Source organism: Lutra lutra, chromosome 6 (genome assembly GCF_902655055.1).
Source record: "Lutra lutra chromosome 6, mLutLut1.2, whole genome shotgun sequence".
NCBI classification, from domain to species: Eukaryota; Metazoa; Chordata; class Mammalia; order Carnivora; family Mustelidae; genus Lutra; species Lutra lutra.
Genome location: NC_062283.1, coordinates 64,518,646 through 64,590,734, shown reverse-complemented (window position 1 = coordinate 64,590,734; position 72,089 = coordinate 64,518,646). Strand labels below are relative to the sequence as shown.

General features: G+C 45.5%; 1 long non-coding RNA gene and 1 pseudogene across 1 annotated transcript; both read right to left on the bottom strand.

The window, feature by feature from the left end:
• Positions 1–3,974: 3,974 nt before the first annotated feature.
• LOC125103087 (60S ribosomal protein L31-like) lies at positions 3,975–4,344 on the bottom strand (annotated as a pseudogene).
• A 13,859-nt stretch (positions 4,345–18,203) lies between these two features.
• Positions 18,204–63,161, bottom strand: LOC125103270 (uncharacterized). The gene is made up of 3 exons (XR_007128333.1): positions 63,098–63,161; positions 26,877–26,962; positions 18,204–18,358 (listed from the first exon to the last, which is right to left on the bottom strand). It is a non-coding gene; the product is annotated as an uncharacterized LOC125103270 (long non-coding RNA).
• Between the last annotated feature and the right edge of the window lie 8,928 nt (positions 63,162–72,089).

The following is a 72,089-nucleotide window of genomic DNA, read 5'->3' as shown; positions in this document are numbered from 1 at the left end:
GGGATGGGGAAACCCATCCACGTTTTAAGTAGCAGTGCCAGACTCAGGGGGAGCTGGCATTTGCTGAAATAGGAATGCATTTTCATGGGAGGGACCAGACAGTGAGCCTTCTCACTGCTGACCCATACAAGAACTGATCTACAACCTTAGCCTGGCTGGGGGACATTGCTGAAGAATCACAGCATTGATAAGGAAGTCCTTTCCCTCCCATTCAAAGGGCATCAAGGACATTTCCCCCTTTCCCTTTTCCCTTTTCCCCATTTCTTCAAAGGACTTGGAGGGAACCAGAATTTTCAGTAGAACTGGGTGACAGAAGATTCCTGGCCACTTTAAAGACCATAATGATACACATTCATCTCACTTCCTGACCCTCTTGACAGGCCAGCTAAGTTACTTAATATTCTAATATCCTGAATCCTTTGCTTAGAGAATCTCATTTGTTTATATAAAGGGAACATTAAAGCCATACAGTAGGCTTCATGAGAAATTATTGGAGTTGAGTTAGATTTGAAGAAGGACACCCACGACAAATACTCCCTCCTCCAACAAATTAAAAACCAACACAGCCCCATGAAAATGAGCTTTCCCGATTCTTCTCACCCAAAACAGAATGACAACAGTATGGCCCTTCATCCATCCGCCCCCCATGTCCTTATTCCTCACCCATGATAAATTAAGCTTTCCTCAGCCTAGTCAGAAGCAAGTGTCCTCTGTCACCCATCCCACAAGAAGGTACAATCTTAAAGATTAAGAGTGTGTCCTCTGGCTTCAGACTGCTAGGATGGGCTTCCCAGCATCATCTCTGACCCATGGGTGACCAGTTATTTTACCTGCTACAGCGTCTATCTCCTCATCTGTAAAATGGGAATAAAAATAATGACACTCTCACAAGGTGCTATGGTGATGAAAAGACAAAATACCTAGTAAGACTTTAGCAGTTGTTAGCTATTATGAATTCCAAAATGCCCTGGCCCAAACCTTATCCTTTCTGTTTCCAAACATGATCATTTTTCCTGCTTTTATGCTTCTGATCCTGCCATTTTTTCCCCCCACCACCGGAATGCTCTTCTCTTTTCATCTACTTTACAGAGCAGCTGAATGCTGTTTTTACCAGGAAACCCAACTTGGTTTCCCCAGATGGAAGTTTGTCCCCTCCTCAGAAACCCCTCAGCACTGCCTTAGTACAGAAGAGCCTGGCTCAGGACCCAGCCAACCTGCTTAGGAATTCTGGCTCTCCCTCTGCCTAGCCATTTGGTGCTGGCAAGTGTTCACATCTGTGTCATTAAATAACAAAATTCAACTGAGTATATTTGAAGATCAAATTGGCTCTTTATTAAATGATTCGTGAATCAGGCAGGCAGCACCCCGTCCAGCATCCTGTCCCATCCGTCCAAGTAGAAAAGACCCCCACAGAGCTATAAGAGAGAGAAGATTTTAAAGGCAGAGAAGAGGGCAGAAAAAGGAAATTATCAGCAAAGAATGTACATTTGACCTTGAACAATACAAGTTTATGGGCACTAACCATCCCCCTCCATGTAGTTGCAAATCTACATATAACTTTTGACTCCCCCCAAAAACATACCTAATATCCTGCTATTGACGAAACATAAACAGCCAATTAATACATATTTTGTATATAATATGAATTATATGCTGTATTCTTATAATAAAATAAGCTAGAGAAAAGAGAATGTTATTCATAAGTTCATAAGGAAGAAAAAATACATTTATGGTATTGTACTGAATTTATTAAAAAAAAATCCTGCATCTAAGTGGACCCACTTAAGGGTCACTTGTGTTGTTCCAGGTAAGGTCAGCCCCCTAAGGGTAATGGAAAGGGCCTATGGGGGTAGATTGCTTTCCTAGTGCTGATTAGACAATTCCATGTTAACTGGCTAAAGCTTACATTCCTATGGGGTTGAAACTTCAATGAGGTTATAAGCATTAAGTCTTGTTTTGCTGACATCAGGTTTAGCAAAAGTGACTCCATTTGGGGCCTGCTCCCTCCTTTTTCACAGTGTAATGGGAATAACATTAGCAATGACAAGAAGGATTAAATGAGTCACAAAAAGTATTTAGCACAGTACCTGGCACATTAAAAAAATATTCTCTGGGTGTTTGCTATCTTTGTTACCACTGTGTCAGTATCCTGCCTCTCGTTTGCAGGTGTCTTGAGCACAGCAGGGTGTTTATGTCTGTCCTACATGAAGTCTTGCAGATGTTACTAAGGTGACCACACATCCCGGTTCTCCCGATATCCCAGCATAGATATTAATAGTGACTTCTTTCTCCCTAAAAAATGCCATCGTTTGGCTAATACATGAGCCACTGTATTACCCACTTGGCAAATGTGTATTGAATAAGTGAAGGAAGGTATGAATGAGGCTTGTTGATCCAGATCCCATGACTCAGTTACTTCCCTCCCTCCAGACTCATGGCTGACAGTCAGAAAGCTCCTTCGCATTCTCCCTGCTGTGACCTCCAAGCCCTCTGTGCACTTGACCTGACCCTGTCACTTTGGAATGTTCCACTCCATCGGTGTATCCTACTTACTTCTCCCTTCCTCTGAGACCCTTCTCCCTCTTGTCATGTGCACACCTGAAAGCCCATACAAACTCCTTCACACTGAGATAATAATACATAGCCGTTTAATGGGATGGGTGAAAAGAGCTTTTAGTTTAACACAAAATGTTTTAATCCCAAAAGATGAAAATTCTGACATCAGAAATAAGCTCTTACGGGATGGCCACTTGCCAGAGGAAGCCACCATAAACCTCCATGGAATCCTTTTATAGATTTGTATTTATTTTCTGAGACAGGATGTAGGTCTCTGCCCCCATCATTCCTGTGCCCCTCCCAAGTCTCACCCGTGGTGGGATTGGGGCCTTTTGGTCTAATGGCATATGATGTATGAGCAAGAGTCTCAGGAACTCCACTCTGAAGAGTGTGATGATGACCTGGAGAACATAGACTTGCTGGAATATAGCTGAGGATAAGTAACAAATGAAATCTGGACACAAGGGACAGTGCTTCAAGAAGAAGACCCCAGGGGACTTGGGGTTTCCAGGTGAATTTCCAACATCTAGTGGCAGAATTATATATACACATCCATTTCTTCTGCAAACTTGGTACTGAGTGTCTAGTATAGATGAAGCACTGAGTGAGGCCTTAGGGTAGGATAGGGTAATGGACATTAGTATGGCAAAAATAAAAAAAAGAGTGGCCCCCTTTCCCCAAGGCCCTTATGAATTAGCTGAAAAAGGGGAGCAGAAACAAGTGAAATGAGGGTCTGCTGGCATCACCTATGAAACCAATATGGAGCTACACAGCAAAAGGATTCCAAGTCACCAGGGTAAAAGACCGGGAGAGACTTTGGGTATTGCCCCAGCATTCTCAGCTGGTAGGAAGCGATGGGCTCCTAGTTTGGGAGGCAGGAGAGCAGGCCTGGTGGAGGGGACCCGGGTCGACCTCATTCTAAAAACAGGAACAGGCATGGAGCATGGTCTAGTGTTCATTCCACCCCAGCTTTCCCAAGAAAGTAAGAGAGACACTATGAAGATTAAATCCACTGTCAGTTTTAAAGGAGGCAAGCCCTGTTCCAAATTAACAGAGCAATTAACCTGTAGAGCCAGAGGAACACACACAACCTGGCAACTTTCAAAGGATGTAATTTATCCAATTAAACATTTTATGCCACTGTTAACTACATAGGGTTAGTGTATTAGTAACCCAAAAGGTCTCTAATTCCTAGGCCTTTCGGATTTTTTATCTTTCTGCCCAGGTACATCTGTCTGCCTATACAATTATCTCATCCAAAGCACACTATATGATATAATTATATGGAAGTTTATTTAACTCTATTTCTGTTCTGTGGACCATACATTACTCAAAGTTTATATAAGCTGCTTAGAAATGGTGTTCCAGCTTTTTTTTTTTTTTTTTGCAGTTTTATTCCTTTATTTGATAATCAGCAATTAGTTCTCATCCACATTAGCAGTCTGTAGATTTCTGAAAGTGGTGACAGGTACATAGGTAACCAACGTATAGAGCTTGTTTAGTGACTCTTCATACCCCTTCTGTTTTCTGGACCACTACTCATGGATATAGTATGGAGCATTCCTTATTCCTTTGGCCCAGATAGCTTTGTTGAGCTTGGTTTCAACATGCACATCTACAGTTCCCATCTCCTTCATGGCAATATCTCTTTGATAGCCCGAGGGGCACGCTTCTCCAGAAACCCACTCCATGGATGCACTTGTGAATGTCGATGGTGTATTCTCTGGTCAGTACCTCATTGAAGACAGAATGAACCTTCTTCTTGCCACCCTTTTTTGCAGAAGCCATTCTGCCAGACCCAGGGTGGGAAGTGGTTTCCTAGCTTTTCATAAAGCTTCCTTCCTTTCTTCTATTCATATACTTTTTAAGAACTTGTTAACACCCTGTTGTCCATGCATTTTTACTTGACCAACCCAATATACAATGAGTGCCCCCAAGATCCTACCCCCACATAACTCACTTGACACTTGCCTCATATTTTGTCTTGCACCTGATAGAGCACAAATTTGTTGAGGGGAAGGATCAAGTCTTCTATTTCGATCACTTGTAGATCTGGAAGAATGCTCAGTACCTAATGGAGCTTTAATACATGATAAGTAGGTGCTGACCCACCAGAGCTTGGGTGATAGCCATGCACTTTAGCAAGAGCACAAGTTTTACAAAATAAGCCCACCTCTTCAGGCAGCCCAACCTAATCAAATCTGTGGGCAAGGAATAGTGTTTAGGTTTATATCACTTAGAAACTTTCAGGTGGCAGGAAACCTAATTCAAATGGCTTTTTAAAAAGACAAAATGAATTCATGCAGATAATCACAAAGCCCAGGGACAGTCTGGCTCTGGGTGTATTTGGGTTCAGAACTCAAATTGTATCATTAAACAAGATTTTCCCAATCTCTCAACTTTATCTTCTCACATTTTGGCTTTGCTTCTAGGCTCTTCCTCCTAACATGATGGGAATGGTGACAGCTTGAAACCTAATGATGTCTCAGCCAATGGAAAAGAGTACCACCATCTACCCTAACTGTCTGATGGAATCTCATCAGCTCTGATTTGCTTACATGCCAATCCCCAGACCAATCACAAGACCCATAGGAATGAAGTGTGTTTATGGCTTAAACCTCGATCATATGCTATACTCCTACAGCCCAGGAAACTATGCTTTTAACAAGCTATCCATGTTTTTCTAGTATACATTACAGTTTGGGCATTGTTAGTCTAGGGTTTGGCCACATGAGTAGGTACCCAAGAGAGTGGAGAAGATCTTTGGAGGCTGGGAGTACAGATAGCTTACTGTCTCAGATATCTATATAGACATGGAGTTGCTTAAGATGGTGATGGGGCTTAGGATCAGGGGGCAACAGAAGACTGTTAGCTGGAGGTCCTTCCTATCAAAGAGTAAATTTCATTTAGCAAGACTCAAAGATGTTTTGAGACTTTGGTCCCCCACTTGGATCCATCTGACTCAAAGTTATGGAATTGTGAAATTTCAGCTTTGGAAAGGCCTATAATGGTCATGTAATCTAAACCCAATCACCATTTGATCCCCAAGTTCCCTAGACATCATTCCTTGCCAACTGGTCACCAAGCTATTCCATAAATACTTCCCCCCCAATGGAGTAGTCCTCCCTTCTCGAAACAGCCAATCATCTTCTCACATCTGTATGCTTAAAATGTTTTAATCTATTTGGCAAAAGTCTATCTCTTCATAAATTTCTTCCATCAGTCCTGGTTGTCTCTCTTGGAAAGATATAGGACAATTCAATTCTTTGTTCCAAAAGACAGCCCCTTGTGCATGGTGTGTGAAGACAGTTATACACCCTCTGGTGACTCCAGCCTACATGACAAATGGCCTGGAATCTGTGTCCTATCTCAGGTGACATGGAATCTTACCTCCTTACTCTCTTGGCTGGCCTCCCTCCTGAAGGTACTCTACTTGGTCTGTGCCTCCCTCTTAAAGCATAACGCTCAAAACCCAACAGCACTCTGACACTGATCTGAGGAGAGAACAGACTATATTGTCTCATTCTAGACACTACCCTTTCATTGCTATGCCTTAGCATTGCTGTAACTATTATAGCAACCACCTCTCAGTGTTTACTCACAGTGGGTTTTCTTCCAATCCCCCAACTCAGGCTTACACTGCTAAGCTACATCTGTCCATCGTATATCCTGCAGAGTTTTTTGTGAACCCAAGTTTATGACCTTAGGGATAATGAGCAAATTTCAGGCAGGAAGAATAATCTGAACAATTCTATTACAGCTGCCTACTCATTAATAATTGTAATCTTTTAAATAACACATAAGGATCTAAAAAATAAAATTCAACAAACATCAAGCACTGCTACATATCAGTACTGAGAACATGAAGATGAAAAGGAGGAAAAGATTGCTTGCTTTTGGTGGGGCTCACAATCTGGCCAAGGAAATAGAGCTCAACAACCAACCCTAAAACAGTGGGTGCAGTTAACATGGTAATGGTATGTACAAACTGTCCTCCCACTGTGAAGGGACTGTGGGGCCTTACCCAAGAGCTGACATCAGAGCTGGATTTGGAAAAGCATATCTAATTTCTGCAGTCAGCAAAGGAGAGGACAGATATTCCAGGCAGCAAAAGCAGCATGCAAAGGCCTAGAAGCATAAACGTGATGCATGCTCCTGGAGCTGGGACTCAGCCTGGGTGGTTGGAATCTACAGGAAGAGAAGCTGGGGAGGAAGGCTGGAAAGTCAGGCTTCAGCTCAGTCATGAGGGCCTGATGACTGCATCTTATCCTGTGGTCTCTGGGAAGAGGGTAAAGATCCTTGAAGAAGAATCGACAAGTGGAGACACTGGAAGCAAGGAAACCAGAGAAGAGATCCCTAGAGTTAAGCAAGGAGTGGTATCTAGAATATATACAAATTTCTTGCAGATCAATAAAGATAAAACAATAGGAAAATAAGCCAAGGTATGAACAGGTGATTCATAGAACGGAAAACATGAATAGCCCTTAAATAAACATAAAAATGTCAACTTCATAAACAATCAAGGAAATTAAAATTAAGATCACAATTCGGCGCCATTTCACCACCATCAGATTGGAAAATTTGAAAGTCTGTCTATACCGAACATTCATGAAACACTCGCACACTGCTAGTGAAAGTATCAGTTACAGGGCTGCTTTGGAAAGCAATGTGTCCTCGTCTAATAGAGCTGCAATATACACACCTTTGCATCCAGCACTCCACTTCCAGTGCTGGTCCCAGGGAAATCCCCTCATGTGTTCAAAGAGACATATACAAAGATGGTCACTACGACACTGCTTGTGATAGTAGAGAGAGAGGGATAGAGACAGAGAGAAGGAGAGAGAGAGAGAGAGAGAAACTACCAACATGATGGCTATTGTGGGCTGAACCAAATTCCCCCAAAGCTGATATGTTGAAATCCTAACCCTCCAGGACCTCAGATGGTAACTGTATTTGCAGATAGGGTCTTTTTTTTTTTTTTTTACTAACACATAATATATTATTTGTTTCAGGGCTACAGGTCTATGAATCATAAGTCTTACACAATTCACAGCTCTCACCATAGCACATACCCTCCCCAATGTCCATCCCCAATCCACTCCATCCCTCCCACCCATCTCCACTCCAGCAGCCCTCAGTTTGTTTCCTGAGATTAGGAGTCTCTTATGGTTTGTCTCCCTCTCTGGTTTCATCTTGCTTGATTTTTCCCTCCCTTCCCCTATGATCCTTTGTCTAGTTTCTCAAATTCTTCATATCAGTGAGATCATATGATAATTGCCTTTCTCTGATTGACTCATTTCACTTAGCATAATACCCTCTAGTTCCATCCACATCATTGCAATTGGCAAGATTTCGTGGTTTTTTGATGGCTGCATAGTATTCCCTTGTGTATATCTAAATGTCTATATGTACATATATATACCACAGCAGGTAGGGTCTTTAAAAAGGTGATTAAGTTACAATGAGGCAATCCAGTATGACTGATGGCTTTCTAGAAAGAGGAAATGAGACACAGGGAGAAGCAGCGGCCATTTACAAGCCCAGGAGAGGGTCCTCAGAAGAAACCAACCCTGCCAACATATTCATCTTGCCCCCTCTAGCCTCCAGAACTGCAAGGAAATGAATTTTTTTTAAAGATTTAATTTATTTATTTGACAGAGAGAGAGAGATCACAAGTAGGCAGAGAGGCAGACAGAGAGAGGAGAAAGCAGGCTCCCTGCTGAGCAGAGAGCCCGATGCGAGGCTCAATCCCAGGACCCTGAGATTGACCTGAGCCGAAGGCAGAGGCTTAACCCACTGAGCCACCCAGACGCCCCAAGGAAATGAATTTTTGTTGTTTGGGCCACCCAGTCTATAGCACTTTGTCACAGCAGCCCCAGCAAGCTAATACACTGGACTCCAATGAAGGCTTGAAATTAAAATTAATTCAATTAAAAGAAGAAACTAGATCTACAGGTATCAACATGGCTACAGCCTGAAAACATAACATTGAATCAAAACCTAAGTTACTCGGGGCACCTGGATGGCTCCATCTGTTAAGTGTCCAATTCTTGGTTTCGGCTCAGGTCATGATCTCAAGATCATGAGATGAAGCCCTGCGTTGGGCCCCCCACTGGGTGTGGAGCCTGCTTAAAATTCTCTCTTTCGCCTCTCCCGTTCTCCCTACCCCTCCCCTCCCTCTTTAAAATAAATAAAGTTCAAAAAAAATACTAAGTTACAGAAAGTACATTCAGCTGGAGACCAATTCTGTACCTCCATGGCTGGAAATGATACAGAACCATTTCAGGCTATCAGTGACAGAGGAGGGGAGGGTGGGAGCAGGACAGCGGGGAAGTGGGAAGGGGCTTCAGCTATAAGATTATATACACACCCACATATAGAATGCTCATGGTATCTATGCATGGAGTGCATGTAATGTACACAGGTATGGAATGAGAAGATGTGAGCTTTTTTTTTCTTTTTATTGTGGTGGTAGGCACACGGCATGCTTTTCTCTGCATCTTATTGTAACTTAAAACCTTTTAACAATTTCTTTAAAACACTGTTTTACAAGGCAATGGTACAAGCCTGGGAGAGAAGTGGTAAAGTCTTGAAACAGGGCAGCAGCTCAGGAGAAACTCACCGATATCACATGGTGAGGGACTATTTTTTCTCTTCTGTTATATATTCCTTTTCTTCCAGGCGATGGTGTAGCTCTCTTATTCAAAAATGACTGTACTAGCCGCTTTCTTCCCAGTACAAGCCCTGGGAGTAGCAGTGTCATGAGACTCCGTTCATGTACTCCTTTTAAGTCCAGAGATACCTCCTCTAGGTGTACTGCTAGCAAAAGCCTTTGCCCGGGTGGCCCCGCCTTTAAGAAGGATGTCCAGAGCAGGCCCTCAGCGTGGAGTTTTCAGAAATCTAGACATGGACACGTTCATTCTGCCCAAAATGGCCCAGGAGCAGGCCCAGGGATGTACCTACACGGCACAGGGGTGTTTCCAGTTCCACTGTGGCCTCTAATGATCCCTTTCCCTGGGCGAGTTGCCAATCCCTGAGGCTCAGTTTCCCCTTCAGGGAAGCCAGGGGTTCGAACTCGATGACATCTGTCTGTCTCCTCTCGTGCTCTGGGGGCTGGGAGCACAAGCCCCGCTGGGGCCCAGCAGCCACCAAGTTAGGCCAGGCCCTCCGTCCGCTGAGCTGCCTGGGAAGGTGTGCGCACTTGTGTCCTGAAGAGGCAGGTGTGATGCTCACTTCTGAGTCTTAGCGTATCAATCAACACCTCCAAGGGAGCATTCTGAGATTCACAGCCAGGAAATCGACCCAGCCTTTATTTATCTAAGCTTGTTTATGGCTCCGAAGGCTGTGCGATTTACTTGCAGGCTAAGAGCTCCAGCTCAATGTAGGTCTATATTTGGTTCCAACTTGAAAATCATAACTGCTAAAATCCCACATCGAGCAGACATTTGGCACGTTAGGCCCTGTTTCTGGGGCTAAAGTGGGATATGTCAGAGATAATCAACCAAGCAATCAATCAATACTTGTTGACTCCTTGTCCTGTGCCGTCAGCTGACTTGAACTAGGCGGTTTGTCTGGTACCCCTTCCTGCCTGTCCCCAAAGCCTCAGCACCTTTGGGGCCCCCTGCCTTGTTCCAGGACCTGGTACCCTCCATCCCACTTCTTTGCCTGATCCAAACTCTGTCTCGGAGAGAATCTCCCTCAGTCATTGAGCCCTTGAACTGGCCCTGTTCAAAGGACTGCTTTGTGCATTCCTGTGGGACTTTTGGGCATCAGGGAATAAGCAGGTGGCAAATATACATTCTCTAATCTGCCATCTTTACTCCCTTCTCCCACCCCATGGCTCTCTGTCCATCCTGGAGAGGGAATGAATTCTGACATCACCACTTGCTAGCTTATGATCAGTCTTGGGGCAGCTTGCTCAACTCTCTAAGGCCTAGTACCCTCATCTCTAAAATGGGTCAACAGTGCCTACCTTCCTGGGGAACTTTTCAAGATTGATATGTTAACATACCTGAAGCCCCTAGCACATAGAGGCAGCTCAGTAACGGGTGATTTTTGCAAACCAGTGGACTTAGAGGATGGCGGGAGGCTTCCCGGGGCCTCCAGCTCCCACCACAGTCTGCACTGGGTCATGCACTGGGAATTTCAAAGGAAGATGCCCCGGTTCATGATCTCAAGGGCTTTGGTTCTAGCGGGGAGCTAATGTCACGTTAGAGAACATAAACAGTGACCAACACACAGCAGCACTGGGAGTAAGCTGACCACCCCCTACCTGAGGGTCACAGAACTAGAGAGTAGGCTCCCACTCTGTGATGGTTAGCTACGGGATGGACTCCCAAATGGGCTCTGAGACAGAGAGATTCCCATTCTGCTCTTCACCTAACTGCTGGGGTCCCCTGGCCTCTGTTCCCTCATCTATAAAATGAGAAAGGGGTGAGGGAGGTTAAATTTCAAGGTCCATTTCTGGCCTTACGCTCTAAATGGTTTTCATTATCTCTCTCAAAAGCCTTCCTGCTTTTCCTCTTTCCATGAACTTTTCTTAATGCAACAAACAAAACAAAGACTCCTGCCTATATAGAGTGTACGGGGAGGGGGAACCGACAACAAAGACAAGCAAAACATACAGGACACCAGGGTTTAGGAGAGCTACAGAGGAAAATAGAGGGGAGGCCTGAGAGGAGGCATGCGACTTTAGCTGGGGAAGGCTTCTCTGAGCGGCAACACCTGAGCAAAGACCAAGACGAGGAGCAGGAAACAGAGGGGGCAGAGGTCCAAGAGCCCGGGGGTACCTTCGAAGTGTGGGCAGGTCATCTGTAGTAACGGGTGGCCGGGCAGGGTACCTGAGCATGGGTGCAGGTGGGAGAGCACGTGGACGTCCCTTCCCATGATTTCTGTGTCCCCAGTGAAATAAGACGCGAGGTCATCAGCTGAGTGGGAGCATAGGGTTGGGGGAGACGTAAAAGCTCTAATTAGTTACGCAGCAGAGTGTGAACAAGCACAGACATGGGAAATGGAGAAACTGGCCAGCATGCCCTCAAAGGGGTACGACGAAACATTCTTTAAACCCATTCATACATTCATTTGGCAAAATGTGAGTGAGTGCTCTGGGCCAGCGCCATGCTAGGCAGTGCTGGACCAAGAGGCCTGGGAGAAGGGTCACCACACATCCCTATGGCCCAGGGTTATCCCTGGGATGTGGGTGTGGGAAATTTCACAGGAAGGGAAGGAGCCAGTCCAGGGCCTGATCGTGAGCAGGTTACCGCCGTGAGCACCTGGGATGCGAGCCCACTGGGGGACCCTGGGAGATTGTGGAGAACAGCCCTCAGAGTTGTCCCAGAGGAGGAAGCTGGGGATCTCCACACCAGCTCCAGTTCGTCACTGGCCACAGCGGCCCCTGGGTCGTGGGTTAGCTCGGGTCTTTCCAGCTGCTCCAGTAAATAGAGGAAGGCCTCCAGCTTGCAGTAAGAAAATGTCAGAATGTACAAGAACAGTGAGTGTCAAGAAAATATGAGCAGGCCCCAGCAACATCTGTACCACTCTTGGAAGTGTCTTGGTTTGGATGAAAGATCGTATGTCACCCTAAGTACAAGACACGGGCCTTCCTTTCAAAGAATGAATTGATTGGGGAGCTTAAGAAGAGGCTCAAACCTGAAAGAAAAAAGAAATGGTAAGAGAAGAAACAGGAGGCACAGGGTAACTTCCAAGTGAGTCTAGTCTTGAAGGGATCAGCGGAGGAAGCCGTCTCTCGAGCTGGGATGGAAGGTTCACAGAAGACGGGCGCCCAGCTGGGTGGCAATTGAATAAGTAGAAAAGCAACGAAGGGCAAGAGTGAAGACCTGCTTTACGGGGATAGGTTTATTCTGCCTTTGTGGCCACAACCAACACAAAGACAGGTGGCTGCTGCTCATGTGGGGACCCCAAGGCGTGGCAGAGAAAGACTGATGCTCGTCCAGAGCACCCTCTGGCCACCTGCATCCTACAGGTGCAAGACTGTCTTGATTTGCAGCCAAGGCTGCTGTTTGGGAAGCAGTCATGGTTCAGAGGCTCTGCTTTGGGGAAGCATAAAACAAAGAAGGAGATTCTCATGGGCTGTTATAAAGCACTCTCAAAAATATATCTCTGATTTCCAGCCTTCCTGCACAGGGCACCTGCTGAAAATATAGCCATGATTCATGACAACAAATGACCCCCACATCTTCCTTCCTACAACGCCATCTAAGTTTAGCAAGTTTGGCCTCTGGTTCATCCACCCCTGGAGAGGGGACCGAGCACTTGGATGGCGCCCTCTAATGAGGAGAAATTAATTAGCACAAAAGCACACAGTCACAGCCGTACCACCTGGGTTTGAGTGTTCTAATGAGGACGATGATTGGATGATGCTGAATCAGGCCAGCATGGCCCCAGGGCCTGATTGCTGTTCACTCTCTGCCTGGAGGCCAGGCCCTCACATGCTGCTAGCTTTAACCCCCTCCATTCTCAAGCCATTCTCGAGCCCCCCTCCTTCTGCCAGCTCCACACTGAGTTACCACTCTGGTCCAGGTGCCAAGATCAGCCTGAGTCCCAGACCTCTCCCCAGAATTCACAGAGGAACCAGGAATCTATGTCTCTGCTCCAAACTCATCTTCCTGACCCTTGGCTGACAAAATGATTGTCCTCAAACGCAGTTATGTTCATTTGGGCACCCCAAATGAACCCGCCCAGGGCTCAGGAACCTTCAACCTCTTTAGGACTCACCGAATAGAACCCACATTTGAATGAAGGCCCTCCATCAGCCACCCCCTGCCCTCTGCCTCCCCTTGTCTCAGCTCCTCACTTGCTGGCAAGGCTGATCCGTGGCAGCCAAATCCCCCAACCCGCTCTCGTCACAGACCTCACTGCTCCCTATTCACGGATCACCACTTTCCCATCTTCTCCACCTCACACCCATCCTCTCCCTGGCAAATCCATCGCTGTGGCTTGAACAAAAGAGGTGGCAATTCCAACCTTTCCTAAAGACAACATTCTTGCCATGCGATGAGAGGTCAGTGTGATCTTCACTTCAGGCCCAACATTCCTGATGATGCAATGAACAAACAGAGAAGCCCCTCCTGGTCAGCCCCTCCCTTTTCAGATACCCCTCTCTACCCCCCCGCCAAGGTGGTGGAGAGCAGGTGTAACAGTTAGGGTTTGAGCTCTGGGCCCAACAGCTCCCCTGCATGGTAACTTGCAATTTTGCTAAAGTGCATTTTAACATTTTAGGTGGGGTTGGTATTTAGGAATCATCTGTGGGCCCACAGAGAGGAGCCAAAGTGCCATGATTTGATAGTTTTAACTCAAATGCACTTACATCATGTTCCTACTATGTGCCAGGCACAGGGCAGCAGGCTTGGGTCCCTTTCCATGCAACGGACAGCCCCTCACTGAACATTGCTGTTCTAGACAAAGGAACCAGCCCTGGGTCATCATTCTTTTATGTGAAATGACTAACAGGAGGTCTTGGAGTCACCATACCCAGTTTATCCACCCAAGACCTCCGAACAAATCACTGCACATCCGTAGGTTACCCCAGGACTCCAGTTCCACATCATCAGACCTAACCCTACCCCACCCACCAGAGCAGGGCAAGTGTTTTCCTAGGTTTTGCTGACCTATGTCCTTTATTCTCCTGGAAGGACGTTCATGGGATCCTGAGGCTCTGGGGTATCTGCCACCCTCAGGCATGATGGAGATTCTCTAGGTACCAAACGGGTCCCAGCTGAAGGTGAGTCCATTGATGTAGCCCCGGGAGAGAGCCTGCCTGAGACTCTGGGGAAACCAGGTATCAGCCCTCCCCTGGGGTCCTGCTGGAGGAGCCACAGACCAGGGCCATTACTTCCAACTCGCCCCACAACCCCCGCTTAGTAAGAGAACTTAAAGCATCATTACATAACATGGAAAAATAAAACCAATGTTGATTAATACAAGTGGTTTCCCAAAGCTGTACTGATGTGTGCTCAATTTCAAATCCATTTCCCTTGTTTAATAGACTGAGAAGGTTTGAAGGATGACTCTCAGTCAGGGTGCTTTGTCACGGGCCCCAGAATGATGTGCAGGAGCGAGCCATGAGGACATCTGGGGGATGACTGTGCCAGATAGAGTGTGTGCAAAGACCCCAAGGAGTGAGTGGGCCCAAAGTGTTTTGGGATCTGCAAGAAGACCAGTGTGGCTGGAGCAGGAAGAACAAGGGGAACATAGGTAGAGATGAGATCAGAGGACGTGAGGGCCAGACCTCAGAGCTGGGCTGCTTCAAGGCCAGTGTCAGCACTGCCTGGGAACTGCTTAAAACCTAGAATCTCAGACCTCCTACACACCCCAACCTACTAAGTCAGAACCCACCCCAACCAAGATCCATAAGTGTCCTTGTGCACAATTATGTTTGAGAAGAAGGTTATGGAAGAGGGGGTCTCAACTCCAACTGTATGTGATGATCACCTGGGGGGGGGAGGAGTACTTTTTAAAATGTTGCTGCACCCACCCCCCGACTAGCCAAGATTTTCCAGAGATGGGTCCATGGAAATATATTTACTTTATTTTTTTTAAGAGTTTTATTTATTTACTTATTTGACAGACAGATCACAAGTTGGCAGAGAGGCAGGCAGAGAGAGAGGGAGGAAGCAGGATCCCTGCTGAGCAGATAGCCAATATGGGACTAGATCCCAGGACCCCGAGATCATGACCTGAACTGAAGGCAGAGGCTTTAACCCACTAAGCCACCCAGGCGCCCGGAAATATATTTACTTTGAAAACTTCTCTGATTATTCCAGTGTGCAGTCAGGGTCAGACCCCTGGATCACACACACCCACGTTTTGCAGAATCACTAAGACACCTCACTAGAGATGAGCAAGCCCCAACAAGAGCACCTCTGTGATATCCTCTGTGATACAGTGGATGATCTGTCTCCCTGCCCAGAATGCCAGCTTCTCGAACGAGGGGCTGTCTCCTTCACTGTGCTTTCCCCAGTGCCCGTGGAGGGTTGGCATGCAGGATCTGCCTGGTGTGCAGCTGCTGGAGAACAGAACCAGTGAAGATGAGAGTGAGTGACCGTAAAAACCACACCTGTCACTTGGGATTCCTAGCTGGAGCTCTGGCAAGTCCTGTCTCATCAGAGAGGTCCTCCTCAGGTGCTTCTCCTCCCTCAGAAGATGGCTTCACCAGACACTAACAATTTTGACCCCATTTTCTCCCCTTAGTGATGGAGATAACAGGATCCTAGAAAATTGGAGCCTAAGGTGTATCAGAGGTAACCCTGCAAGGCACACAGCTCTTAAGAAATTTCAGGAAGGGGGGGCACCTTGGGTGGCTCAGTGGGTTAAGCCTCTGCCTTCGGCTCAGGTCATGATCCCAGGGTCCTGGGATAGAGCCCCGAATCGGGCTCTCTGCTCAGCAGGGAGCTTGCTTCCCCCTCTTTCTCTGCCTCTAGGCCTACTTGTGATCTCCGCCTGTCAAATAAATAAATAAAATAAAATAAAATAAATTTCAGGAAGGGAAATTGACTTGCCCTGGAGCATGGGACAAACTGAGTAGCAGGGCTAGGCTGGCTGGGTGGTCTTCTGTCTCCCAGTGCAAAGCCCGGCTCACTGTCCTCAGCCTCTTCCTCCACCTTTGCTTCCCTCTCCACAGTATGTCCAAATGCCCCCCTCACCTCCCACCAATGCTCTGCCTGCCCTCCACAACACCCCCCTTCCCTGTTCATTTCCCATAACCAGGGCCAGCTCAAAGTTGGGTGGGACTGAAACTTGAGCCATCTTAGGAAGCCCTTTCAAGGAAAAGACCATGAGTGCTCGCTTCTGCAGCACATATACTAAGGAAAACACCACAATATGAACACAAAATTAGATCCAAAAGCAAATATTTCAAATAAATAAGGGAAGAAATGAGAACAAATTACAAATTCTGAGAAGCTGACAAATGCCACAGAAATCACACAATCCAGAAAAATAAATTTATATTAACTAACTGCTTAGCACAGCTTTCTAATACATGCTTATAAGGACTTAGAATGTTTTCCACATTTAATGAGTGGAAGAATTCCCATTGGCTGGCATTCACCTCCATATTTCAAACCTGAATTTTCTCCACTGCCCACATACGTCGGGTGCTGGGTGCCTTGGACCTTGTTCACATACTGATACAACTTGGTCTATATCTTTATGTCACATCCCTAGGTAAATGGACAGAAGATAGAGGGGCACTCCCGGGTGCCCTGCCTATATATGGATTACATGTGGAAGTAACTGCAAATCATACATATATCTCACTCAACCCCATGTATGTATTCTCAGTTCTAATTCCCTTTATCTGGGTCTGGGAATACCATGTGGCCATTCAAAGGCCACCAGATGGGCTGGAAGGGCGCTGGATGGAAAGCTGCAGTGAGGAATGTCAGCAATCATAACTGACTGCAGTTTGAATATTGTTTGCAAATTCCACAAAAACCTATGAGCACATGAGGGCGCCCCAGTGGGTCCCACCACAGCTCTGGAAGGGCCCCAAAGGGCAAGCCTTCCCATGCTTTCCTGGGGATCCTGCCCCACCCTTTGCCTTCTCTGTGCTGTCCTACCTCAGAAAGGAGAATGACCAAAGAGAACACAAAAGCCAAAGATTTTAAACACGTGGGCATTAGTTTGCTAGGGCAGCTGTCACAACGTACCACAGAGCAGGGAGCCTCACAACGGAAATGTGCTGTCTCATAGTTCTGGGGGCCTGAAGTCCAGGACCAAACTGGCAGCACGGTGGGGCCTTCTGAGGGGTGACAGGGAGAATCTGTTCCAGACCTCTCTCCCTGTGGCTCGTAGATGTCCATCTTCTCAGTGTCTCTTCTTACCATTTTCTCTCTCTGCATGTCTGTGTGTCCCCATTTCCCTCTTTCCATAAGGGCACCAGTCATACTGGGTGAGGGCCCTCCCCAGTGGCCACATTGTAACCCAGTGACCTCCCTGTAAAGACCCTGTCTCTAAATAAGGCCACATCCAGAAAGACTGAGGGGTTAGGACTCCTGCATATCATTGGGCGGGGCCACAGTTCAACCCCTAACAGTGGAGCAACGTTAACTGGTGTGTGCATCTCTGCAGAAAATTGAGGGAGAAGGATGGAAACCCAGAGAGACTTGCAGGGTGGGTGGGAGGCGTTATCTTGTTTACACTGTGCCTTTAGAAAAATTACCTCATTAGCGGTCTGTCTGCATCCAGGCCCAGCTGCAACCACTAAATCAATCATTTGGGGATCAGTTTGGCTTTCTTGGCCACCATAAATGGCACATTTTTTGAATTTGTTTTGATTTTCTGTGGGTGTCTCAAATGTCCAGAATGATGGAGCAGATGGAGATGCTGAAGTCTGAGGACAGACAGGAAAGATGGCAGCTCAGCTGGCCAAAGGGTGAAGCCCGAGAAGTAGGTCCAAGGTCTAGAGAGAGTGGAACAGGGAACGAGGACCCATCCCCAGGGCCTAGAGTAGACCAGGAGAGTCTCCATCTCTGCATCTGAAAGAGGCAGGCAGGGGGCGAGCAAGCCCCAGGGTTGCAGTGGATCCAAGGAACTTCTCAGCCTAAGAATTGACAGCAGATGAAAATAGAAAATCAGGAGCAGGTGACCCAAATCACCAGATACACATATGAGGGCACCCCACTTTCTGCCTCAACAGCCTTCTCCAGTTCCCTTCTGGGGGTCCCAGAGGTGCCTCACAGGTGCTTCAGCAGCCGGACACTGAGGAATCTCTGCCCTTCCAGGGAGGCTCCTGTGGCCTTTCATGGACCCATTCTCAGGCTCAGAATTCGAACTCCTGCCCCTTGAGGACTCAGGAACAGTCATCGTGGAGAAAAAGCAGAGGTTAGCCGTCACAGCCCTGCACCGTCCCACCCTTGCTATTTCTTTCTCCCTGCAACCAAAAGTGCCTGAAGCTATTGGCTCCAACAAACTGAGCCCAGAGGGAGCCCCAGGCCCCCAGTTCAGCTGTGCCCTGAGCTCCAGCCCAGGATCAGCTGGAGGCCCAGCCCTGACGAAGAGGAAGAGGACTGGTAAGTGCTACCTGCAGGTAAGGCCTCCTAGCAGTGGAATCAGGGGCATGTTGAGGAAAGATGGAGAGTGGGCTTGCCATGCCAAATGGTCGTTATTACAGCAAAGCTCAGGAAAAGGAGCCATGTCTGCTGAATAGACACATAGCCTGTGTTTGCTTAGTCTGGCTGTGTTATTAGCTGTATAGCGTGACCCATGAGTGAATCGTAAAACCAGTTTAATGAGTTACAACCAGCAACTGAAAAAATAAAATAAGATAAGTTAGAGTGCAGTTTTCGTCAAGTGTGGAGTTTGACGAAAGCTCTGTTTCCTTTACACACACGTGCCTGTGCATACAGACAGAATGTAAGATTGTTTCTTACCATGACCTGTGGTAGGAAAGCTGAAATGCACTAATCCAGACCATAGCACTTAGCATCCTTGAACCTGAATACCAATGCGCAACAGATCTGGGAAGCTTTTTCAAAGCTGGGAAGCTTTTTCAACTGTAAATTTCCGGGCATCACATTCCAGAAATTTTGGAGGCCCTACCTCCTAGCGGGGCTTGGGAATATGCATTTGAAAAGCTCCCCCTGTGGTCCTGTTACATTTGGTTGGTGGCATATGATGTAGGAATCACTGGATCAGAGGGAAAAAATATGTATTTGGTAAAACTGTGTTCTAGGAAGCTTGAATGACATATGAAGATGCTTCTTTCGTCTTAAAGTCAGAGACTTGAGAAACAGGGACATAAGGATGGGTATTGGCAGGAGGGTGAGTGATATCCTTTCTCCATTTGTAAGGATGAATTCAGTTTCTGGCAGAAGTGGGTACCAAGAGACCATGCTTGGCTGTAAATTATGTTTAACAGGATTCGGAACCAGGCATACAAAAGGGCTAAATACCGCCCCTGAGTAAAATTTTATCTACTGAGTAGAACTGTCTACTCGGAGACCCAAATGGCTCAGGGAAGCCTCTTCTGAGACACAGCCCTGGACTGGGTGACATCTTAAGGTTGCCTTTCATGTCTGACATGCCATGATTCTAAGAGCAACAGGATGGAGGGAAAGGTTGGAAGACCCATGATCTCAAACACATCAGCCATTGATGAGGGCAGCAAGAGAAGGAGCCATGTCTATGAACAGACACCATCAAGTTGGATCATGACTCATCAGCGGGTCATGAAATCGATGAAGTGTTTTGAAAAATAAAATAGAATTAAATACAATAGAAACTATCATGGTGCCTTGCCTTTAGTCAGGATGCTTGGTTATCTATTGCTGCGTAAAAAAAAACCAACACAAAACTTAGTGGCCCTAGAATGACAACATTTATTTGCTCACAATTCTGAAATTTGGGCAGGGGTCAGTGAAGGCAGATCATCTCTGCTCCACGGGCAAGAGTCAGGGCGGCTCACTTGAACTTGGAGCACCCACTTGCACGATGCCTTCATCCACATGGGTGGGAGCTCTGCTTCGGAGGTTAGCTGGGGCCTGCATGCTCCAGCAGGTGGCCTCTCCATCTGTATGGCTCATTTGCTTCTGCAGTATGACTTCTGGGTTCCCAGGAGCTACACACCAAGAGCAAACCTTCCCAGAGGGCAGATGTCTCCATGTACAAGAGCTTATCTCATCTCTGCTCCCATTACCCCTGCTGATGTCTTATGGCTGAAGTCCAGAGTCATCCTGAGAGGGGACAACACAGGACAGGAATGCTGGTGGTTCATAGCAGACCACAAACACTGGTTCCTTAAAAAAAAAAAAAATTCCAATCATGTATGTGTATAAATAGCGAGTAGCAATGTGAAATATATTCCTAGTAGTTAACCACAGTTGAAAGGTTTAAAGGTTTAAGAAACAGTGCTAGAGAGCCCTGGGATACAGAGAGAAGACAATCCTAATTTCCTTGGTTTCTATTTCCCCAATACTTTTGTGTATATTTACCCCATCTGTCCATTTTTCCGATACTGTTCCCCCTTTTATTCTTCTTTTTCATTTCCTCTTTTGTTTCTCTCTCTCTCTCCTTATCTCTTTCCTTCCCAGTTTTCCTATCTCTGTCACTCAGCCATTTTTTTACACTTTATCTTTCACATCCAAACACCTCTTTCAAACACAAGCATACGTAACCCGAACATAGGCTAGTGTCCCATGTGACGCGTTCTCTGTACAGCCTCACATATAAATGAGCACAGCCCAGTTGCCAAAAGTAATTTTACATTTGTGTCAATTTTTTCTGCATCTCTTAAGGAATAGTAATGAGAATCCAGTTTAACTTCCACAGACAAACTGCAAAATTCCTTCTCCTCCCTCAGTGCCCACCTGGCAACTTCTCTAGTGTCTCCCACTTGCCAAACCCACAAAACTGCGAACACTCAGCCCAGATGGCATTACCCAACCAACACCCTGCTCTCCACTTAGTCTCTGTCCACCTCAGCAGGGTGCAAGGATGGCAGTGGACAACCCCACCCTTTCCCCAAATATGCCTTGCCATAATGGGGACCCACTTCCTGTCCTGCAAAAATGATTTCTTCACCAGCCCAACCCCTCGACTGGTGGGCAGCCTCCATTTGGACCCCTGGGCAGCAGCTGTGAGAGTGGCAGAAAGAAAGCAGTGCACATCAGAGGGCAGGACTGCAGGCTTGGAATGGGCTTGGCACAGACCTGTTGCCCTGGTGTGTGCCCTTGACACAGACCTGAGCCCTGAAAAGAGGGGCAAGCCCGTTCCACTCCAAGAGAGAAGCACTCATGCACCTGCAAAGCAGGTAAGGTCTGCAGACCCTCAGCTGTGGGAAGCGAGGTCAGAATGCCTAGAAGGGCTATGGACCAAGGATCTGGGAATGGGCTGGGTAGTTGAAGTTGGCTTTTTCGTCCTTGCTCCCTTTGTTACTTTGGCTCATATTCCTGAGTCCTTATTCATTAGCTGTTGGATACTTTCACACTTACATGCACATGTACACGTGCACATATGTACACACATACACATGCATGCGTGCGCGCACACACACACACACATACACACACACCAGCAGTGTGGGACATAAAGAAAGCTATGGAGCTAAACAATGAATTCTGGAACACTGAAAAGAAATTTAAAAAAAAAATTAAAATTCAAAAAAGAACAACCTAAAAGAGGACTTCCAACGACCTACATTTTGTCCTCAAACTTTCAAATTGATTCCATTCTTTCCAACTTGTCTCCTGGCTCAGGCAAAAGACCCTGAGTGCAAAGCACCCCCTGATGGGACATGAAACTAGCCCCTCAAGCAGTAAGGACCGCCCCGAGCCAGCGAGACCCCTCCCATGATGGATGTGCCCTTCACTGCCCACCTGCAGGTACCCACCCCACCCGTGTCCCACATTTTCCTTCTGTAAACCGGGATGTATTTTCAGCACTTTGGAGACAATTTTTGAGATACTAGTTTGCAGTATTCCCAGTGCGGGAACAAATAAATAAATTCCTTTCTTGTTCACCACAAGAAGGAAGGAAGGAAGGAAGGAAGGAAGGAAGGAAAGAAAGAAAGCAAGCTATTACAGTCTCTTGAAATTTCTTTTTTTTTTTTTAATTTTTTCTAAACATATAATGTATTTTTAGCCCCAGGGGTACAGGTCTGTGAAATTTCTTTTTTAAAAAAAGGTTTTATTTATTCATTTGAGAGAGAGATAGCAAGAGAGAGCATGAGCATGAACGGGGTGAAGGGCAGAGGGAGAAGCAGCCTCCCTGCGGAGCAGAGAGCCCGATGCAGGACTTGATCCCAGGACCCCAGGATCATGACCTGAGCCAAAGGCAGATGCTTAACCAACTGAGCACCTAGACACCCCCAGGCACTTAAAATTTCAACCTCAAGGTTTCAGCCAGTTAGATAAAAAGACCAGCCAGACACAGACCTCAGGTGCCCCAGTGGTGGATGCTGGGATTCCTGCCTCTACTGTCCACCTCTACAGAGGAGCAAGGTAAACATACCTGTCCACTTTCTCTGCTTTCCTAATGATCCCTCTGCCAAGAAAGCAGAAAGCTGAGTTCTGACGTGGCTGACAAATGCTGAGCCATCCCCAGTCTTAGAGCCAGCTCCCTCATGAAACCAAAGAGCAAGAGCAGGAACAGGGCCTTGGAAATCACCGAGGGTGGCAGGTCCCCTGGTACTAAGGTCCAGAAAAGAGGCTTACTCAAGATCACAGCCTACTGTACCCATATTTATCTTCCGACATACACCTATTGAAAACCTACCACTTCCCAAGGCTTGTTTTAATGGCAGGGATACAATGGTGAACAGGAATGGTCTCTATTCCCAAGGAGTTTACCTCCTAGTTAGCTATAACAAGGTAACCACATAAAGTACCTGTGTGTCAGGTGGCAGTAAGTACCAGAGAGAAACATAAAGTAGAGGACAGGGCTAGAGAGCGCGTTGGAGGTGAAGACAGTTTTCAGCAGGGAAACCTTTGCGTGAAAGCCTGAAGGAGGTAAGGGAGCCTCTCTGGGGAGGAGGGTCAGGGGCGGGGCGGGGGGCAGGATGTTCCAGGCAAAGGGAAGAGTGAGTGCGAAGTCCAAAAGGCAGGGGCATGGCTGGATGTTGGAGAAAAGGCAAAGAGAGCAGTGTGGCTGGCAGTGTGGCTGGAGTTGAGTGAGCCAGGAGTTGAGTGGTGGCATCTAAAGTCAGAGAGGCCTGGGAAGGTCTGGGGACCCAGTTCTCATGACCCCTGAAGCCACTGTAAGGACGTGACCTTTACTCCACTAGAGATCCGAGGGAAGGCTCTGAGCAGAGGTGGGAACTGGTTTCAGTTTTCAAGGGCTGCTGTGTCATGAATACACAGAAGGGTGGTGGGGGTGGGATCAGGGCATCAGTGTGGGAGACTCTGCTCCTGCAAAAGTCTAGGCAAGAAATAATGATGCTTGGACCAGAGAGGCAGCGGGGAGGTGGGGAGAAGTGATCAGACAGAGTTTGGAGGATTAAGGCAGCAGTATTTACTGAAGGACTGGATATGAGGTATGACAGGAAGAGAAGAGTCAAAATGACCCTTGGGGTCTTGTCTTCAGCTACCACAAGGAAGGAGTTGCCCATGACAGAGGAGATTGAAGTTCAAGCGTGTTGCATGCGACGCCCTAGATACATGGATGACGGTGGCTAGAGGAGGCGGTGCAGAGAGGAGCTCACTGATGCAGAGCCAGGCCTTGCACCCAAGGACTCACAGAAGCACCAGACCAACCCCGTGCATGCAGGAATGTCAAAAAGTCTGCCACTTCACAAAGGCTGGGCTGACAATGGAGAAGCTCCACGCATCCTCGCATCCTCGGGGCAGTACCATCCAGAGGGGCCACCGCAACAGAAAAGCTAGCAGAGCAGAGTGCTGACATTCAGCTCCGGTGTGAGCCAGATACAAGTGTCCAGATACAAGTGAAGCTAATTTCCCCCACAGGTGCCTCCACCCTTGAAGACCCCTGGGAGCCCGCTGGGAAACATGCTATACAGTGAGCGATACAAGGGTTTGCTTGAGACTTGCTCAGGCGGCAGAATGAGCACATTTGACTAATATTCTCTAGACCCACAAATCCCAAAGGTCTGAGCTACAAAGAGGACCAAAGAGCTCAGAGGATGGCAGCTGCCTGCTGGTATTTGCAGAGCACCACCCAATTAATTAGCAGGTGCACATGAGTGGCTGGGTTGAGAAGGAGGAAATTTAAGAGATGTCTTCGTGGGGTTCCCCAGGAGCAGACCCTGAGACAAAGATGTGGTAGCTTATTTAGGGAGTGAGCCCAGGAAGCAGCAGCAGGAGAGTGAGAAAGTAAGACAGGGAATGAATGTGTTAATGAGCTTGGTTCCTCTGGCCTCCCTCTAGGAGACTGACAGCACAGAATATGTCATGGGGTGTCCCACTCAAGGGGCTAGGAACTGGGGTATTTATCCACTAACTCTCACCCGTCATTTGCAGAGAGCTCTTCTCAGAGACTTCAACTTCCTGACACTTCTAGAATGTCCCTTATCTCAGCCTCCCACTCTGCTGCAGCCAGAGAGAGCAGCAGGTGTTTGCAGTAGGAAGCTGTCAGCATGTGCTGAAAATTAGAGCACTAAGGGGGATTGGCAGGATATGATGTTGACCACAGAGGTTTCAGAGAAACAGCCTCGGCTCCATAAGTGGGCACTCTGTTCTGAGCTTGGATGCCAAGAACCATCTTCCTCCCAGAAAACAGACTGAGATGAATGACCTTTATCATTCCTATAATCAGAGATAGAAAATCCAGGGCAGTGTTTCACTGGTCCCAACAGAGGGAAGGCACCCTCGGCATTCTCGGATTGGACACCAGGGCTGCACCATGCTCAACCAGAGTCAGAACTTTGCAGTGTGCTGGGGAGAAGCCATCCTCCTTTGGAAATTGACTGAGATCTGGTTCCTCGGGCTCTTGGTGAATATGTGAGTCAGAGCATGAGCAGGCGCTGGTTCAGGAAGGAATGTTCTAGAGCAAGAGGTGGATATCCCAGCACAGAGCTTCAGGTCAGACCATGGGGTCAGCATCCTACCACTTCTAGTCAAGGATTAGCCTAGTTCCCTAGTATGGGGACCTGAAGACCGGCATCATATTGTCAATATCCTTGTCAGTTTATTGCATGTGGATGTGTACCATACATCCATGTGCATCCTTACAAAAACCCAAACCTTCACATTAACAATTCATCCTGTCATTTTCATAAAGTACCACATTTAAGGCCCATCTTAGGTGTTACCACCCATTGACCCCTGGAGGGATAGACCCCACATAACTATTAGAACCCATTTTCTCTTGCCCATGTTGGGCAAAACTACATAAATAGCATCATCTCTCCCTCCCCAAATTCTGTCTAGATAAGCAATCCCTTGTGTGAGAACCTAAAATTCAGGTTCAGATACCATTTTCAGATAACCATTTGACGGGAAGCTTGTTACTAGGAAGGTAATTACAAGATAAGTGAGAGGATGCCTGCTTTCCAAGAGGCCCCCAGGTCCTGCAAATAAACACCTTCTCTTTAGTAGGATGCTGGCTGTAATAGTTCCATAAATGGGGTATTAGGATGACAGTGGCTACCTTCATAGGCCAGAGCTCTGGGGACTGGGTTTTTCGACCCCAGGAGCTCTCTCTATCAGAGCCCTGCTCCTCTCCTCCTGTTCAGCTTAGCCTCTAGATGCTTAGACAATTACTGCTTTGCAGCCATCTGTACTGGTCACCTTGTTCAAATTGGGTTTGCAGTATATCTTTGCAACAGCTTTTATGGGTTTTTGTTTTTTTGACCACACTGGGAGGGATCACATAGGCTTTGGAATTCTATGGCCCTGGTTTGACCAAAGTGCACTCTACATCAACAGGCTGTGTGACCTTAAGACAGCTGCTTGGCCCCTCTGAGTCTGTCATCTGAAAAACGATGACAATAGTAACATCAGGGTGAACCGTATGAAAGTGCCTTGATGTGGGTTAAAAATGGCTGACTATTGCCAGTCTCAAAGGTTTAACCTACCACCTACCTTACAGGGCTACAGGGAGGATGTGGTGAGTACACACGTCACTGTGATGACCCCCTAGCTAACTAGCTTGAGACCACAGAGGGAAGTCACACTCCCCTTAGTCCCCCAAACCACAACTCCTCCCAGATATCTGCAGGATGGGGGTTCAAAGCCCATTCTTCCATAACACACCCAGTGATTTCTGGAAATGCTTGTGCCCTATTGTTCCCTCCACGGTGTTCTTTCCACAGAGAAGGCTAATGCTAACTGCACATCGACTCCCTGCCAGAGACTGTGCACAGCACTTTCTTCAAATACATTCATCCAGTCCTCCTCCCCATTCATGTGAGCTAGGCACTTGCAGAGAGGGAAACATAAGGGCGGAAAAGCAGAGCATCTTGCCAAGGTCACACGACCAGGAAGCAGGAGAGCCAGGAGTCAAATCCCAGCCACCAGCACCATCCACCTTCCCTGGCCTGCTGGGGTCCTCCCACCACCCTCCCGAGTGGTTCCGTGCCAGCCTCCCCCAGCCACCTCTCTCCATGAACCTGTGGGTTACAGGTGTGGGCACAGGCCTCTCAGTTTCTCCAGAGCGCTGAGGACATGCAAATTCATCAGGAGCCTGATTACAGGAAAAAGGAAGAGAACAAAGTGAAGAAGAATTGGAACAAGAGAAGAGGCACAGGCACGGATGCATTAAGGATTTAAAAAAATAATAAGAGAGAATTCTACAGCAACTCTGCAGAAGCAAAATAGGAAACCTGAGAGTGGGTATGTACCTAGCAAAATATAAATTACGTAAATTGACCCAAGGAAATGTAGAAAATGAGAAGACCAATTACCTACCACAGGGAGACTGGAAAGGTGGTTAAAGATCCACCATCACAAAAGGCACCAGGAACAGATGGTTTCACAGCTGAGCTCTATGTAACCTTTAAAGAACAAATAATTCCAACGTTAATTAAACTCTCTCAGATCATAGGAAAAGATAAAGCACTGCAATTTATTTTATGAAGCCCACATAGCCTTAGTACCAATACCTGGTACAGATCACTTAGGAAAAGGAACTATAGACCAATCACTCTTCTCATTATAAATGTAAAAACTGGAAATAAAACCCCAGTAAATGAAACCTGGCAAAATGTCATTATGATCAAGTGGGATTTATCCTAGTAACACACAGATTTATGACAGGAAATCAATTAACATAATTCATTACACCAATAAATTTAAGGGGAAAATGTGATCATATTAACAAATGAGAAAAGTGTTTGATGAAATATAAACTCTAAGTAATAGAAATAGAAACTCATTCATTCTTCCAACACACATACATTGAGTGCCTACCAAGCATCTAACTGGGCCCTCAACCCTGAGGACTGTAGCCATGACCATATTAGACAAAAATTCCCCGCCCTCAGGGTGCTGATTTCTCAATACAAGAGACGGACAATACACACAATGCTTAAGGAACATACATACTATGTTAGCGATAAACCTAAGGAAAAAAAATTATAACGGGATAGAAAGTTAGAACATTGGGGTAGTCAGGGAAAGTGTTACTAAGAAGTGACATCGAGGGACACCTGGGGAGCTCAGGTGGTTAAGGGTCTGCCTTCGGCTCAGATCATGATCTCGGGGTCCTAGGATTGAGTCCTACATCGGGCTCTCTCCTCAGTGGGAAGCCTGCTTCTCCCTCTGCCTGCCCCTCCGCACCCCCGCTCATGCTCACTGTCTCTCTCTCTCTCATGCATAAATAAATAATCCTTTAAAAAAAAAAAGGAGAAGGAGAAGGAAAAGTAGAAGAAGAAGGAGATGAAGGAGAAGAAGTAAAAGGAGGAGGAAGACGAGGAGGAGGAGGAGGAGAAGAAAAAGAAGAAGAGGGGGAGGGGGACGAGGAGGAGGAGGATGAGGAAGGAGAAATGACAACTGAAGAAAGAGCAAGGAAGAACATTCCAGGCACAGGGAGCCACCATGTGAAGACCCCAGTGCCCTGGAGAATCAACTCCAAAAGGCCTATGTTCCACAGGGTAGTGGAGAACAGGATGGTCATCCCCCAGTTGCTGCAACCAGATTATGGATGTCCAGCAAAGCTCCACTGAACACCTATGACATAGCAAGGACAACACAGGAGGTGACAGGCTGAGCACTCAGCTCAGGGCTTCTGCCCACTCTTGGCAGGCACCACATGGCAGGCCCACTGAGTACTCCTGCTTCAGAATTGCCTCCCTACCCGGAGCTCCCAGTAGAAACTTCAGAGCCAGTGAAAGGTGAGATGATGTCATCCTTCAAGGGAACCTCAGATCTAAATCCACAGGTCTGGGCTGACTCACAGGCCAGGCAAAGCCATCCCAACAGCTGATAGATACACCTCCCAATCCTTGTTATTCAGCCCGAAACCACACTGCATCTCCAGGGACCCCAACGACCTATGCAGTTAGGAAAAAACATTTTCTACTTCTTCAAGGTCACAGACTAGGTAAAATCTCCATGGCTAGACAGAGCACAGTCTGTTGGGTAATATCACCATGTTCTCCACGAACAATGGCTGGGTGCTTGGTGTACACTCTCTATCCAACGGGGGCCTAAAACCAGGGAAGTGGGCTTCAAAGTTGAACCCACCTTTCAACAACCAAAATCCTCACACTGCCACCTGCCTCCGAGTGACACTTCTCCTGCTACACTAAAAGCCAACTCTATGCTGTGAAGTGTGTAAACCTGGCGATTCACAGACCTGTACCCCTGGGGCTAATAATACATTATATGTTTATTAAAAAAATTTAAAAATAAATAAATAAAATATATAACAAAAGTATAAAAAAAGCCAACTCTAATGGGTTCCCATACCCCTGAAAAGCACCCAACGTACTATCCCACGTAAAGTGGACACTTGGAAAGTTCCCGACTTCCTGCCCTTCCCTCTGCCTTTTCCATTTTCCACCATGCAACCCTACAGTTGTCCCCTCTTCCACACAGAACATGCAGGCCCATGGAACTTAATGAAGAAGGTGCCTCTTCAAATAGCTGGGAAAGGAGCTTCATGAAAACTCTGCTCTAGACATTCTTTGATGAGATTAGGTTGTCCCTCTGTGTATTCTCCCTACAGGCATGATGGCTTAAAAAAGTGAATGTGGAGTGCTAGATGTCAAGGTCAAGGTTTTGGCTTTTTTAACTTGTTTTCCTAAATCAATTAATTAACAGATAGCATATTATTAGTTTCAGAGGTAGAGTTTAATGATTCATCGGTTTCATATAACATCCAGTGCTCATTCCACCAAGTGCTCTCCTAGTGTCCATCACCCAGTCACCCCATCCCCCCACCCATCTCTCCTCTACCAACCCTCAGTTTGCTCCCTAGAATTAAGTGTCTCTTACAGTTTGCCTCCCTATCTGATTTCATCTTTTTATATTTTCCTTCCCTTTCCCTATGTTCATCTGTTTTGTTTCTTAAATTCCTCATATGACTGAGATCATATGATATTTGTCTTTCTATGACTGACTTATTTCACTTAGCATAATACCCTCCAGTTCCATCCACATCTTTGCAAGTGGAAAGATTTCATTTCTTTTGATGGTTGAGTAATATTCATACACACACACACACACACACACACACACACACACACAGATAGATAGATACATACATACATACATACATACATACACACCACATCTTCTTTATCCATTCATCTGTTGATGGACATCTGAGCTCCTTCCATAGTTTGGCTACTGTGGACATTGCTGCTATAAACATTGGGGTGCATGTGTCCCTTCAAATCACTATGTATTCTTTGGATAAATATCAAGTAGTGTAATTGCTGAGTCATAGGGTAGCTCCCGTTTTAACTTTTTGAGGAACCTCCATACTGTTTTCCAGAGTGGCTTCACCAATTTACATTTCCGCCAGCAGTGTAGGAGGGTTCCCCTTTCTCCACATCCAAGGTCAGGGTTAAAGGAAAAGTGTCCATGGGGCTCTTCCCTGATCCTCAACTCCCAGTGCCAGGCCAGCAGCAATAGCTGCATCCTTCAGACCAAGTAGTGGACGCCTAGCCCTGGGAGCTGTTGTCTGTTCTGAAGATGGAAAGACTGCCCGCCAAAACCCCTTGATTGACTCTGACCATGTGGTCAGCATGTTCTAGAGAAGACCACCCATCTTAAGGTGTCAATGTGTCAATTGTGAGAACCAGATGGTGCATAGGGCCTTCTTGCTATGTAAACCACAGATTAGCCTTACATCGGAAGGCTTGGTATTGGAAGACTCCTGGCTCCTGGACCCACCCTTACCAGCTGCAGAACTGCAGGGAAGTTCCTGAAGCTTGCTGGGCCTCGGGGGTGGGGTGGGGGGGTTGTTGGTTTGTTTGTTTGTCTAAAAATGGAAATGTTAGTACTCCGCCAAGGTCATTAGGAGAATAAAATGAAATAGTGCTCATGGCAGGATCTACCTCATGAAAGCTACCTATCACACTTAGAGCATCTGAGTCTCTGTGGGACTCAGGGATTGACTCCACCTTCCTCCTCACCATTGAACGCTTCACCTCACTCATTCACATTCCAATATCAATAAATATGCAGATAAAGCCTGGTAGCCAAAGATCCCCAGGACCACCTCTTCATCAAGCACAGTGAGGTTTATTAACCTGTGTCGGCACAGGAGAGCATGCTCCATGGGGAACCATGGGGTACCTCAGTGAGAGGCCAGTCCAGATTTTGGGCTTGTTTTGTGTGATTTTAGAGAGGACTGAGGAAGCAAGTGTTGTTCTAGATTGTGTGCTGTCAGGGAGCAGGGACCTGTTGCTGGTTGGATATCTTAATCATTTGCATCAAGGAGGCAAGAGGAATAAAGTGAGGCTAGAGCTGTCTTTGATGAAGAAAGAAGAACCCCTTGCATCTGCTGGCAGACAAGGATGTTCATGCATTTCGGGCGGATTTCCTCACATCCATGTGCTTATCATGTTCCATTATGGTCCCAGGGAGCCCTTGTCTGATGCCAATTTTGTACTGCGTGATTTATGTTCACAGGAGCCACCAGGGCCTGGCTGGTTGCTAGTTACGAGGCCTGCTGTCTGGACCATTTTGCTTTCTCTTTCTCAATATACAACCAGAAGTACCAACTGCAAAAGAACTCACTACCTTCTGACTCAAGTGTGATTTGTTTGCAGATTCTACCCAGTGTCTACTCTCAGCTTTGTCTGGGAAATCTTACCTCTGGTCATTCCCCAGAGAACACAGCAGACCAGAGGATGAAGGCTTCTTAATTGCGGGTGAGGAGACAGGGCCTTGACCTGGGACGCGCTGGGGCTCAGGGCTCCAGATGGACGGTTCTCCGAGGCTTGTGTCAGGAAGGGAGGAGGTTGGCCTCAGTCTCTGTCCTTCACTGCTGTGTTTGCCAGCCCCAGACAGTGGAGAGCCACCCCCTTCTGGATGACTTCACCTGCAGAAAGATGCCTTGCATTCCACCGAGCCAGGAGAGCCCATCTGAGCGACTTGGGAAGGAGCACTGACTGGGGAGAAAGGAAAAGTGAATCTGTCACTTTTGAGTGTGACCTCGAGTAAGTTCCTTCCCCTCTCTGGACCTCAGTGTCCTATGGTAAAAGGCAGGCTAGTCCCTAAGGTCCCTTTGTCTGTCATCCCAGGGGTCTAAGAGATGAACATATGACAAAGCAGCCACTCCCCCCATTAAGGACTTGGGCTCTTGCAGGAAGAAAGCAGAAAGCTGGAACCAGGAGAGCTGAGCTGGGAAATCTTGTTCGACTCACCATTTAAATTAACATCGGCCTCTCAAGTGTCGATGATAATGTTCGCTGGTGTGTGATAATAGGTGACATTTACCCAATGTTTATGATGTGCTAGGCCCACGGTTAACCATGTAATTCTAACAAGAAGACTGCGGGGTGGGCAATATTAGTATTCCCATTTTATAAATGGAGAAACTGAGGCATAGGGCTATTAAGTCTCTTGCTCAGATCTCACAAGCAGTAAGGGGGCCAGCTGGGACTGTCACACAGGCAGTCCAGCTCCCGAACTGGTATTCTCAACCATCCCCGATAGGCCTCCCTGAAGCATACATAGTCCTCTGTTCTCGTCTTCTCCTTTGATTTGGAAGTCTAGAGCAGGGGTCACAAGCTATGGCCTGTGAGCCCCAAAGACAAATCGAGCCGGCCAACTGTGTTGTAAATAAAATTGCATTGGCACACAGCCACACGCATTTATTTATTGTCAGTCTTCCGAACAACACTGGCAGAACTGAGTAGATGAAGCAGAGAACACACGGCCTGTGAACCATAAAGCATCAACTGTCCGGCCCTTTGCAGATTCAGGTTGCCGGATCCCAGCCCAGAGCAGGCACTGCCTGCCCGCCAAGGCAGCTCTGTTGTTTGCTGTGTGACCCCTAGCTAAGTTGCTTTTCTAAATCTATTCCCTCATCTGTAAAATGGGCTTATTTGGGGAATGTGGGGGACTTGCGCACATAGGCACAAAACACTTGACCCAAGGCAGGTGCTTGAAAGGGGGTAGCTGCTATCTTTGCTAACAGGGTGATGAACATCGTGATGAAGTCCTGTAATACTGCAGAGGGTAGGGCGGGGACATTCATCCCCACCTCATGCACAGGAAAACCCAGGCACAGGGAGAGAAAATGGTTTGCACAAAGTTTTGTGAAGAGCAGGAGGCAGAGGGGCGCCTGGGTGGCTCACATCTGTCTTTGGCTCAGTTTGTGATCCCAGGGTCCTGGGATTGAGCTCCCCATCAGGATCCCTCTTCTCCCTCTCCCCCTGCCCCTCCACCCGGCTCATGCTCTGTCTCTCATGCTCTCTCTCTGTATCTCAAGTAAATAAATAAAATATTTTAGAAAAGAGAGAGAGAGGGTAGGAGGCAGAGCCCAGATCTTTCAAGTGGACGTCCCGCTCTCCATGGCCGCCCTTCCCCAGCCCCTCCAATCTGTAGCGATAGTCCTCCTTTGTGTCTGCTGGCGTGTGGAGCAGCCCGTCTGTGTTTGTGTGTTTTCAGTGTCTGTAACTATACACAGCCACGCAGAGCTTGCTGGCATAGACATTTGTCAAAAATGACACACCAGCCATCCATGCCACGGGAGACAGTGACAGATGCGCTCTCCACCGCCGCTGTCCGAGCAGCCGAGGATGGATGGGGCCCTGGATCCTGCTTGGCCTGGCTGCGCAAGGAGCCACAGACCAGCCCAAAGACAGATTGCAGCCTGGTTCTGTGGGCACAGTGGCTCTGAGCACAGAGTGCCGAGGAAACCACGAAAACAGGCTCTGGTTGGTCCCACCTTCCTGCACCCACCCCAAAAGCCCTTCCAGGGCTCCCTGCTCCTCCCCACTGGGCCAGGTCTGCCCAAACCTGATGTTCACTTATGACTTCGTGTGGTCACATACAAGGAGGTGGGTGCTTTGGGGATCCAATTTCTTCTCATAATAATTATAATAGCCAACACATAGATTCGCTGCACTGTCCTAAATCTGAGCACTAATCCTTAGCCATGCCCTAATGGAGGTGTAGGAAACTCAGTCCAGAGAGGTTAGGGGAGTTTTCCAAGGTCACACAGCAAGTGGCAGAGACAGGATTTGAATCCAGACGGTCTAGATCCATTGTCCTCAGGACTGCTATTTGGGGGTCTCAGGTAGAGGGGATACCACTGTAAGTCAAAAACAGACAACAGGAAGAAGAAACTAAAGATCCAGCTTCCTGGTCAGGAACAGGTTGCCCTGTCTGTTTCTCTATGGGCAAAAGGAACTGCTACTGCTGAGACACAGTCAGCAAGTTCCAGGGCTGGCCTCCTTCTGCTCTTCCAGGAACCCTGGCTCTGGCTCCTCAGCCTTCAAACACTCTCTGCCTCCACCCAATAATCCCAACCCAGATCCCACCCCCACCCAGGTACCCTCTCATAGCTCATTAATCTGTCACCTCTGTGTCCCTGAGGCAAGCTCACAGTCCTCTGAGATTGTCTAGGGATGTTTATGGCCAGTGACAGCAGAGGGAGCAGCCCACATAAAACAAAAAGAAGAGAGACGGAACAAAGTTCTAAAAGTTTCCAAAGTCTTGCTCAAAAGATCCCTCGGGGAATTCACACACTCCCCATGAGCTGCTCCCTCCCTCCTGGATGGGGGGAGAGGGGAGTCAGAAAGTCTGGGGTCTTGTTCAGCCAATGACTCTCTGTGGGCTCCTGCAGAAGCACCATCCTTTCTATGAGCCTGAATTTCCTCAGCTATAAAATGAGGATCATGACAGCAGTTACCCCATAAAATTATTGTGAAGATTAAAACACCAAAAAACACTTATAATGATGCCTGATACATAGGGAGTGCTTGGTAGCACCAATTATTGTTCCTTTTTGGGTTTCAGTTTACTCAGTGGGGAAATGAGGGGCCTGGGTTCCATGCTTTTGTAAGGTATGGGCTCCTGGCTCGAACACTGTGTGACTTAGTGACGTTCCTGTGATGCATCCTTGTCTCCTCCCCCTACCCTTCTTCTTGATACCTGCGAGCTCCAGCCAGCAGCTGTACTCACACACGTGAGGAGGCGAGGCTGTAAACAGGAGGCATTACCACTCTTTTTCACAACAGTGAATTATTCTAAATGCAACTTTCCCATCAAATGGATCCACCTCGGCTGGTCCACACAGCTGGGGAATCTGAGCTCTGGTGGCCGAGTCCCTGCCAACCACAGCCTGCAGTTGTGGCCCTTAGACCTGTCCCAAAGCTGCAGTAAGAAAGAGTTCACACCATCCTACCTGTATAGACCCAGCCACATTGGCCCAGTGTTTGCAGGAATAAGTAATTACAGCTTTCCTGGGATTCAGGCAGAGGACACCCACTCTGGGAGAGAATTTCTCTTGCTGTTCAAGCTCCGTAAACACTTGAAAAGTCATTTTATTTTTCAGTCTGTGGGCAGGATGCCACCAACCCAGGAAGCATCATTAAATAGAACTTGAGGGATTTTTTTTCAGCTTTTGGGGGGGATAGGGTGGGACTCGAGGGTTGGCATTTTTTCCCTACTGATGCTTTTTGGATAAACACATAAATCAACATCATCTATATTCATTAGACAACGTGCCTTGTTCAATACAAAATTACCCCTGTTTTGCATGATTTTCCCCCCTTGTGATTAATATAAATGACTTAAGTTAATTATGTTTCTCTTCATGGAAAAATGTATTTGTCAAAGTGCTGAAACATCAATAAAAAATAAACGCTGTCGTTGGAAGAAGGGCAGGATTGCAAACGAGCAGTCATCAGGGCACAGGGAAGGGAACAGACTCACCCGTCTGGGGTGGCATTCTGATGGAGTAGACGCACTTTATATTTACTAACAGCGACAAAAGCATTTTTCTTAGTTAAGCACTTGCGGGTCCTGATGAGGTAGATTGATGTCATCATTATTAACAATAATGACACCTCAGGCAGAGAGAAAACGGTCTTCTCCAGGATCCCAAAGAATGCTGCATGGATTAAGCCTCACCCATCCTTAGCAGGGACAACTAAAGCTGGGTATTTACCAGCCCGTCCCCCAAAACTGGACCTTGAGAGACAGACAGATGATTGGAATCAGAGTGAGAGGGAAAGAAAGGAAGAAGAGCAAAGCGGGATAATGTTGTAGAGCCCCAGAGTGAGAAGGAAGCTTAGAGGTTAGACATACCACCCACATCACAGGGTCAGTGATAAGACTGATGCCCAGAGAGAGGAAGGGACTTGCCCAAGGGCACACAGCATGTTACCGAAAAACTCTTGCCTCCCTGACCCTCGCCACTTCCCTACCTTCAGCTGCCCCTTGCCACCAGGGATCAAGGGCTTCCTTCTCTCTTGAGCAAGTGCGCGATGGTGTAGGCAAGGTGCGAGCGGGAGTGGAGGCTCCCTTGACTGCTGGAAAGTTAGAGCCACAGAGAAATCTGGGTTACTGGCTTTTTCTACTGTTTCTAAAATGCCTCTACCCCACCCTGCCCTTCTTGGTTTGAGCTTCCTGAAAGCAGACCCTGAGACAAGATTGTTGATGCTGGTGGTTTACTCCAGGACAACCAGGTGAGGTGGAGGGGAAGTGAAACAGGGGAGGGAGGGAAGCTAATATGGGGGCGGGGGGTTACTGCTCTGAGTACCTGTGCTCACTCCCACCAGGAGGGACTGTAGAAAACATGCCTCCACGTTGTCCCAGTGCTGAGTAGGGAAGCAAAAGTATTTACTCACTCCCAGAGCCTTTCACATCCAGCACCTCTGGGTCACCCTGCACCCAAGCTGAGCAAGCTCCCATGATACCAGAAAAACCCACAGAACCACAGACCTGAGTTCACAGGTGGGAAGCACCAGTATGCATGACCACATCACAGATGCAGGTAAACCGGGAGGAAAGTCTAGATGCAAGTAGGGCAACCACAGTGTCTGCTACAGCATCCCCACCCTCCAAGCCACTCTCCCTCCAGGCAGACGCAATCACCCTGACTGATAATCATCAGAAACAATTCACCGTATTTTTGCCATAGCCACCTTTTGTTTTAATCTCCTTAGGTATCTTTTCTGTCTCTACACATAAACTGTAAATTGGTCAAGGGCAGAATTAAGGCCGAGGTCATTCAGTCATCTGACAAATAGTTCTTGAACACCCACTGTGGGCCGGGGCCTCTTTAAGGTGCTAAGAAGACAGCATCAAAGATGGTGAAAATTGTCCTCAGGGATATTGCAATTTAGAGGTGGAGATAGATGATAAATAAGTAATGACTACAATTCCAAGTTATCAGTGAGTAGCCCAAAGGAAAACAAAACAGGTAAATGGGATAACTACCACAGGAGGTAGGGGAACTACTGGGGACATTTGAACAAAAACCTGAATGAAATAAAGGAATAAGACTTGTAAGAATCTGTTGGAAGAATACCCCATCAAGGAGGAACAGGAACAAGCTTGTTTTATTTAGCCTGGGTGGCTCAGTTGTTGGGCATCTAACTTTGGCTCGGGTCATGGCCCCAGGGTTTTGGGATCAAGCTCCACTTTGGGCTCCCTGCTCCGCTGGAAGCCTGCTTCTCCCTCTCCCACTCCCCATGCTTGTGTTCCCTCTCTCAGTGTCTCTCTCTCTCTCTCTGTCAAATAAATAAATAAATAAATTTTTAAAAAAGAATAAAAAGAAGACTGCTATCGTACTGAGTAGAGTGAAGGACAAAGTGGTAGGAGATAAGGCAAGGGAGAATCAGATTGCTTAGGATCTTATCTTTAAACAATGCCTGATAGAGAAACAGTACTCAAAGCAAGCTGTCTTGATGGATGGGATTGGTGGATGGAGGGTCGGAGGGATGGGAAGAAACGAGGGAGGTCAGGAGGGATAGACAAATGAATGGTGGATGAATGGATAGATGGGTGAGTGGATGGATGGGTAGGTAGATGGATGAGTGGGTGGGTAGATGTACAGATAAGAATGATACACCAGTGGATAAAGAAAGAAGAAAATAGAGCAATCACTACAAAGAATGTAGTACCAACTGTGCATTTAAAGACAGACTTTGCAGAAAAAGGAAATTCTGGACCAAAAATATTTGATGAGTAAGCCATTAGGCCAGCAAGGCTCTATGAGGACAAATATCCATCTCTGGGCCTTAGCCAATGTAAATCCTAGAAAGTTGAGTGTTTATATCTTTTTTAAATATTTCCTGCAGTTGGCTGGCCTTTCCCCATGGTGAGTATCCAGTGGCACTAAATGATATTACAGGAGTATTAATTAAACTTTGGTGGCCAGAAGCTAATAAATTATCACTTCCATTATATATTACCATGTTTACTCATCAGGGTTCCAATCCCAGTCTTTTTTTTTTTAAAGATTTTATTTATTTATTCGACAGACAGAGATCACAAGTAGGCAGAGAGGCAGGCAGAGAGACAGAGAGGAGGAAGCAGGCTCCCTGCTGAGCAGAGAGCCCGATTTGAGGCTCCATCCCAGGACCCTGGGATCATGACCTGATGCTTTAATCCACTGAGCCTTCCAGGCATCCCCCAATCCCAGTATTTTAAGTTAAAGCCTGTCATCCCAGTCCATTAGGAAGGCATATGGAAGAGGAGATGTGCATGTGGGTGTGAATACAATTCAATCCAACAGTTCTTTATTGAGCACATACTACATACTTGGCAAGTTGGCAAGAGGAGAAAGTGGTAGTGAAAGCTGTGCAGGCACTTATGCCATGAAACAAAGCTCATAATCACATAAACACCTGAGGAACAATAGTACATTAACAGTCACTCACCAACTAACCAGAATATTTCATTAGTACCTTTCCCACCAGATTTTATTTGGGAAAACCAGGCCAATCATAAGAAAATCTCTGGCACTTTATTTAATCAAAATAGATAGGGTATGCCGTGGCCTAGATCCCAGTTCAGCTGGATACCTTTGGGCAAGCCTCCTAAACCTTCCATACCTCACTATCAATCTCCTTGTCATGAGTGCTCAAAGGGGACCAACAAGATCTACTCATAAGCACAAGTAATTATAACACAAAACACTATGTGTATGCTGAAGCGAGGTGGAGCAAACCAAACACTACCAAAATTTAGAGAAAAGTGGGCTATCTTCATGGGATGACTGGGTGGGAGGCATTTGACATGGACCCCAAAGACTGGGTAATCTTTTAAGAGCAGGAGAAAGAGGGAAGGAAAGCGCTTTGAGGAGAAATTCTCTTCCATTCCTACCTCCTTGGGATGCTACCCTACCAGCATGTGATTGTAGCAGCCACATTGAGGCCATGAGGCATCCCAAACACAAGCGGAGTGTCAGAGCAAGAGGACAGAATAAACCACAATCCTGGATGAACTGGATGGAAATAACACAATATGACGGCTTTCTTCCAGCCTCTTGTTAAATTAAAGCTTCTTGTTTATTCCACTCTTAGTTATTTGTAGCTGAAAGCATCTCATTTCTTACCTACCCACTGTGGCACTTAACCCAATATAGTACTCTCTTCTAGGTATATGTGATTGACATGTACCCTTCTCTGTTCTTTCTCTCTTAGGCTGTAGCCCCTTCATCTCTGTATCTCAGACCCTCTCACTTGAGCCTTTTCCTTCCAACTTTCCTAGAACTTTTCCTTCCCCACATATCAGTGCTTAGATCATGAGTGATGAATAAAGGAATGAAAGAAAGACCACAAGAAATCTTGCCTAAAGCCAATAAAAACCATGGCTCCTCAGGAATTGCTTTGCAAATACATTTTGTCATTAAGTCAGGTAACTCTGACCTAAAAACAAACACCTGAACCAGGCATAAGAGACTTCCAAAAATTAAAATACTTAGCACCGAGGGGGAAAAAATGTATTTAACCAAAACAGCACCTGCAGGAGATATTAGCATTCTCAAATTAAGGGCGCTTTGCGCTTTCATGGCATTAACACACAGTTCAAACTATTTAGACATCAGAAGTTTCAAAGTGAGCTTTTAAAAACTTGTTTGTTTTATGTAGATGAGATGTTTTATGTAGATGAGATGCTCAAAAACACACACTCACACATGTACATGTACATGCACATATACACACAAGGGCACTAGGCTTTCACACTGCCCTCTGTCTCTGGTACTGACTCCTTGGCCGCCATCAATCCTTGCCAGTGCTGGAGAGCCTGTGGGGGTTGTTGCTGGGGCAACATAGAAATCTTGGGTGTATTCGGCATTGATAGCCTCACCCAGTCTCTTCTCCTGACGAACCCCAGTTAGCAGGATAAGCCCTTCTCCATCCTTCCTTAACTAACTGGTTTCCACCTGTCTCTTCACTCTCTGGTTTACATTCCTGACAGCCTGCCTCCAGCCACTTTCCAAATGTGGGAACTTGCTCCCCATTCAACCGCACTCCTAGCTCCCCAGAGCGGGAGGAACCAGGTCTCATGTATCTTTGGTCTCAACCTCTTTCTTGGAGCTCCTTACTCATTTTACATGGGTTGAATCCCACCCGTGTGATGACAGACCCCACATCTCCACCTTCATCACCGCCTCTCTGCTGAGCTCTGTAATCACAGAGCCAGCTGGCTGTCTGGCTCACCATGCACACCTTTCAAGATATCTCAAGCCTAAAGAGGCCAAAATGAGGCTCTTAATCCTCTGATTCCTGCCACATCCTTCAGATCTTAGCTTAGGCATCATTTCTCCAGAACTGTGTATATATTATAAATACTATCTTTTACATGCCTCAAGGAGGGGGCAGGCCTTGTTTTGTCTGTGGATATTCCCTTAATGGTTGCCTTTCTTGCTGGATTTTAAGTCCCACTGGACCTATGTCAGCCCCATTTGGTCTCCACTGTCTCCCGAGTGCCTGGTGTCATGCCTAGTACATAGGAGGCCCTCATTAAATATTTGCTAAGGGAAGGCGAGGATTCCCCCACCCTTCCCTGTGTGCTCCATCTCTCTCCATACTGTTAGCACATGACATACAACACTGTGGGCTAGTGGGGGGGGGGGCAAAAGCTTGATTACGTTCTTCATGTCAGGTTCTGACTTAAGCTCTTTTCCCACACTACTTCATATAATTCTTGCTACAATCCTGAGAGGTAGGTTTTACTGCTGTTCTCATTTTGTAGAGAGAAAAGTTACTTGTCTGAGGACACACACACACATCTTATAGGAGGCAGAACTCTAGCCAGCCCCTCCTCTACAAGCAACACCAGTGTGATAATCAGGAGGGTCCCTGGACTGATGTCAGGAGACCTGGGGTTGAGTCTCAGCTTTGGACCTTCAACGAGCCTTAGCCCCCTCAACCTTGTCATTCTGTCTCCAGAAGCAGGTGGGAAACACTGCCTGCAAAACTCTTTATGCTGCATAAAGACCAACTTGACAAATGGGGAGATTTCGCATTGCCGATGACTGCTTTCACGAACAAAGGAGTTTTTTGGCCAAAGGTATACACCGAGTCTATAATACTGAGCCATTGCCTCCTCCCTCTCAACTGACCTATGCCTTTAAGACCCTGACTAATAACAGTGCTTGGTCCCCAAGACCTTGAAAGGAGTTAACAGGAAGCATCAGACCAATGAACCAGACCCAGAATGTTCTGTATCCTCCAGTTTCTGAGCTACCCAATAATCCCGAGAAACCAGGAACTACCATAGATAATAATTCTGCCACTCTCTTAAGTTGCACTTACCAGTTTGCAAAGCACTCTCATTCATTCTCCATTTATTCAATAAATATATGTGATGCTCTATTATAAACCTGGCACTGCAGCCTACACTGTGGTTGTGGTGTTATATCAGGTAGTCAAGATCCCTGCCCTCAGGAAGCTTTGAGGCTCAACAAGGAAACATGTTTGGAACCAACATTTATTATAGTACATTACCATGAACCAGTTGCTTTATATAGAGTAACTCATTTACTCATCACAGTAATTCTATAAGTACTCCTATTATCCCCATTTCACAGATGAAGAAACCCACTCCACAGAGGTTAAGTATCTTGTTCAAGGTTAGTGGTGCAACACGTTGCTAGCGGTAGCATTTTTGCATCCACAGATTGGGAAGCTGAGATCCTCACCTGTGGAGGTTCCCAAGACCAAGACTCCAGGACTGGAACTTCCCACTACAGGGCCCTGAGCCCTTCTTTTCCATTCTACAAATCAGAGCTACCTCTTCATAGGAGAAGAAACCAACACACTGGCTGCTCTGGCCTGAGAAGACCAGGGCTGTGCTAGCAAGATTTATAGGTCCCAAGGCAACTTGCCTCTCCTGCTGGAAAGTTTCCTCATCAAAGCAATGGAAATCAATGCAGTAAATGCAGTTATAATGAACTGACCTGCTTGCAACCTCTGCCTCTTCCTAAGGAAAAGGAATCGTGAGAGACACGTATTGGTTCCAGCTCTATCACACCCTCCCCACCCCAACCCCGGTGCCTGGTCCTCTCATGGGAATCCTCCTTGTTCCTGTCAACAGTATTCGAGATGATTGAGGGTTTTATTGGAGGCTCTTTGTCACTGTGACTGTGAGGATTCAGTGCAGCTAAGATTTAAGAGCTAGAAGGAGTTTAACTTCATCCAAGCATCAGCCATGGCTGCCTTCCCTTCTAAAGGACTGCTCACAGACCTCCAGGCCAGAAGGGACCTAGAGAATATCAGATGATCATCTCATTTCACACATGAGGAAACAGGTGCCGGGAGGCTAGGACCGCACAGCATAGGATCAGCACAGCTCTCCAGCATCAGCCCTCCCTGTTCTTAGATACACAAGAATCTCTTCCACAGAAAGGTGTTGACTCTTAGGAGGCAGTACTGCCCTCCCCTTCACGTTGGCATCAGACTGCCTGAAATGGCATACCTGACCCTGTGTATGACCTTAAGAAAGCTGACTGACCCCTCAGAGACTCAGTTTTCTCATGTATAAAATGGGGATGATAATAAAATATCTGCTCCATTGAGTGAATGAAAGCTTTAGTAATAGGGGTGCCTGGGTGGCTCATTCGTTAAGCGTCTATTTTGGGCTCAGGTCATAATCTCGAGGTCCTGGGATCGAGCCCCACATCGGGCTCCTTGCTCAGCAGGGAACCCGCTTCTCCCTCTCCCACTCCCCCAGCTTGTGCTCCCTTTCTCATTGTGTCTCTCTTTGTCAAATAAATAAAAGTAAAATCTTTAAAAAAAAAAAGAAAGAAAGAAAAGCTTTAGTAATAAAAAGTGATTAAAATTATACAAAGAGTAAGTGCTCAATAAATGTTAGTCATGGGCATTACCTACAAAATAGTGCCCCTGGGGTTAAGAACTGGTACCAGGGGAGCTGAGCTTCTCTGGCTTATAACTTTGAGGCAGGACATGAACTCTTGCTGCCCTGAGAGCCAGCCTGTGTAAGGCAGGAATGGCTTCTCCTTTTTCACAGCTGGCAAGGTTGTTCACTGAAGAAATGATGAGATTAAAAGTTCCTGAAGGCAGGAGATGACCCTATACATCTTTGTGTTGTCTGACACAGTGCTGAGCACAAATGGTGACCTTGCTCCTGGGTCTTCCCACCAGACCCAACCACTAACATCCTGTGCCTGCCAGCTCACAAAAGCCAGCCTCCATGCCAGGTGGGGTTCTAAGGAACTGCTCTGAGTCTCACTAGTTCTTGCTCAACTTTCACTCTTGACTCTTTTCTACCTCTTTGACCCCTGCCTCTGGACTTCCCAAATTTGGTGTTCTTTCCAAGTTCTCTTGCCTGCCATCTCACTTTTCCCCATATATTTCCAGACCTTTCCATCCAAATGTGTATATCATTGATGTAAGGAGGGAGAACTGATGGCTCCAGTTCTCAACCCCGTGGAATATGTCCTATCCTGCCCCCTCCACCCCACACTGCCCCCGCCCCCCCATACTCATCCCAACCCCTTCAACTACTGCCAAATCAGAAGGTAGACATTGGTAGTTGTCATTTCCATCCATTCCTCCCCTTTGCTCTCTTTGCTTTATTTCTAAGAGTTAAGAATGCTTATATTCACTTCCCCTACCTTACTGTGGTTAAAGGTGAATGTGTGGCTCAGTCTTGGTCACATGGGGTAGAAGCCTGACCTCCTGGAAGATTTTCCTTCTTAATAGAACAGAGGAATCTGTGAAAACAAAAAACCCCCTTCCTTCTTGCCTTGGATACAGTTATATGAGACCCTGATGCTTGTACCTACAGCCACCAACTTGCATGAGGAAAAGAACAGGAGAACTGTAGATATACTGAGCACAGCACTATCAACACTGAGCTGCTAAATGAACTAATCCTAGAGCCACCAGCCTCTGGATTTCTTATAAGAAACAATTAAGTTTCCATATGTCTCAAGTCACCTTGAGTCGTTCTGTTGCAGAGCTTGCAAACAAAGGCATTCCAAAGCTTTATTAGGTAAACATCAGTCTGCCTACTGCAAACTTCATCAAAGTGTGGCGGATTGAACTTTGTAGAGAGATTGAAGAACAAATTCTCTAACTTCATATAGTAGGAGTCTGCATAAATTTCAAGAATCCCCAAATGTGGGAGTAAATTTAAATGTCACCCATGTCTGACATATAGACCAATGGAATAAAATTATGAGTTCCCCCATATATATAGTCAATCAATTTTCAACAAGGGTTCTGAGATAATTCAATGGAGAAATAATAATTTTTTACTGAATGATGCTGGGTAACTGTTTATCCACACGCAAAGTATGAATTTGGATTCCTACTCACACCAAAAATTCACTCAAATGTATCAAACATCTAAATGTAAGAGCTAAAATTACTAAACTCTTAGGTATAAACATAATCACAAATCTTCATGATGTTGGACTAGGCAATGGTTTCTTACATGGCACCAAAAGAAACAAAAAATATGTAAACTGGATACCATCGAAAATTTTTTGTACCTCAAGGGACACCATCAAGAAAATGAAAAGATAGCCCATGGAAAGGGAGAAAAATTTTGCAAATCATATATCTGATGAGATTTATTTACATCCAAGATATATATCAAGAACCCTTATAATGCAATTATAAAAAGACAAAGAACCCAATTAAAAACTCGGGAAAGGAGAGGAGTCAAGATGGTGGAGAAGTAGCAGGCTGAGACTACTTCAGGGAGCGGGAGATCAGCTAGATAGCTTATCTAAAGATTGCAAACACCTACAAATCCAACAGGAGATCGAAGAGAAGAAGAACAGCAACTCTAGAAACAGAAAATCAACCACTTTCTGAAAGGTAGGACTGGCGGAGAAGTGAATCCAAAGCGACGGGAAGATAGACTGCGGGGGGAGGGGCCGGCTCCTGGCAAGCGGCGGAGCAACGGAGCACAAAATCGGGACTTTTAAAAGTCTGTTCCGGGGCGCCTGGGTGGCTCAGTGGATTAAGCCGCTGCCTTCGGCTCAGGTCATGATCTCAGGGTCCTGGGATCGAGCCCCGCATCGGGCTCTCTGCTCAGCAGGGAGCCTGCTTCCTCCTCTCTCTCTGCCTGCCTCCCTGCCTGCTTGTGATCTCTATCTGTCAAATAAATAAAAATAAAATCTTTAAAAAAAAAAAAAAAAGTCTGTTCCGCTGAGGGACATCGCTCCAGAGGCTTAACCGGGGTGAAGCCCGCGGGGGGTCAGCGTGGCCTCAGGTCCCGCAGGGTCACAGAAGGATCAGGGTGTCTGAGTGTCACAGAGCTCAAGGTATTAGAACGGGGAAGCCGGCTACAGAGACAGAGCCAAGGAGTGACTCTCACCTCGGGGTTACCTTGAACCAGTCGCAGGCTCGGTCAGCTCGGAGCGCGGCCGGAGGCCAGGGTGGCGGGAGTCATTGGGCGCTGCTCTCTGGGGGCGCACTGAGGAGTGGGGCCCCGGGCTCTCGGCTCCTCCGGGCCGGAGACTGGGAGGCTGCCATCTTCATTCCCGCCCTCCAGAACTCTACGGAAAGCGCTCAGGGAACAAAAGCTCCCAAAAGCAAACCCGAGCAGATTACTCAGCCCGGCCCCGGGTAAGGGCGGTACAACTCCGCCTGCGGCAAAGACACTTGAGAATCACTACAACAGGCCCCTCCCCCAGAAGATCAGCAAGAAACCCAGCCAGGACCAAGTTCACCTACCAAGGAGTGCAGTTTCAATACCAAGGAGAGCAGCGGAATTCCAGAGGAGGAGAAAGCAAAGCATGGAACTCATGGCTTTCTCCCCATGATTCTTTAGCCTTGCAGTTAATTTAATTTTTTTTTCTTTTTCAATCTTTTTTCTTCTTCTGCTAAATTTTTTTAACTTTTACCCTTTTCTTTTTTAACATTTTTTAACTAGTTTATCTAATATATATATTTTTTTCCTTTTTATACTTTTTCTTTATTGGTTTTCTTTTTTTAATTTTTTTTTCTTTCTTTCTGAAAAAAAAACCTCTTTTTAATCCCCTTTCTCCCCCCTCACGATTTGGGATCTCTTCTGATTTGGCTAAAGCATATTTTCCTGGGGTTCTTGCCACCCTTTTAGTATTTTACTTGCTCCTTCATATACTATTATCTGGACAAAATGACAAGGCAGAAAAATTCACCACAAAAAAAAGAACAAGAGGCAGTACCAAAGGCTAGGGACCTAATCAATACAGACATTGGTAATATGTCAGATCCAGAGTTCAGAATGACGATCTCAAGGTTCTAGCCGGGCTCGAAAAAGGCATGGAAGATATTAGAGAAACCTTCTCGGGAGATATAAAAGCCCTTTCTGGAGAAATAAAAGAACTAAAATCTAACCAAGTTGAAATCAAAAAAGCTATTAATGAGGTGCAATAAAAAATGGAGGCTCTGACTGCTAGGATAAATGAGGCAGAAGAAAGAATTAGCGATATAGAAGACCAAATGACAGAGAATAAAGAAGCTGAGCAAAAGAGGAACAAACAGCTACTGGATCACAAGGGGAGAATTCGAGAGATAAGTGACACCATAAGACGAAACAACATTAGAATAATTGGGATTCCAGAAGAAGAGGAAACAGAGAGGGGAGCAGAAGGTATATTGGAGAGAATTATTGGAGAGAATTTCCCCAATATGGCAAAGGGAACAAGCATCAAAATCCAGGAGGTTCAGAGAACCCCCCTCAAGATCAATAAGAATAGGTCCACACCCCGTCACCTAATAGTAAAATTGACAAGTCTTAGTGACAAAGAAAAGATCCTGAAAGCAGCCCAGGAAAAGAAGTCTGTAACGTACAATGGTAAAAATATTAGATTGGCAGCAGACTTATCCACAGAGACCTGGCAGGCCAGAAAGAGCTGGCATGATATATTCAGAGTACTAAACGAGAAAAACATGCAGCCAAGAATACTATATCCAGCTAGGCTATCATTGAAAATAGAAGGAGAGATTAAAAGCTTCCAGGACAAACAAAAACTGAAAGAATTTGCAAATACCAAACCAGCTCTACAGGAAATATTGAAAGGGGTCCTCTAAGCAAAGAGAGACCCTAAAAGAAGTAGATCAGAAAGAAACAGAGACAATATACAATAACAGTCACCTTACAGGCAATACAATGGCACTAAATTCATATCTCTCAATACTTACCCTGAATGTTAATGGGCTAAATGCCCCAATCAAAAGACACAGGGTATCAGAATGGATAAAAAAACAAAAACCATCTATATGTTGCCTACAAGAAACTCATCTTACACCCGAAGACACCTCCAGGTTTAAAGTGAGGGGGTGGAAAAGAATTTACCATGCTAATGGACATCAGAAGAAAGCAGGAGTGGCAATCCTTATATCAGATCAATTAGATTTTAAGCCAAAGACTATAATAAGAGATGAGGAGGGACACTATATCATACTCAAAGGAACTGTCCAACAAGAAGATCTAACAATTTTAAATATCTATGCCCCTAACGTGGGAGCAGCCAACTATATAAACCAATTAATAACAAAATCAAAGAAACACATCGACAATAATACAATAATAGTAGGGGATTTTAACACTCCCCTCACTGAAATGGACAGATCATCCAAGCAAAAGATCAACAAGGAAATCAAGGCCTTAAATGACACACTGGACCAGATGGACATCACAGATATATTCAGAACATTTCATCCCAAAGCAACAGAATACACATTCTTCTCTAGTGCACATGGAACATTCTCCAGAATAGATCACATTCTTGGTCCTAAATCAGGTCTCAACTGTTATCAAAAGATTGGAATCATTCCCTGCATATTTTCAGGCCACAATGCTCTGAAGCTAGACCTCAATCACAAGAGGAAATTTGGAAAGAACCCAAATGCATGGAGACTAAACAGCATCCTTCTAAAGAATGAATGGGTCAACCAGGAAATTAAAGAAGAATTGAAAAAATTCATGGAAACAAATGATAATGAAAACACAATGGTTCAAAATCTGTGGGGCACAACAAAGGCAGTCCTGAGAGGAAAATATATAGCAGTACAAGCCTTTCTCAAGAAACAAGAAAGGTCTCAGGTACACAACCTAACCCTACACCTAAAGGAGCTGGAGAAAGAACAAGAAAGAAACCCTAAACCCAGCAGAAGAGAAATTATAAAGATCAGAGCAGAAATCAATGAAATAGAAACCAAAAAAACAATAGAACAAATCAACAAAACTAGGAGCTGGTTCTTTGAAAGAATTAATAAGATTGATAAACCCCTGGCCAGACTTATCAAAAAGAAAAGAGAGAGGACCCAAATAAATAAAATCATGAATGAAAGAGGAAAGATCACAATGAACACCAAAGAAATACAGACAATTATAAGAACATACTATGAGCAACTCTACGCCAACAAATTTGACAATCTGGAAGAAATGGATGCATTCCTAGAGACATGTAAACTACCACAACTGAACCAGGAAAAAATAGAAAGCCTCAACAGACCCATAACCAGTAAGGAGATTGAAACAGTCATCAAAAATCTCCAAACAAACAAAAGCCCAGGGCCAGATGGCTTCCCGGGGGAATTCTACCAAACATTTAAAGAAGAACTAATTCCTATTCTCCTGAAACTGTTCCAAAAAATAGAAATTGAAGGAAAACTTCCAAACTCATTTTATGAGGCCAGCATCACCTTGATCCCAAAACCAGACAAGGATCCCATCAAAAAAGAGAACTACAGACCAATATCCTTGATGAACACAGATGCAAAAATTCTCGCCAAAATACTAGCCAATAGGATTCAACAGTACATTAAAAGGATTATTCACCACGACCAAGTGGGATTTATTCCAGGGCTGCAAGGCTGGTTCAACATCCGCAAATCAATCAATGTGATACAACACATTAGTAAAAGAAAGAACAAGAACCATATGATACTCTCCATAGATGCTGAAAAAGCATTTGACAAAGTACAGCATCCCTTCCTGATCAAAACTCTTCAAAGTGTAGGGATAGACGGCACATACCTCAATATTATCAAAGCCATCTATGAAAAACCCACCGCAAATATCATTCTCAATGGAGAAAAACTGAAAGCTTTTCCGCTAAGGTCAGGAACACGGCAGGGATGTCCGTTATCACCACTGCTATTCAACATAGTACTAGAAGTCCTAGCCTCAGCAATCAGACAACAAAAGGAAATTAAAGGCATTCAAATCGGCAAAGAAGAAGTCAAACTATCACTCTTCGCAGATGATATGATACTCTATGTGGAAAACCCAAAAGACTCCACTCCAAAACTGCTAGAACTTGTACAGGAATTCAGTAAAGTGTCAGGATATAAAATCAATGCACAGAAATCAGTTGCATTTCTCTACACCAACAAGACAGAAGAAAGAGAAATTAAGGAGTCCATCCCATTTACAACTGCACCCAAAACTATAAGATACCTAGGAATAAACCTAACCAAAGAGACTAAGAATCTATACTCAGAAAACTATAAAGTACTCATGAAAGACATTGAGGAAGACACAAAGAAATGGAAAAATGTTCCATGCTCCTGGATTGGAAGAATAAATATTGTGAAAATGTCTATGCTACCTAAAGCAATCTACACATTTAATGCAATTCCTATCAAAGTACCATCCATTTTTTTCAAAGAAATGGAACAAATAATCCTAAAATTTATATGGAACCAGAAAAGACCTCGAATAGCCAAAGGAATATTGAAAAAGAAAGCCAAAGTTGGTGGCATCACAATTCTGGACTTCAAGCTCTATTACAAAGCTGTCATCATCAAGACAGCATGGTACTGGCACAAAAACAGACACATAGGTCAATGGAACAGAATAGAGAGCCCAGAAATAGACCCTCAACTCTATGGTCAACTCATCTTCGACAAAGCAGGAAAGAATGTCCAATGGAAAAAAGACAGCCTCTTCAATAAATGGTGTTGGGAAAATTGGACAGCCACATGCAGAAAAATGAAATTGGATCATTTCCTTACACCACACACGAAAATAGACTCAAAATGGATGAAGGATCTCAATGTGAGAAAGGAATCCATCAAAATCCTTGAGGAGAACACAGGCAGCAACCTCTTTGACATCAGCCGCAGCAACATCTTCCTAGGAACATCACCAAAGGCAAGGGAAGCAAGGGCAAAAATGAACTTTTGGGATTTTATCAAGATCAAAAGCTTTTGCACAGCAAAGGAAACAGTGAACAAAACCAAAAGACAACTGACAGAATGGGAGAAGATATTTGCAAATGACATATCAGATAAAGGGCTAGTGTCCAAAATCTATAAAGAACTTAGCAAACTCAACACCCAAAGAACAAATAATCCAATCAAGAAATGGGCAGAGGACATGAACAGACATTTCTGCAAAGAAGACATCCAGATGGCCAACAGACACATGAAAAAGTGCTCCACATCACTCGGCATCAGGGAAATACAAATCAAAACCACTATGAGATATCACCTCACACCAGTCAGAATGGCTAAAATTAACAAGTCAGGAAATGACGGATGCTGGCGAGGATGCGGAGAAAGGGGAACCCTCCTCCACTCTTGGTGGGAATGCAAGCTGGTGCAACCACTCTGGAAAACAGCATGGAGGTTCCTCAAAATGTTGAAAATAGAACTACCCTATGACCCAGCAATTGCACTGCTGGGTATTTACCCTAAAGATACAAACGTAGTGATCCGAAGGGGCACGTGCACCCGAATGTTTATAGCAGCAATGTCTACAATAGCCAAACTATGGAAAGAACCTAGATGTCCATCAACAGACGAATGGATAAAGAAGATGTGGTATATATACACAATGGAATACTATGCAGCCATCAAAAGAAATGAAATCTTGCCATTTGCGACGACGTGGATGGAACTAGAGGGTATCATGCTTAGCGAAATAAGTCAATCGGAGAAAGACAACTATCATATGATCTCCCTGATATGAGGGATAGGAGATGCAACATGGGGGGTGAAGGGGGTAGGAGAAGAGTAAATGAAACAAGATGGGATTGGGAGGGAGACAAACCATAAGTGACTCTTAATCTCACAAAACAAACTGAGGGTTGATGGGGGGAGGGGGGCTGGGAGGGGTTGGGATTATGGACACTGGGGAGGGTATGTTATATGGTGCGTGCTGTGAAGTGTGTAAACGTGGTGATTCACAGACCTGTACCCCTGGGGATAAAAATATATTATATGTTTATAAAAAATAAAATTAAAAAAAAATTTGGCAAAGAATCTGAGCAGACATTTCTAAAAAAAAAAAATACATAAATAACAAATAAGATGATGAAAAGATACCCAATATCATTAGTCATCAGGGAAATACAAATCAAAACCACAATGAGATACCACTTTACACTCACTAGGGTAACTATAATCAAAAGGACTGACAAATAAGAAGTCTTGGAGAGGATGTGGAGAAAATGGAACCCTCAGGAAATGCTGATGGAAATATTAAATGACACAGCAACTTAGGATAACAGTCTGGTAGCTTTTGAAAAGGTTAAGCACAGGATTACCTGCACAGAAGGAATGAAAATACACTCCTATACAAAAACTTGTAATGAATGTTCATGATAGCATTACCCTCAAAAGCTGAAAGGTGGAAACAGCCCAAATGACCATCAACTGATGAACTGATAGATAAAATGTGATCTGTCCGTACTACAGAATGTGATTCAGCACTAATAAATAACAAGTACTCACCCACGCTACAGCATGGCATGGACAAACCTTGGAAACATTATGCCAGGTGAAAGAAGGTAGTCACGAGCACATACTGTGTGGTTCCATTTATAGGAAATGTCCAGAATAGACCAATCTATAGAAACAGAAAGCAGATTACTGTTGTTAGGGCTAGAGAAGGGGATGGTTTGGGAAGGGAGGGTGACTTCTTTTTAGAGTGATGGAAATGTTATAAAATTGATTACGGTGATGGTTGCCCAACTCCGTGAATATATTTTGAGAAACCACTGAATTATACAGTTTAAATAATGAGTTTTTATGATATGTCAATTATACCTCAATAAAGCTGCTTTAAAAAAAAAAAATCATCCACATCCAAAACGCAGTCCCACGCAAGCTCTTCCCTGATGGGACTCTCAAGAACTAGAGCCAGTCAGGAACTGAGAGAGCAAGAGTGATTTTCAACTATCAAATCTAACAAGTGAGGAGAGAATAACTTGACTCAAAATGGGAAATCTGCAAGAACATCAAGATGAGTAAGCAGGATCCGGAGACAGGGTTGGAGGGATTCCTTAAGGCAAAGATGGCACATGGGCACCTGGGTGGCTCAGTTGGTTAAGCGACTGCCTTCAGCTCAGGTCATGATCCTGGAGTCCCAGGATCAAGTCCCACATCAGGCTCCCTGCTCGGCAGGATGTCTGCTTCTCCCTCTGACCCTCCCCCTTCTCATTCTCTTTCTCTCTCACAAGTAAATAAATAAAGTCTTAAAAAAAAAAAAGACAAAGATAACACAGACATGAACATTCCTGCTCCAGCACCCATGGAAGTCATTATTTCTAAATCACAGTGCTCCGCTCTGCAGAACCCAGTACAGCAGCATAATATTACTCGACCAGCCCTACAGGCAACCACGACCAGCCCATAGGAACCGGCACATGGGATGAAATATGTTTGCCATTTGTGACCTAGAACAAAGGTACCAAGACATTTTGTATAATGTCTCAAACTACATTCATGGGCAGAGAGGAAACCTCTGGGGCAATGGAATGATCTATTCCAGTCCCTGAAATGGTACTAGAGTCCCTCTTAGACCAGGATGTCCCTACCTGGACATCTCACCACTCCTTGTAGCTCATCCCATCCTTGAGCAACTGACTTCTCCCCTTCCATTCTCATCCTAATCTGATTTAATCCCTTGGAACCACATTAATTTACTCATTCCACAAGTATCTATAGCATATTTGCACCTATTTTTACCTTTACATGATATGTGCCAGGTACAAGGCCCTAAGAGGGCTGTTTGGAGAAGGGGAGCCTATATATCATATGCATTCTGTATGAGTTGATTGAGTTCATTATTTTTTCCTCTACTAGTAGGCTGAAATCCCCTTTCCAGCATGGTTTCTATGGTGGGGGAAGACAGCATGAATGGTGTCTGGGGAGCATCAAGAATTAGGGGGCCATTTAACTCACATAAAGCCTTAAATATCAATAACAAAGTGAAAATACGATAGACTCTCTAACAGGAGACAGATAACAAAGGGGAAAAGTTCTGTCTGTAAGCTATTTACAAAGACATGTAAAACAAAACAATGGAACTTTGTTTTTCATCCATAAAACTAGTAATTGGTTTAAAATATAATATTCAATGCTGGCAAAGGTGTGGTAAGATAGGCTTCTTGTTGGATAAAAGCTAGTACATCTATGGAATATGGTTGAACCATAGGCTCATTCATGCAGCCCTTCCATACTTACTCTTAGAACACAGATGTTCAGACAGGTGTTTGTGGTATAAAAGATGTTCATCACAAGTGTTTTTGTACAAGCTCCAAATGGAAACAACTCCAGGGTCCTGAAAGAGGAGAATGGTTACATAGATTATTATAATATCCACATGCTAGAATCCATTTTCAAATAGTTGAATGGCAAGGGGAAATGTGCACAATATAATGTTACACTTAAAAGTCAGGCTCAAACATCAAGATGTGGTTAACTTTTAATCATATTAAGTCTTCACCAATCTATAGAAATGGGACTGGAAAGAAACACCACAAAGTGCTGACAGTAGCATTTCCTGAACAGTGGAGTAGGTAACAATGTATATCTGCTTCTTTATTTTTTTGTGGACTTTCCAAATTTCCTCAAATGATCATGTGTTGTCTTTTTTCTTTTTTTAAAGGAAAAAATGTGATATTAGGAAGGAAGGAAGGAAAGAAGAGAGGGAGGGAGGAAGGGAGGAAGGGAAGTGAGTCAAGGATCTTAATTACTAGGGCCCCTTCTATTACTGTCTGAGTTTTCAGAGGCCTCATTGGTAAAACAAGGACAATTGTACCTAAACTGCTTCACAGAATTACTGTGAAGATACAATAAGAAAATGTATGTGAGATGCTTTGTAAATTGTAAAGCACTTTACAAATGTTAGCTGCTGTTAACATTGTAACACGAAATTAACTCCAACAATCAGAGAGAAAAGAAATCCATAATAAGATACACCTCAGGCTTTCAGTAGGAACTAGGAAAATACAAGAATGAGCTAAGTATAGAAAGAAGGAAAAAGGTCACAGGAATCCTGAAGAATGTTCACCAGCATCTCTCAGGAAGTCCAGGAAAAATGTTTAAGAAGCAAAAACAAACAAACGAAAGCCTTACAAGGCAACCAAATGTCACAGCACTGCTGTTTGGCCACATAAGAGGTTCTGCCCTTGTTTTACAAAAAAAAAAAAAAAAAAAAAAAAAAAACCTGAGAAATATTCATTCAAATCAGGGGAATGAGGAAACTCACTCATTGTGACAGGCAGATGAAAATCAGAATTAACTAAGGTCAAAATGTATTGGAAAAGTGTCTTGCAGAATCTGACTTGGCTCCAAAAGTAAAAATAAGCACCCCAAGGGAGAAAACTGATGAGAGAGAGAAGGTTCTTAATTATCATGAGGACAGGACTGAAATTAGAAATGACAAGGACCCAGCAAAAGGACTCGAATGCTCTACCTTATGAGGGAAGAGGCTTGTGGGCTGCCATGGCTGGCCATTCCTTCAGGTTTGAAACTCTCTCCTGTTCTAGTTTCTCAGACCCTCACATATCCTACTTGCCTGCAAATACTTCTCCAACTTCCCCTCCCCTTCCCCACCTTCCACGATCCTTGTTTCTCCCTGCTCTTTCCTAACCCTTCTTTCTTGCTGTTCCCAGTGAACACCTACAAGTTTTCCTTCTCACCAGGATCCTTTTCTCAACTCCCACACTGTCGTCCCCTAGAAACCCTGCTGCCACTCCACATGAAGCTTGCCCAAAGCCAAATGCATCTTCTTAAAAACCAACCAAACAAAAACTGGTTCAATGGGCCCTCGTCTGCTATTCCCAATAACAGTTCCCACTAGAAACACTGGCTTCCTGTTGTGCTTCTTCTTCTCTTCCCAAACCAAAATCATCATGTCCCGAATCCCACTGACACATCCTTTCATATTTTTCTGATATCAGGGATGTGCCCTGCCCCTGCCCAGTCCAAATCTTTATAAGTTACTGCAGCAGCCTCCTGACTGGTCTGCTCACCACTGGATCTCCTCCCCACAACCTCTTCTAAATGCCACTGTCATGGAGAGCTTCCTAACATGTCTTTTACTGACTTGGATTCTCCCAACCAAGGCTTTCAATGACTACTTTATGCTTACTTAATGAAGAACAAGACTGGAAAATAGCTTGACCAAGTTTAGTTGTAGGGTTGGGTCAAGGATGGTGGCCCAGATTAGATTTCAATCATGAAGCCTGGGGTCATCAGTTGTCAAGAGCTCAATGAGTGTGGAAGGATTGTTAATAGTCCAAAAAAGGTCAAGTGTAGAGAGGTAACATAATTGCCAACATCTGAGCACAAAGGACAACATCTCAAAGTAGATGAAAGCAATGGAACCATTCCAGAGATGCAAAGGAGTACAAAGATAAGAAGTAGAGCGTGGGCTTCAGAAACAAGGACCAGGTGGACAGTAACTGGAGTGGGGGCCAAAGAGGCTCTTCAGCATGAGCAGATCAGAAATGTGCTTGCTCAGAGCCCATGCAGAGGATGTTGGGAAACATGATGCATCTGAAGAGAACTTTGCTGGGAACTTGTTCCATACAAAGTGCTTACTCTTCTCCATGCATTTAAGGCAAGCTACAGCTTCTGAAAAACTCAAGAGGGCAGCTTCTAGAAAATTAACCAAAATCAGTCCTTTGGGTACATTTCTACTCTGCATGATCCCACACTCCATGCTCACTGCCCTTCAAGACAGTTGTGTCACCATCTCTAGTCCTTTCCATTATTTCTCTGACCTAGAATGTCCTCAACCCAACAACGTCTAAATCTCATCCAGCCTTCCTGCTGCAACTTAAGTTCCATGGCTATCTCAGTTCATGAGCAACTGTCTTCCTTCTGAACTCCACATAAAGCAAGAAGCTAGGGGAATAACTGATTTGCTGGGTCTGAATCTGTGCTACTCCTCTGGCACTGAAACTGCCTTAGGCTTCCCTTCCAAGGAGAATACTATTCATTAGCTAAACAAACACCCATTCCCAACCTTGCCTACCTCCACCAAAGAGTCTGAAAAGCCTAAAAACTCATGTTCCTAGCCTGTTTTACTGCTTGGGTGGCAATATGACATGCGTTGTAGCCAATGATAGATGAGCTCAAGTCTTGTATGGTTGGTTGGGGGAAGTGGCAGGGGTAGGGTGGGAGGTGCTTCTTCCCAATGACAGAAACAGAAACAAGTGGTGTCCTACTCTTCCTTTTTGTTCCAGCCTCAAGCAGGGGCATAATGCGTGGGGCCACAGCAGCTATTTTGTGGCCATGAGGCAAAGAGCACAAAGATGAGAAACCAATAACTAAAAATGGACCTATGGGGCCTGACCCCTAAGGACATTGTTGAAGAGCTAAACCAACATCAGCATTCACCTGCCCTCAGACTACTTATTATTAAAAAATAAATAAATAAATAAAACTCATTTATTAATCCACTTCTAGCTAATTTTTCTGTAATTTGCCACTGAAAGATTTTTTAACTCTATCATCTTCCTTCCCAGACTATGAGCTATTTGATGCCAGGGACCATATTTTTTTTTAAGATTTTATTTATTTATTTGACAGAGAGAGATCACAAGTAGACAGAGAGGCAGGCAGAGAGAGGGAGGGAAGCAGGCTCCCTGCCAAGCAAAGAGCCCGATGCGGGACTCGATCCCAGGACCCTGAGATCATGACCTGAGCCGAAGGCAGCGGCTTAACCCACTGAGCCACCCAGGCGCCCAGGGACCATCTTTTTTACATCTTTGATTCTTCCAGGATCTACTATAGGCCCAACCTAGACAGCGAACCTCAAGCAGATGGGAAAGGTCAGGAGAGAATTTTCTACCCCTCAGAGTATCTTTTGAAGCATGTAAGACATGGGTTGTAGAGACAGTCTAGACCTAATTGAAAAATTAGGTGTAAATAAATCCTGCTGACCATATGGCATCCATCCAAGAGCTCTGAAGGGTGAAATTGCAGAAATGTTGGCCAAAATGTAGGACCTATTATAAAAGCCTACAGAGGAGCCTAAGAACCAAAGAGCAATGGGCCTGACTTTTATTTCAAATATGTTGATAGAATCTGTATGTGAGATCATAGGACACCTGAAGAACATGAACTTGGTGGAAAGCTGGCATGGTTCTTCCAAAAGGAGATTCAGAAAAAGCTAATCTGAGAATTCTTTTTTAAAGGGGAGCAAATAGAGAAGCATAATGGAAGGAGAGGGAGAAGACCAGTAGACAGCACATCTTCAGAATTTCAAAAACTCTGTGGTGTGGTTTTAAAGCACAGGCTCATAAACATTCATCTGCTCTGGGATTGGTAAGGCTGTGTCTTCAAATCCAGAAATAGAGAAATAAGATTAAATAAGCATATGGGTTTTTTTAGGTATTATTTATTTATTTATCAGAGAGAGAGAGAGAGAGTGTGCAAGCACAGGCAGGCAGAGTGGCAGGCAGAGACAGAGGGAGAAGCAGGCTCCCTGCCAAGCAAGGAGCCCAATGTGGGACTCCATCCCAGGATGCTAGGATCATGACCTGAGCCAAAGGCAGCAGCCCAACCAACTGAGCCACCCAGGCGTCCCTAATAGAGACTTCTAATGGCAGGATCCCCCAGGAATCATAATAAAATGGATAGACAGTGAACATTCTGGGGACTATCTGGAGGAGGAAGTGTTCACAACAGCAACTCTTCATCTACGTGTGACCCCAACACAAAGTCCAAAAAACAGTAAGTTTGTCAGATAAAACACAGAACTGCTAGTTATACTTTAAATTTTTTTTAAGATTTTATTTATTTATTTGACAGAGATCACAAGCAGGCAGAGAGGCAGGCAGAGAGAGAGAGGGCAGGAAGCAGGCTCCCTGCTGATCAGAGAGCCCGATGCGGGACTCGATCCCAGAACCCTGGGATCATGACTTGAGCAAAAGGCAGAGGCTTTAACCCACTGAGCCACCCAGGCGCCCCTAGTTATACTTTAATTTGAGAGAGACAACAAAAAATTATGTAGCACAAGTATATCCCAAACATAAGTATGCCCCTGGGACATAATTACACTACAAAATCATTCACTGGTTCTCTAAAACACAGTAGTAACTGGACATTCCAGGTTTGGGGTTTTGTGATTTTTCTTTGCTTGCTTTTTCAGTTTTGTGTTTGTATTCTTTTGTTTTTTGCTAAATCAGATAAGCTTAGACAAGGAAAAATGGCAGGAGCGGGGGGGGGGGGGGGCGGGCGGGGAGGTGGCTGGAAGAGCTAGATGAAGAGATCTAGAGTCTGTAGAATTGTGGCGGAGAGGGATGTTGGCCAAGTCAGTAGAGGTGGAGCAATCTCAGCCACATCTAGGAGACAGTGGGCCCTGTTTCCTCAGGACCTTGGAGGGGACAGGGGAAAGGGACAACAAAGTTTCAAAGACACAAGCAGCATAGCCTAGTGGTTAAAATTACACACTCCGGGGACACCTGGGTGCCTCAGTCCATTAAGCGTCGACTCTTGATTTTGGTTCAGGACATGATCTCAGGGTCGTGAGATCAAGCCCCTCATCAGGTTCCATGCTGAGTGTGGAGCCTGCTTGATATTCTCTCTCTCCTCCTCCCCCTGCCCCTCCCCACCCATGTTCTCTCTCCCTCCCTCTCTTTCTCTCTCTCTCCCCCCAAAACAAAATAAAAACAAAAACAACAACAACAAACTACACACCCTGGAAGCAGACTGTCTAGGTTTACGTTCAAACCTTTGCTCTGGCATTTACCAGCTGTGTCTTGGGGAGCTCTTGCTTAACCACTCTGTGCCTCACTTTCCTCACCGGAAAACTAGCATTATAAGAGCACCCAATTCAGAGGTTTCTGAGGATTAAATGGATCAACACATGTAAAGTGTCTAGAACAGTGCCTGGTACATAAGTATGTCAGTTACCATCGCACGTACAGGGGAGCCAGAACGGGTCCACACCTTGGCATCAACCTCTCTCTAGTGGCTTCTTTTTTTTTTTTTTTTTTAAAGATTTTATTTATTTATTTGACAGAGAGATCACAAGCAGGCAGAGAGGCAGGCAGAGAGAGAGGAGGAAGCAGGCTCCCTGCTGAGCAGAGAGCCCGATGCGGGGCTCGATCCCAAGACTCTGAGATCATGACCTGAGCCGAAGGCAGCGGCCTAACCCACTGAGCCACCCAGGCGCCCCTCTCTCTAGTGGCTTCTGAGGCTTCCCAGCTTCCCAGCTTCCCAGGCTGCTGGAATGACTACCTTTTCCACTTCTCAACCAGTCAGTGCTTTGTTGGATAGCCACACAGCACACCTGAAGGCTGAATGACTGGGGGTTGCAGGAATGCAGAGTGGGGCCACCTTCCTCCCGAAGGGTCACACTTCCTAATCCTCAGCACCCTAGATCCCCTCCCTCTGCCTCTGCCAGGAACAATAAAAGTCTTCCTTCCCAACATCTGCCATACCTCTGCATCTGCAAAGCCGGCAGCCCATAGCTTGGGATTGGGTCAAGCAGGGCTCAAGAGCCAGCAGCCTCTGTGAAGTACTCTGCTGGGGCTGCATGGTCAGTCCTGGCTTACCTGTCCTCCCTGGTATGGACCATGCTTCGGTCCTCTATTTTTAGCTCTGGGGTTCCTGGCTTGCTGCTGACACTCTTTGTGCACTCTAGATTCCACCTGGCCTCCAAATCTTCCTGGCTTAACCCTGGACAATTACAAAGTTCTTGACCTTCTGCTTCCCTCTCTCTGTCTTTGGCAACCTAGTTCTCCCTCTCCAGCCCACTGGACTCACCTAAAGCCCACTCAGTCCTCCCTTAAGTGAGGAAACTAAAGAAAGAAGCAATTAGTCACTGCCTTGGGGTCAAAAGGGAACTGAGTACAACTACTATATAGACCTGACCTCCCTTTCTCTGCTCCCAAGATCTTTCCTTCCATTCTCCAGACATGAATACAGGTGTGATGGCCTGTAGCTCTCACATTTAAAGTTTAAAGATAAACACAATATGGGTGCCTGGTGGCTCAGTGGTTTAAGCTGCCTTTGGCTCAGGTCATGATCTCAGGGTCCTGGGTCTTGAGCCCTGCTTGACCCAATCCCAAGCTATGGGCTGCCGGCTTTGCAGATGCAGAGGTATGGCAGATGTTGGGAAGGAAGACTTTTATTGCTCCTGGCAGAGGCAGAGGGAGGGGATCTAGGGTGCTGAGGATTAGGAACTGTGACCCTTGGGGAGGAAGGTGGCCCCACTCTGCATTCCTGCAACCCCCAGTCATTCAGCCTTCAGGTGTGCTGTGTGGCTATCCAACAAAGCACTGACTGGTTGAGAAGTGGAAAAGGTAGTCATTCCAGCAGCCTGGGAAGCTGGGAAGCTGGGAAGCCTCAGAAGCCACTAGATAGGCATCAGGCTCTCTGCTCAGTGGGGAGCCTGGTTCCTCCTCTCTCTCTGCCTGCCTCTCTGCCTACTTGTGATCTCTTTCTCTCTGTCAAATAAATACATAAAATCTTTAAAAAAAAAAAAAAGATAAACATGATTTACAAATTCTGTCTAGGTCAGCCACCAGGTAAGTAGCGGCTGAGGCCTGGGGTGAGTCCACAGGCAGCAGAGTGAGCAGCAAAGTAGATGATTCCAGAAGGAGCATCTAGGAGAAAAGTCCAATTTTAAAAGCAGGAAAGTGAGAAAATTAGAACCCTTGTGTGCTGCTGGTGAAAATGTAAAATGGTGTGGCTGCTGTGGAAAACCATTTGGTGATTCCTTAATAAGTGAAATATAAAATTACATTATGGCTCAGCAATTCCACACCCAGGTACACATCCAAAGGAATTAAAAACAAGCTTTCAAAAAAACACTTGTACATGAATGATTATAACAGCATTATTCATAATAGCCAAAACATAGAAACTACCCAAATGTCATCAACTGATGAATGGATAAACAAAATGTTGTCTATCCACACAGTGGGATATTATGCCATCATAGTTAGACAAAGCTCTGGTGCATGCTACAACATGGGTGGACCTTGAAAACACAACGCTAAATGAAAGAAGCCAGACATTAAAGGTTACATATTACATAATTCCATGTATATCCATTTAAACGTCCAGAATAGGCAAATCTATAGAGATAGAAAGGAGATTAGCAGTTGCCAGTAGCTGGGGCGATGGGGAGATTGTGGGTAACAATAAAGAGGTATGAGGTTTCCTCTTAGGGTAAGGCAAATGTTCTAAAATTGATTGTCTTGTTAATGCATGATTCTAGTGTAGGAGAATATAAGAGATTGTACACTTTAAAAGGTAAATTTTGTGTTGCATGAACTGTATCTCAGTAAAGCTGTTTTTTTTTTTTTTAATTAGCAGATGATCCAAAATAAACTTCAATTCTATGAGACTAAGTTAAGAGAAAGAGTCAAAAGCTCATTTACCAGGGAAGAAATGAATTCTACAGCACTCCAATTGTGGTGCCTGGAAAATCCAAAAGGTGGGTTACAGACGGTCCTCTGTCTCCATTATTGGCTTATTTTCCTCTCTCTATTTCTCCTTTAATAAAATCAGATTATAATTGTTGGCCTCTGCCCCTAGTGCACCATGGGATCTCAGAGAACTGAGACCATTCCCTGTTGTTCTCCTCTACCGCCTGGCACCTGGTTGGTGCTCAATAAAGAAATGTTGAATTAATAGAAATCTTATAAATCCTGGTCTCTTTTATCTAAGGATCTGACAGTCTCACAAGAAACTGCTAACACTAATTGCCCTGGGGAGAGGAACCAGGTGGTTAAAGAGGGAGCAGGAGAAACTTTCTGTATATCCTTCAGTACCTTTTGACTTTAATGCACGCCAACTCTTCACCTGTTCCAAAAAGAAATTAATTTAACTTTTTAATTGCTTAAAAGTGTGACACCTATTAGCAAAGACACCAAATCCATGCATTTGATGAAAGAGAAAAGAGTAGAATATGACAATGGTCTTCAGAGAGCAGACTTCAGTAGCAAACCCCTTAGTGGGACACTCAGGGCAACAGGATGCAAAGCCCCTGGGAAGGAATAGTGGTGACATTTATGGATCCCTTCCCATACCTCTAAGGAGACAATCTTATGTCTTTCTTTATTCTTGGTTATGACGTCAGGTCTCCCTGGGCACTGCCAACCTCAGCAATCAGACCACTGTCAGTACAGGAGTCGTTGATTCATCAGGATTGTGCTACATTCACATCTTCACCAACACACCTACCTGTCCATTTACAGGCCACTAGGACTGCAGGGGCCATAAACCAAGAAGGAACCTCTGAGCATCTCATCAAATGACTGGTACAGAATGTGGGGAACAGCCCCAAACACCCAATGAGAGACACGTCTGAAAGTCTGCAACAGATGCAAACCTCATTCCCCATGCCCTCTGAGCCTCTCCTTGTAGGTTTCAGTCCTCTCCCAAACGCCCTCCCACATAAGGTTCCTAGACCCATATAGTGTACCTCTTGGCGCTAGGCAGTGACCCATGTGGCAGTGAAAAAGCAGACAGCATTGAGACTCAAATGTCCCCAAGGGACATCACCCCTCACGATGAGCCAGCATCAGGTAAGCGCATACTTTGAAATGACCTGTTGATGTCCCTGCCTCCTCCTCCCCATTCTTCCTACATGTGCCCTGGAGGCAGGTCTATGTCTCCCAACCATCTATACAAGCCCTCAGCACAAATGTGTCACATGGCAAGCACCCAGGATTTGTCACTTAACTGTCACTGAGTGAGTGAGTACTCACCAGTGCCAGGGGCTGCTCTGATTTATTTCATCCTGATATCAGCCTTACGAGGCAAATGTTATTATTCCAATTTTGCAAATGAGTCACCAAGAGCTTAAAATAACTTGCCCAAGAGCCCACAGCTACTAAATGACAGAACCAGCACTCAAACCCCATAGGCTCCAAAATCCATTAGCTTAACCAAGAATGCTATGTCATGATTCATACCAGAGACATGACACCGAGGAAGAGAAAAAGAGAGAGAGGAGGTGGGTGCAGCAGAAGAAAAAAAGATGAAGAGAAAGAAAAGAAAGAGGGGATTGAGAGCAGGAAAGAGGGAGGGAGGACAGGAGCTCACCAGGTCCCAGGAACGTGTCCTCCTCTTTGAGAGGCAGCAGCTGTATCTGGTTGGTGCCTCAGAGGTCAGGGACCCACCCAGGCTGTGCAAACTCTCAAGAGACTGATGAATAAGACAGAATATTAGCTCATTAGTACCAGGGAGAACTGTAACTTCTGAGAAAACCAGAACCTCATGTCCATTGGTGGGAGGCCTGCTCATGTGGGAAATGAATGATTCTCATCAGAAGACTGCGTAGTAAGCAAGGACTCTGCCAGAGATGAGCAGGCTGATCTTAATGGCTCGTGTCAGTAAGTTATGATTGCCTGATGCTCTGGCTCCTCTCGGGTCTGCCTATCAAGCAGAGCTGATGTTCCTGTCAGCCAGATGGGCCCCCTTGCCCTGGACAGCACAGGAAAAAAAAAAAAAAAAAAAAAAAACCCTGACAAATCGCGGATCCTCCAAGTTCCTTTCCTCTCAGTGATGCACAGACCACCCCCCTTTAGTTAACACATTTGTTTCCCAGACAAGGCACCTTGTAATTGATTACATTTCACAATTGATCAGGCTCCATGATCATAGATGCTAAACTTCATTATGCATGGTTTCTTCTTACTAGTTTTTCTCTCTGAGGACAACCAAATCCTGAAAAAGGGGAACAAAACAAAACAAAACTCTCCTCTTGGTGCAGTGGGTTGACTGTACCTTATTCTTGGTCCTAAAGCTGCTTTCGACCCCTGGGTAGGCTGTGGCTTTCCATCCCAGGAAAGGGTCTGATTTTTGTTCTTACAGTGTGATGATATGGGGCCTCAGTTGAAAGTGGGACATGATGGGATGGGGTGGAAACCAGGCCTGGGGTGTGTAGGTACATGCCAACTTCAGTGTGAAAGAGTGAATGTAATTTAAAAAATAAAATTATGACTCCCCTTAAGCAAATCTGATTTCATCCAGGCTGTTCATAAAAGCTGTCAGTAGGCTGCCTAGCTTAGAGAATTTCTGTGTTATGAGACAAAACTCCCTTACCAAGAGCAAACTTCTCCCCTACTCCTGCTTAAAGTAATATTTTAAGCTACTGAGCATCTCTATATTCTAGATGCTGTGTCAGACTGCTGCATGCATGCCTATGTTACTCATTACTGTGTAACAAATTACCCCAAGACTTGCAACTTAAAACAACACACATTTCTTGCCTCATGGTTCCTGTGGTTCCAGGCACAATTTTGCTGGGTCTTCTGGTTCCCAGAAGCCCACAGTCTTATCTCAAATCTCCACCTGAAGGACCCATTTTCAAACTCATTCACATTGTTGTCAAAACTTACTTCCCCTTGAGCTGTGCAAGTACGTTCCTCATGGAGCTGTCATGAGCTTGTGGCACAAAACCTCCACTGTTCCTTTCCATGTACACCTCTCCACAGAGCATCTTATAACTTGGAAGCTTGCTTCCTTAGAGAGCAGAGAGTACCAGAAAGAGAAGGTGCTAGCAAAACAGAAGTCAGAGTCTTCGTAATCTACTCTTGGAAGTGCACCCCAACATTTTGCCATATTCTGTTGGTTAGCATTTAGTCACTAAGACCAGCCCATGCCCAAAGGGAGGGGATACATAGGAGGTGAATACCAGGAGGTGAAAATAGTAGGGAGCCATGTCAGAAGCATATGGTCTCCTCAAGACATGGTCACAATGTGTGATCTCCTCAAGGCAACCCTATGATACAGAAGCTACTATTAGTCTGCATTTCACAGATGGCAGAAGCTGAAACTTGAAAAGGTGAAGTAAGTTGTCTGAGATCACACAGCTCATTGATGGTAGAACCAGAACTCAAACACAAGTCTGTTTTAATAACAATTCCCTAAAACTCAGCCTGGTGAGGGAGGTATCTGGAGTCAAGTGATTTTCCCATAGTGATCCCAAGATTCTAACCCAAAAAGGGCCACCTATGCAGTCATTGGGTAGGGTTGATTGCCTCTAATTTAGCATGAGACTTGTTTGAAGAGAACCCAAATATTAGTGACCACAGCATGAAGACCAATATCTAGACCTTTCCATTCTAGACTTCTAACTTCAGACTCGCCGTGGAGATTAATGGTGCTCCCCCACGTTGGCTTTGCCCTTCTTTCAGTCACTGGCTGGTTTCCATAACCTCTCATCATAACCTGTGATTGTGTCTCAATTATTCTCCTTGACAACCTGTCCAATGATATGACTCTAGAACTACCTACTTCACGCAATAATATCTCATAGACACGTGTCAGACACTACTCTATGTAAAGCATTGGGTGATGCAGGGGAAAATCAGATATGGTATGTTGAACTGCACTGTCCGGTACAGTAGCTACCAGCCATGTACAAGTGTTAGTGAGCCCTTGAAAAGTGGCTAGTCTGAAATGAGATGTGCTAAAACTATAAAATAGCTATTTCAAGAGTGTGTATGAAAACCAGTAAAATTAGCTCCTTAATAACTTTTAGATTGATTACATGTTCAAAGGTAATATTGGGGATATTTTGAGTTAAGATAAAATATACTACTGAGATTAATTTTCTTTTCTTTTTTTTTTTCCTTGTGTGTGGCTTGTTGTACTTCTCTTGGGCAGCACTGGTCAAGAGGTGGAGGGCTTATTCTGTGCCAGGCCCTATGTTCAACACTGAACACAAATTGTTTCATTTCATTCTCATAAGAAACTCACACAGTGGGGGCACCTGGGTGGCATTGTCTGTTAAGGATTCAGCTCTTGGTTTTGGCTCATGTCATGACTTCAGGGCTGTGAGATTGAGTACCGTGTCAGCCTCCATGCTCGCTCCAAGTCTGCTTGAGATTCTCTCTCCCTCTCCCTCTGCCCTCCCCTCATGCTCACTCTCATTCTCTCTCTTTCTCTAAAATAAATAAATAGGGGTGCCTGTGTTGCTCAGTTGGTTAAGCATCTGCCTTCAGCTCAGGTCATGGTCCCAGGGTCCTGGGATCAAACCCCGCATCGGGCTCTCTGCTCAGTGGGGAGCCTGCTTCTCCTCTTCCTCCACCTGCCACTCTGCCTGTTTGTGTGCTTGCTCTCTCTCTCTCTCTGTCAAATAAATAAATAAATAAAATCTTTTAAAATAATAATGATAAAATAATATAAAAAAATAAAACAAAGAAGTCTGAAAGGAAGGAAGGAAGGAAAGAAAGAAAGGAAGAAAGGAAGGAAGGAAGAGTGTGTGTGAGGGAAGGAGGGAGGAAAGAAGAGAGAGGAGAGGAGATGAGAGGAGAGGGGAGGGGAGGGGAGGGATGGAGGGAGGGAGGGAGGGAGGAAAGAAGGAAAGAAGGAGGGAAGGAAGGAAGTCCACACAATAGACATCATTATCTCTTTTACAGCTAATGTGGTGACCAGCAGGGCTGAAACAACTTCCACAGTAAGTGGGTGAGCAAAGCCCATCAGAGAGATGAATACACATCTGTCTGTTCAGTGAGAGAGGAACAGGACCAGGTGGGGCACCCGAGAAAAAGTAGTCACTACCTTAGAAGAGCAAGGAAGCCCTCTAGGCAGAGATGATGCTTAAGGCCGAGTGAGCTTGGGATAAAGACATCCATGGACCCAACAAACAGAAAGGACTCTTGAGCAGAGGAAGAGTAGGTGTGGAGTTGCAGAAACATGAAAGTGCATGGTGTGTTTGGGGAATGACAAGGGAAGAGAGGGCTTGAGCTCCAGGAACATGCATGGAGAGATGCGTTGGGCAAGATAAACCGGGATGCCACGCCCAGGAGTTTGGACTTCATCCTGAGGGTCCATAGTCTCAACTCTGGCTGCACATTGGAATCTTTGGAAGAGGATTTTAAAAATATCAATTCCCAGGTGCCCTTCCAGAACAGTTAAATCAGAAAGTTGAAGGAGCTGGTGTCAGGGTAGCCCAGAGCCCAGAGTTTGTTAAATACTTCTGCAAGCACTTCGAAAGTGTGGCCAAGGCTGAGACCCTCTCCACGATAGTGGCAGTCTAGGGAAGAGCTTTACAAAATGGAGTCCAAGCATCACAGTTTTGTGTTAGGAAGATCATAATGAAGGTTGTGTGAGAAATGGATGACTGGACTTGAGAGACTGGAGGCAGGAAGTCTGGGCAGTGTTCTACTGGAATAGCCCAGGCCAGGGATGCTGAGTCCTAAGGGTATGTAGCTGATCGCATGACTGGTCAAGAGAAAGACTGCTGCTATGCCTGTGGCCATCTTCAGCCCTCACCTCTCAATCATGCATCTCCGGCTTCCCATTCCCCTGCCTGTAGGTCTGTCCCATGTGGCATCCCATGGCCACCTCTAACTCCACACGTCCTGATTGGAACTATTACATCTCTGCAGAGCCTGCTTCTCTGGGTTCCTTCATTCTCCTCATGGCTCTGTGGAAGCCCCATCCGACATCACCTCCTCCCTCTCCCTCTCTTTCCACATCCCTTCGGTCTCCAAGGATGGTCGCTTCTACCTGCAAAGTCCCTCAGAGATGCTCCTTCAGTTACTGCTCTGAGCACCATGATATTCCCTGTGGCGACCACCCCAGGCTGGCTGCTCCAAGCCATTCTCCTCATTCCCTGTTTAGAAATGCTGACATTTAGGGATCAGACAGAGAGATTTCATTTTGATTTAGGCCAACTTGTGGAACCCTGACTGCACATTAGAATCAGTGAAGGGATTTTTTTAAAGTCCCAGTTTACAGGCCCTGCTGCTTGAAATTTTGATTCAGTAGGTCAGGTGTGTGGCTCAGACATTTTATACATACATATAAAATTATATGTTTATGTTACATATTAGAATCACCCAGGTAGTTACAGTTTTTTTATATATTTACATTTGCCCAAGGTTATTCTACTATATAACCAGAATTAAGAAGCATAACCTGAAACCAGTGCTTCTGAAAGTATGGTCCCTGGACCAGCAGCAACCTATCTGGGAACTTGTTAGAAATAAAATTATTGGGCCCCACCCCAGACCTGCTAAACCAAGACCCTAAGGCCCAGCAATCTGTGTTTTAACAAGTCCTCCAAGCTTTGATAAGCACACTCAAATTTGAGAATCACTGGTCTAAGTTATTCACATTAATCCCATTCCTATTTGGAGTAATTGATTTTCAGTGGGTCTGTGACCTAGTTCTGGCTGATGAAACATGAGGGAAAGTCTTCCTACCCAACAGAAAAAGGAAGTTACACAAAAACAAAACTCTTTCTCTAACGTATAATGCTTTTTGTGGGGAAGATGGCCTGTTCCTATGTGAGGCTATAACGGTTGGTGCTATGGCAGTCATCTTGGGACTATGAGGAGAAAGTAGAAAGCATCAAAGGGAAGCTAATCCAGACTCTAATGGTCTTGAGCTGCCAAAATAACCACCACTCCTGGAATTTTCTGATCTCATAGTTGATGTGAGATCATTAAATGACATTCCTTTTTAAGCCATTTTTAGTTGCCTAGTGTTTTACCTGCAGCCAATAGCATCCTAATTTCTATAGCCTCCTGTTTGCCACAGCTCCAAGCTGTCCCCTTCAAACCCATCCTACTGTCAAGAACTGTGAAGAGTCTTAGGTCTCACCCCACTTACAAGCTCATGACTTAGCCTGGCAAAAGGCACAAGGCCTCCTAGGTCAGAGGTAAGGGACTATTTTGCCTTTGTGTAACCCATAATAATATTTATTATGTAGGGTACAGCAAGCAGCATATTTGCATGGGTTTCCCTTTGTCTCATAGCCAGCACACTGGACTTCCATGGGTCCAGAAGGAGAACTCAGACGGGGTTCTTATGATGCCTTAACTCCACATCTTTTCTCACCCTGGAATCAGGGCTCTACACAACCCTCCTCCAACTTACTTCTCTATGGGATCCCTGGATCGTCTCTGTGCCCTTCACATTTCCCAGACTATGTAGTTTCCTCCACCCCATCTGTTGTTTTGTCCCTTTGTCCTTTTGTTCATGTTCCTCCCTGGGCCTGGAATGTACTCTTCCACCCCCCTCCGCTCCTGGGGAAGTCCTGCCCCTCCTTCAGGCCCATATGAAATGATATGACTTTGGTGGAACTCTGGAGGGTTCTGTCTCAGCTGGACAGACCCTCTGCCTCCTTTCAACCCCCAGGGGCTGTGAACTTCTCTCATGATTCTCATCTTTCCGGGCTTCTGTTACAGTTTTCCCAGGCTTGTCTTGTCCCTGCTACTGGAATAAAAGCTCACAAAAGCAGGAACTGCATGATACTCCCTTCTGTTTCTCTTTCAGCCCTGAGCACTGTTACAAGCTCTGTAACTAGTGTGATAGTTTCCCCCCTAAATATATTTGAATACCATGGCTGCTTTTTCCTGACTGAGGCAAATGAGCCAGTCCTGCTGTGACTACATCACCACCAAGCTATTCCATTTTGCTGCTACCTTTGACAGCAGAAGAGGAATGAGGTCTTCCTGTCCGTGGAACTGATGTCATTTGGTGAGTCAGCCAACGGGTAAACAGGCAGCATATAAGTCTATAGGGAAAGTGTGTGGTGTTGGGAGTGTGCAGAATCCTACAGTCCTTTGTGGAGCCTCCAAAACTGTAGTGAGAATGGGTCTCATCTTTGCCCACACACCTCCACCCCTGGGGGAGCTGGAGGGACCTGGGTTAGCCTGGAGTCCTTGACCCAGGTGGGCTACACAAATACTATTTTCTGCATAATTGTGAAAAGAAAAAAGTTGACATGACCTGCTTTAGGGGTGTCAAATCCCTACATCCCTAAGGGTACTAGCATCTTTAGAATTTAATCCTACAAAGGCTTAGATTGTCATAGTGATAAGCACCAAATAAAAAAGATAAACGCGAGGCGATAAAAATGTGGGTTAAGATGAGAAAGGGCAGGTTGACAATGGTGATGACATGTTGTGTTGCATCAGGACTGGGATGGATGGGAAGGAACGAGGGCAGAGGGCCTAGCAGGAGCTGGGCAAGAGCAGAAGGTGATGGACTGGAGAGGAAACGGGTGGGATTGGTGTGAGCCAAAAATGGGTTGGATGGGGTAGGGGAGTCGGGCTCCCACCAGAGAACCCTGGGCTTTCCTCAGTGTCTTCCTTCTTCCACCCTGACTGCATCCTGACTGGTAGCTGAGCACAGATGAAACTTGTTTCCATGTCCAAACTACATGACAAAATCAGCACTGCCTGGTTGACTCCACTTAAGGCCACATCTGTGATTGATCCCCTCTGGAAAATCCCCTTAATCATGAAGATTCAATGTCCTGTGACCTACACTGCTTTTTTGCTTTACTCCCCGACACTGGATAGGACTTCAGGATCCCCCTGCCTTTTAAACACCTAATGTCCTGTTTATATTTCTACACTGAGTTTGTCCTCTTTCTCTCTGCCTTCTTAGGGCTGTGATAGGCCACATGGCTCTTCTCCCCAGATCCTTTTTGCTCCTGTTACCACGAGTCACTTCTGCTCTCCCATCGCTCTCTCAGCAGCTCAATGTCCTTTGCAATTTCAGCTGAAATCAGACTCCTTCTCTCTTGCTTTGCTTTCCCACCTCCTGTGGCCTCCCTTGTCATTTATTATTTAACTCAATCACCCTATTACCTATGCACAGGAGCTGGTTCTGAATATGGCTGGTATGAAAAAAAAAATTAAGATCCAAACCAGAAGTAAACTCACCTTTTCTCAGCCCACCTCCCAGCTCCATTGTCATTCTGCTCCAGTCCTGGGCAAGGCCCCCAGAGGGGCCAGCCAGTGAGCACGGATCTGCCCAATTAACAACTTCTCAGGTCGGACCCAGCGGAAAATTTCCAGATGGCTATTTACGGATAGCCTTAAGTTTATGTAAAAAAACATCTTCCTGAAAGTGGATGTTTGAATGAAATCCCATATGTAATTCCAAATGTAATAAGGTGAGTGGAAAACACACAGGGTGATTGTTCAGGGACCCCATTCCATTCTCTAGTTAATGTTTGTCGTTAACTTACTTCTGAACCTTTAGATCCTCTAGAACTCAGTTTTCTCATCTGTAGAACAAGGGTTCCTCAAATCCCTTCCAGTGGGAAATTCTAAAAATCACATTTATCCAGTGAGCCACATGATTCAATTGGAGGTCCATTCCCTTCGTCAAAATCTGGCTCACACCTAATCAATGGGTAATAAGGAATATACTTACTATGCTAATGTTCCTCATAACTTTAGATTAACCAGGTGAACCCCTCATTGTATAGATGAAGAGGCTGGAGCCCAGAGAGGTAAAGCAGCTTACCCAAGATCACAGGGCAAAGGAGGGGCAGAGTCAGACCAGAACTCACTACATTCTGCTCCTTATATGGTGTCTGAAGCCTAACTGCAAATATCTTGACCTTCTTCCAATGAGAGGTGGGCCCATGTCACCTTCATCCAGTTGGCCTTGGCTTCCACCAATAGAGTGCATGCAAGTCATGCTATATGACTGTCAAGGCAAAAGTCATAAGACCATGCAGCTCCAGCATCCCCTTCAGCAAACATGTCCTTGCTCTCTGAGCCCTGAGACTACATGTGCAAAATCCCATGATCCTGAGACCTCCATGCTGGAGACGCCACATGGAGACAATATGGACACTGGTCTCCAGCAAGCCCGTATATCAGCCAGCCCAGCCCAGCTGCCAGACATGAGTGAAGAAACCATATTGGAAGTGGCCTCCAAACCACCACAGCTGAAGGTACCCGCAGCTACTCAAGTCCTCCCCTGAAGCCCCAGACACCACAGAACAAAGAAGAGCCATCCCTTGTATCCTTTTCTAATTCCTGATCCAAAGTATCCAAAAGGATAATAAAACAGGGGCTGTTTTACATCACTGAGTTGTGGGGTGACTTTTTACATAGCCATAGATAGCCCTGGAAATTAGTGAACTCTCACACTAGCTAATAACCGAGCTTTGGGCTCCCTGCTGGAAGTTTGTGGTTCAGCACACAGGTTAAAGGTGGGGAGAGGTACCCCTGCCTCCACCCCAACTCCCCTCCCCGAGCCCCCATTCTACCTCTGGTGCAATCATTCACACAGGCTCCCACTGCACTCCTCAGGCTGAATTCCCTCTCCCCCA